Genomic DNA, 72,089 nt, shown 5'->3' with positions numbered 1-72,089 from the left:
ATTAATTAAGCCATCATAAAAAAATAAACAATCAATTAAGTCTTTCACGTTAGTTGTCACATCACCTCCCATGTCACCCGCCACGTTAGCACTTAACAATCTGTCAAGAGTCTTAATGGAAATGACAGTTTAGATGGTACAATTGATTGTTATTTTTGGATTAAAAGTCTAATTAATTGCGCTTTTCATCCAATGGTCCAAATAATTTTCGAATTATTTTTGAAGGGTTTTTTTAGTACTTCAGTCTAGATTTTAGATAAGCTAAAACAAAAGTGATAGTTTAAATTTAGATAATGGTTTTTTGGTGAAAAACCTTTAAATACTAATATGAAAATCGAAGTAAAATTTAAAAACAAATTTGTTAATAAAGTGAATGGTGTTGATTGTGAACATGGCTCAAAAATAGGAATCCAAGAAACAATCACACATGTATAATAACTTGGTTGGGTTAGAGTTTTTAAATTTTGTAAGTAAGATCAGAAAGTTGATAAGTGTTTCATAAAAATATAAATATATATGATAATTTTTTTAAAATTATTTATAAAATAATATATCAAATATTAACCATTTTATTAAATGGGACAGGGTAAAATTATACCGCCTTTATTACCCTGAATATTGAGAATTAAGATTTTCTTTTCTTGTTTTCGAATTGGTGGGAGGAAATTTCCTTGAAATTTGTACAAACATTGTAACTTCTACGTTGAAAAATTGTACAACAAATTATCATTTTCATTCATTTCCAATATTTTTTAAGTAAGGTTTAGGCTTAATTGCAAATTTAACATTTGACTCTCTTTTTTTCAATTGCGTCCCTAATCTTTTAATTTTTATTGAATAGATTAGATTTGGATGGAAATCCTGATGCGGTCATTGGTTGACCAATGCCATTACTAGATTTGACGCGCAAGGTTGACATGGCACTATTTTATCTTATATGTAATGTTAGCAAATCATTTAAAATTTTAAAAAATAAAAATATTATATTTTATAAAATTAAAAAAAAATCAATATTTCTTCATAGAAATAATAGGAATATATGTGTGTGTGCCAAGCAGGATAAAATCTATAGACAAATAACTGGTTCATAAACAAAGAATATGAAGCAAACTCCCAGAATAGCTAGAAAGCAATTATCTTTGAACTACAACATAATTTTCAACAGAAAATACAAAAGCTTCACAAACCCAAGATGCAACTATTGAAGCAAAACCATCCAAAGATGGAAGTATTTCGATCATGCATTTCCTATGATAATTTCTTAATAATTTTTCAAAAAAATTATAATTTTTTTTAATATCCAAAAGGCTAAATCAATAGGCACTTGAAAACATCAGAGGTTAAAGTGGACAAAATAATTTTAAGAACCAAGATGAGAAAAAGAGCATACTTTTTTATACCTACTACTCATAATCTCTCCTTATTCCAACGTCGTCCTCATTAATGCAATAGAAATAATGCCAACTAAGCATACTTGTAAATGTTGAAATTTGAACATTAATTTTTTAGAATATTTGCAAAAGTACAATCGGATTGATAATCAAAATATATCTAAAGCTAGACCAAAACAAATCTAGATCGAATCCGCACATAATAAAACTTAAATCCGAATAAACTTAAACTAAAAACCCATTCATGATTTATATATGATGAGATTGAAACCTCAAATATCAAAATTCTCGTAATCTCAACCTTACTATTAAACTAACTTCTCGTTAGCCAAAACCAAAAGTTAAAAGCATAAAATTAAATTGGTTAAGAATATAATGAAAATAATTGTTTTATTCAATACAATGTGGTTATCCAATCTAATAAAACACAGTAGAAGCCGAAAGGCAGCTTGTAAGATAATATGGACATTTTCTTTTTCAGATTGGTGTCATGTGTTTATGTATTTCTTGCTGTTAATTAGACGACTTTAAGTTTAAGTTATTAGATACATAAGTATCTCTAAACCAAATTATACTTGAGCTTCATATTGTTGACTTCATTCAAGATTGTTCTTATGCAATTTCTCACCATCCGAATTTGAGGTTAGATGCTATGAATCATTTCTTTTCTATCATACCTAAAAAAATCCAACCGCTATTTGTTTCAAATGGTTCTAATTACTTCATCTTAATGTTTGATTAATCATGGGCAAAAATATCATGAGTCTCTTGTATTAAATGTCAGATTGTATTTTGTCTCGTTTACTTAAAAAAATAGGTAAATTAACCCCCATACATTAGATCAAAGAGCAAACCAATCATTTTTCTTAAAAAATTCATTTATTTCTATTGTTAAAAATTGGTGTGACTGATAGAATAACCAAACGGTGACAAATTCCGTGCCACATGTACTTAATGCTGATGTATAGAGACCAAATTTTATTGATGAAATTTTTAACAAAAGGACCAATTTACTCTTTAATCTAACTTATAGATATTAGTTTCCTCATTTTTTGAGTAGAGGGGCAAAATGCAATTTAACTCCCAGTATAAGGACCTCTTTAATACTTTTGATATTTTTATTCTCCATAGGTGGGTTTTTAGATTTAGAAATACAATTAATAACATCTAGATATATCTTAATCATCAATTTGATCCTATTCATCATGTTGACTCTGATTGAAATTATTCAAATGTAGTGATTATAATTCTAACCTATTTGACAATAAAAAAATGTCACGTAATAATCTATGATTTTGAAAATCTTGGAAATATCAAAATCAGTCCCTACTTGATAATGGAAAACAAATTGTTGTTCCCATTTATTTATTTCCCTAATAAAGAATGAAAATAATAATTTAGCTTATTCTTGTAATAAACATCTTTTAAAATTATTACATAATAATATTATTATTATGTAATATAATGAAAATAATGAATAAAATGGTCAATTATTAAGTTTAATATAATACTACTATTGTAATGACTCAGTTTCTAGTGTGTCAAAAAATATGGTTTTGGGACCCCGTTTCCGTAAATATTAAATAGGAATAATTACGGAGTTAGTGTATAAACGAATTGAAATTTGGATTAATAATTTAGCTGAAATTGTAATTAATTAAGGTCCAGAGACTAAATTGTAAAAGTTTAATCGCTATAGATTTTTAATTAGGAAATGACTTGGGGACTTAAATAGCAATTATAGGACTAAAATGACTAATATGCCATTTTTAATTGGTGGATGGTGGATATTGTAACACCCCTAATCCGTATCCTTCTCCAAAATAGGGTTATAGAGCATTACCGGAGTTTACAAATTAATTTTCAGACATTTCATTTCATCAAGCATTCATATTTATGACCAATTAAAATCAAAACATTTATGAGCTAACATTAACCAATTTAACTTATACAAGTCATTATAACCAGAATCAAATCATCCAAAATTACCAATAGAACCAATGGATAATGTGATATATCTCCAACAAGCTTCCAACTCAATCGAGCTTCCGATAATCATTTAAATGCATCAAATAATTATACATATTACCAATAATAATTCGATTCCAATAATAAAACACACACACATATATATAATATTCATTACCAAATAGCATTCACTTCAATTAAAATTATATAGAATATAGCTCATACGAGCTCACCAGACTAAATTGCAGAAATACCAAAATTCAGGGACATTTTGAAAATTTTCTATTTTTCTCATATTTCCACCCAATATTGTTCTAAATTTCATTCAATTTTGTAATTTAGATAAATAACCAATTCATTTCATGCAATTTGGTCACTTTTTGACATTTTTACAAATTTACCCTTAAAGTTTCACATTTGTTCAATTTAGTCCCTGGACCTAAAACATGTAAATTGGTCATTTTTAATGAAAACTCATGCTAGTTAAATAATCATATATTTTCCTCCTCCTCTTCTCCATTCCACATCCTTAATGTATATAACATGCTTATAGGTAACATTATCTATAATTTCACCATTTACTTATATAAATTCATTCAAAGCTGTCCACTTGAGTTGTAGTCACTAAATTATTTATATCTTGAGATACAGAACTCCAAATTAAGATCCATAAATTTTATCTGAAACTAGACTCACATATTTTATTACCATAAAATTTTCAGAATTTTTGGATTATCCAATAAGTACAGTTTATTCTTTAAAGTCATTCCTATTCTGCTGTCTAACAGTTCCGACCCTTCTTCACTAAAAATTAATTATCTCCTCTTACAGAATTCTAATGATGTTTCCGTTTGTTTCTATTGAAAATAGACTCATTAAGGATTTAAAAATATAAATTTAAGCCTCTAATTATTTTTCTCCAATTTTTTATGATTTTCCAAAATCAGTACAGGGGAACCCGAAATCATTCTGACCTTGTCTCACAAAATTTATTATATCTCATGATTTACAATTCTATTTCTTACACCGTTTCTTCTATAAGAAACTAAACTCAATAAGCTTTAATTTAATATTTTATTCATCCTCTAATTAGATTTCTAAAATTTATGGTGATTTTTCAAAGTTAACCTACTGCTACTGTCCAAAACTGTTTTAGTGCAAAATATTGATTACTAAGTTTATAACACTCTTATTTTCCTTCTCTACACTATTTCTCATCACTTTCTCTTATTTTCTCTTCACTAACATATCAAGGACATAAAACATTATATAATAAAACCCTACATTAACATCAATTTCATACTTTTTCAATAATATCAAACTCAAAAATATATTGAAATCTTAATGCTCTTACCTTGCTCAATTGATTTCAATCTTTAACTTGATTTTCTCTCTCCTCCAATCTCTATTTTTTGAATCTAACTTGATATTCTAGCTCCCCATAGTCTCCTTGTTATCTTTCTCTCTTGATGGACATGGAAATTCTTTTGATTTTTAGGTGAAAATGTTAAATTTTTTTGAAGGAGGGACCAAATTGTAAAAAAAGCAAAACTTTCTTTCTTTCTCTCTTCTCCTCACGTTAGATGCATGGAAGATGATGGGTTGGTTGTTTTTTTTTCATCTTTCTTTCCACATATATATACTAAACAATAAAATAATAAAATATTATTTAAAAATCAAATTAAAATATTAATAAACTAATATTTATTTATTTAGTCTAAAATATCTCCAACATCATCATTATCTACTAGATTTCTCTCTCTTCTAAATGACCATTTTTCCCTTTATGATCTTTTAAAATTCCATCCTTGAGTCATCACTTAATTTGGTAAAATTACAATTTAGTCCCTCAAACTTTTTCACCTTTTTCAATTTAGTCCTAATCCATCCATTTTTCTTAGTTTCTAGATCATTCCACCCTTAAAATATTTGTACTTTTGGTCCTTCAACTTTTTTGTATTTACACTTTAACCCCTCAAATTTTGAATATTTACTCTTGACCCACAAAACTTTTCTCACTTTTGCGATTTAATATTTTCTTGAATTAATATGTCATAATATACTTCCCAATGTTGACATAACTCAATATTACCCTTTTTATCACTTTATTTCCTTATTTTACTATACCAAGGATAATATCTTACTGTAGAAATTTTCAAAATATTACATTTGTGGTCCCAAAACCACTGTTCTGACTGGGCCCAATTTCAGGCTATTATAGATATTATTAATCTTAATTAAAATGTGATTACAACAAATTAAACGTGATTTTGTTAATTAATTAAGTTTAATTAAACATTAATTAAAGTATATAAAGCATGTGTTAGTGTAAAAAGATGATAAAATCAATCAGCTTCTTCCTTTCTTAACCGTCCACCATAGGAGAAAAAAAAAGCTTGGTTTATGCATTTAGCCATCAATTTGGTAAGAATTTTAAGTCTTTTTCTTGTAATTTTTTTAGATTTGTAATCATGGGAGCTTGATTTAACTAACTCATGTACCAATTTGTATCTGTTAAAGTTTTTAAAGTTTCCATTATTGAGAATTGAATGATTTAGGTGTTAAATTGATAGAAAATTAGCTTAGTTTAAGAAAATGACTAAATTGTAAAGCTTAATAGTGAGTTTTGTACATTAAGGACCAAATTGAAAAAATAATTTTTTTATGAAATTTTGGTAAAAATAAAAAGTAGAGGGTCCTAATGAATATAGGTGAAATCAAATTTTAATTCGAAACTCTGGATTCAAAGTTATACTTGTTTCAGTTTTAGGGACTAAATTGAATAATTTATAAAATATGTTTAGATTGATAATTGATTGTGAAATTGTTGGATAATGATAGCGTGATATATTTTATGATTATTCGTAGCTAACATCGACGTGGGTCCATCGAGAAAGAGAGGAAAAGCAAAAGTAGTCGACAAGTAGCCGAAAGTTCTAGTTTGTGCATTTATAATTTAAGTCCCGTAAATTGATTGCATTTTCATGTTACTTGCATATGAAAGTACAAAGGTAAATATATAGTGATGATATAAGTTATTGAATCGAGCTTGAATGTGAATTTTTGGAATATAGGACTAAACTAAATAAAATGTAAAATAGCGTGAATTGCGCTAAATATGATATGTGCTATGGAAATTGTGTAGGAAAGTATGGAATAATATGGAATTGATGTATGATATGTTATTGAATTGGATTGTGATAGTGATAGTGAAAATGATTGAGATATGATATGTGTACCAAATTGTAAAAAGGAATTGAATATTGATGCCCTATTAACAAGTCAGGTTGAGTCGGATATAGTTGGCATGTCATGGGATTGATTTGTATACCAGTTATGCTCTTATGCGCCAAGATGCACCTCATGTGGCAGGATGCACCTTGTGTGTCAAGATGCACTTTGTGTCCGAGTAATGCACTTCATATGCCAGTATGCACTTTACGTGCCAATTTCCCTCACTTTGGTTATCCAATGATGCACTTCAGTGCCAATTTGTTGTGTTGGTTGGACAATCTGAATATTTTTTCGAGTCTGAGTCAGGTTAATAGGGGTTACAAAATGCAAGCTTGAAAATTTAAATGAATATGTTATAAATTTGAATGTTTAGAATGATTTATGATTAAATTCAAATGAAATGTTATAATCATACAGTTGAGTATGTAAATCTGATGAAATCGAGCCCTGGGGGCCAAAATGAGTACAAATGAGTCAGTAAACTCTAAGATCGAATAAAATGTGTGATATTATAAGTGGCATATCGGGAAAAAACTTGAAATTGATGGTTTTGACATTGGTATGTTTGAAATGTTGTATTGGATTGGAAGGACTTGGTGTTTGTATTATACACATAATGTGCTTAGATTTTTAATGAAAAGCTTGGTAACTCCAAAGTGTAAGTAGGTGTTGATATGTACATATAGATATACATGTTTATTTTGGAATTGATTGGTTTACGCTTATGTTATATACTTGGATTATAAATGTGACATTAAGCCCTATTACTTAGTGTGCGGTTTGTTTTCTCCGTGCACAGGTTCAGGTATTTCTTAAAGCCCCGTGATTTGAAGTCAACATCCAGACTATTGTTTCTAACTCAACAAAGTTTGTATACTGTGTTTCATTTTGGTTGTATGGCATGTACCTAGGGTCTATTGGCTAAATGTTTCAAATGGTTAAATTGTACATGATATGGCTCTTTGTTAATACTTGAATGGGTTCATATGGTTGGTTTCGAGTCTTAAGGTTAGTGGTTATGCAATAAAAAGAATTTTGATTGGTTTTGGAGCATGATTGGTGAAGTTATGAAAATGGTTTTGATCTTGTATGAACTAGGTATGAATGATTCAAACTAGCATAATAATCATGTCTATATGTGTTAGAAGGATGAATGAGGAATTACGGCCAAATCTTATTGATTTATGCTAAATTGACAACTTTGAAAAAAAACAGAGGATTTGTATTTTGCCACGGATGTCGTGACTCCACACCCTGAATGTTGCAACATTGGCCTTTTTTATTTTAAAAATTTTACAAACTGGTCCTTAGGTTGGGAAGTTTGGCTACTATTTTTAATGTCACGACACCCAACTATCATACTTTGAAAACTTTTCAGGTTAGTCCCTAATAGACCACAGGTTAGTTTTAAAGCTTTGGTAAGCTCGTATAATACCCGAAAATGAATGTATATCATATTGTATGCATATCTTGCTTGAAATTATTCGTTTAATCAAACATATCAGATATATTTTGATCGCAATTACTTTGGCAATAAATGTAGCACAATGTAGCTCGGACCCAACCATCGGTCAGGTATCGTGGTGTTACAAGTGTTATTAAATAACATATTAAGCACTCAAAATTTTATGGATAAATTATAAAAAATGGTCACTCAACCATGCCTTATGTTCTATTTTGGTCACCTAATTATTAATTTTTTTGATTTAGTCACTATACTTTTCGAAATTAAATATTTTTGTCACTCTGAGCTGATGTGAGCTTTTTTTATTGGTCTAGTAACAAAATTATCCCTTTAATGTTTACACAATTTATTATTTTGATTCTAAATATAAAAAATTCAACAAAATTATCCCTCAATGTTTACAAAATTTGTCATTTTAGTTCTAATTTTAAAAATTCAATAAATTTGGCCCTAAATATTTATAAAATCTATCAATTTAGTCCCAACTCTAAAAATTAAAAAAAAAACATTTTTAGCCGTGTGAGATATTAAAATAAGAAAAAAAATACCCTCTTTCAAGTCACTTGCAACAATTTCTTTTACTATAATTTAGGCTTTACACTAGACAAAACTAATTGATTTGGAACCTATTTGGAATACTTGGTTGCATTACTACTTTAACACCCCTTACCCGTATCCGACGCCGGAATAGGGTACGAGGCATTACCAAAACACATACACTTGTAAACATATTAAACAGAGTCATAAAAATTTCATCCAACATTAAAACTGTCAAATTATTATCTTTGAGTCTTTAAATAGGGCTTACGAGGTCCAATACATAATTATGCAATTCACAAGTCTTAGCGATTCAATGCCTCATTTCAATTTTATTCAATTCACAATTTTTCGTGTTCACAATTCAAATCAATTTCTCAATCTAATATGCACGTCCATACCACAATGTTCCTTTTAATTTAAATCATATCACTAGTAATTTCCTTTCAATTCACATACAATTCAATATCATTAAATTCAATATCGATATTCACTTTATTTTTATTTACTAAACATATTATTCAAAATTCAACAATTGCTATTAATTAATTCAATACCAATACGTATTTACCATTCAATTCAACGTTTATCGATTATATTTGGGCATATGTCCAATTTATACACAAGTCATTCATATATTTCCCTCCTCCTCCTCCTCTCTATTCCACATCCTTAATGTATATAACACGCTTAAATAACATTATCCATATTTTCACTATTTACTTATATGTAAATTCAAAGCTGTCCGTCAGAGTCAGAGTCACTAAATTACTTATATCCAGAGCTACGAAAATCCAAATTTCGATCCGTCAGAGCTACGAAATTCCAAATTTCAATCCGCTAATTTTTCCTGACACTAGACTCACATATCTTCTTACCATAAAATTTTCAGAATTTTTGGTTTAGCCAATAAGTACATTTTATTTTTTAAAGTTTTCCCTATTCTATTGTCTGACAGTTTAGAACTTTCTGCACTAAAAATTAATTATCTTCTCGTACATAATTTGGATGATGTTCCCATTTGTTTATCTTGAAAATAGACTCATTCATAATTCAAAACATATAAAGTTTCACCCATAATTATTTTTGTACAATTTTTAATGATTTTCCAAAGCCGGAACAGGGGATTTCGAAATCATTCAGACCCTGTCTTACTAAAATTAAAATATCTCATAATATATAATTCTTTTGCTTACTCTGTTTCTTTTATATGAAAATAGACTCAATAAGTTTTAATTTCATATCTTATTCAACCTCTAATTCAATTTCTACCATTTTTGGTGATATTTCCAATTCACACGACTACTGCTGTCCAAAACTGTTTTGTTGTAAATTTTACTCTTTCATAATTTCACTTACTACATTTCATCTTATCGAAGGTTCGATTAAATATCGAGCACATTGTTCATAAATTTTCACACTTATATTTGCACTTATTTTTCATATAGTCATATTCAATTACACTTAGTCAATTTCTCGTTGAACTCATCGGAATAATAACAAATACATGGTGGATCAACACATATCACCACCCTTATAGTCAATGTCATCTGGTACACATAGTAGCCTTCACTTAGTACTACACATGTGACCATAACTATCTTATTCGTATCCTTTCTATTCTGAAGGTTCAACTGGGAATTCTCACGTTTCAACATTTTACCGATCAATATCAATTTCTTGTCTTTCTTGATTTATAATTACACATTAACTTATTTAATACTCACATTATTCAATCTAGTCCAAAAATCACATTATGGCAAAATTACATTTTCGCCCCTAAAGTTTCACAAAATTATGATTTTTCCCCTAGGCTCGTAAAATAATTTTTATTCAATTTCCTTGCATTTTAGGTCTAGCCGAACCATTTTCATAACTATAGCAGTCCAAAATTTTCACTTATTCACACACTTACACACATTTTACAACTTTTTACAAATTAGTCTTTTTATGCAATTTCATCAAAAATCACTTAGTAAAAATTGTTTATCACACTCCAAACATTCATATTCTTCCATAAAATATCAAAATACATGCATGTCATCTATAGGTAAATTTTTAAACACAAACCCTAGTTCAAAATAACGGTATAAATAGATAAACCCAGCTACGAGGATATAAAAAATGTAAAGTACGTTAAAAACGGGGCAAAGATGGACTTACTATGAAGCTTTGAAGCTTGAACAAAACCCTGGCCATGGCTTCCATGACATATTCAGCCATATGGAGAAGATGGACAAGAAATTTGGCTTTTATTTTGTCTTTTAGTCCATTTAATTACCAATTTACCAAAATGCCCCTAACTTAAAAATATCCTATTTCACTTTTCTCATGTCCATTTTTGTCTACAATTCATGGTATAATTACCATTTAAGGACCTCCAATTTAAAACTTCATAACAATTGGACACCTCTAGCTTCTATAACTCAAGTTTTGCACTTTTTACAATTTAGTCCTTTTGACTAAATTGAGTGCCCAAACGTCGAAATTTTTGAACTAAATTTTCACGTAATCATTTTGTGAAATTGTAGACCATAAAAAATATAATAAAAATAATTTTTTTCTCGTCAGATTTGTGGTCCTGAAACTAATGTTCCGACTAGTCCCAAAATTGGGCTGTTACAACTACCTGAACAAATAACGTTTTTAGTGCCTTTATTTTCTTTTGGATCTTAATTTTTTTTTAGTTTAATCCTAACTTTTTAGCATTCTTTTGCAAGTGGCTTGATAGAGGGTATTCTTTTTCTTATTTTAATATCTCACATGAGTTAGTCGATGGGTTATAAAGGGCTAAAAATGATTTTTTTTTAAATATTTTTTTAGTTTTAAGAGTTAAGACTAAATTGAAAGATTTTGTAAATATTGAGGGCTAAGTTTATTGAATCTTTTAGAATTAGAACTAAAATGATAAATTTTATAAACATTGAAGGCTAAATTTGTTTAATTTTTTATATTTACTATCAAATAAATAGAACGTGTAAATATTAGAGGGATAATTTTCTTACTAGAACAATAAAAAAAAACCCACATCAGCTCAGAATGACTAAAATATTTAATTTTGAAAAGTCTAATGACTAAATAAAAAAATTATAGTTGGATGACCAAAATAGAATGAAAAGCATAATTAGATGACCATTTTTATAATTTATCCAATTTTTATTTCAAAATTTTTTTTAAACAAAACCCTAACTTAATGCGGCACGAACTTGAAATTCATAAAGAATCGAATTTTTTTTAAATAATCTCATTGTAGGTATTGATCATATCTACTTTTTTTGATACAATGACTAGAACTACCCATATCCCCTCTCCAACCCATAAATAGGAGGATAATATGCTTCAGCGCACTCGAACCCACGTCCTCTTGTATTGATAACAATGCATATACCAATCGAGTTAAAGGCTCAATCCATCCAGGGAATTGACTTTTTTTTTCCTAGGTAAGAATAAAAATTAATAATGATTATGATAGTTATATTATTTTATTTTGCCGAGAAAACTTGAAGTACGAGGCTATGGATGGCATGAGACCATAATGGGTTGATATCACGCATTAATGAAAATTTTTGTAGCTTTTAAAATTTTTAAATGGGTTGATTTCACGCATTAATGAAAGATGATGAAAAAATATATATTTTATAAAATAGATTATATTATTATGAAAATATTTCTTTCTTTTCATAATTTTATATAAAATAAATAATTTTAAACACTTCAACAAAACCTAATTCATTTTTTATAAAAAAATTAATAGATATATAATTTTAAATATTCAAAAGTTAAATTCTATTTTTAAATTTATAATATATAAAAAAATATTTATTTATAAAATAGAAAAAAACTAAAACTAATTTTAAAATAGGTAAATTACACTTGTAGATACCTAACTATGAAAAGTTAAAAATGGTGACCCAACTATTCAAATTTTTTTATCACTAGTCATTAAATGACTAATGAAAAATCATGTGATAGCTTTTACATTTGAAATAATAGCAACTTTAACTCTCAACATTTATATATTGTGTCAAATTTAGTCTTGATTCTAAAAAAATTAACCCTTAATGTTTATACATTTGTAATCTGATCTCTCTTTTTTAAAAAAAAATTGTTTTTCTTTGTTACTCTTTTACCTAAAAAACTAAAAAAAAAATCTATAGACTAAATTTGATTGGAAAAATACCAAAACTGAAAGCACCCAAAAATCCAAGATAATAATTTTCATATTTTCTCATTTTTTTTAAAAATTAACCCTCAGTATCACAAATAAAAGTAAAATTGCAAAAAGGACCAAATTACACAATGTGTAAATGTTTAGGGTTGAATTTTTTTCTAAAATCAAGACTAAATTGACACAATGTTTAAATGTTGACGGTTAAAGTTATTATTATGCCAACTATTAAGTCTTTCCGTCAGTAATTTAAAACTAGTGACCAAAAAAGAAAATTATAAACAGTTGGATGACCCAAAAAGAAAAAAAATCGAATAGTTGAGTGGCCAAAATTTTTTGAATAATTGAGTGACTATTTTGTAACTTTTCATAATTAATGATAATAAAAAAATACTAATAATTAAGTGATTACAAATATAATTTACGCATTGCAAATTGAAAAAATTAACAGAATATGCTAATTTTATTTTTTAATTAGGCCTTTGGGCCGTTTTTTTTATTTAGAGAAATAGGCTGATTTTAGAAGAGAAACGAAAAGCGCGTCCAACTAGGCGAGCTTTCTGGGACGTGCTTTCCATTTCTCTCTCCTAAAAACCCTAACTGTTTTTAATTTTTTTAGGGTTAGGGTTTTTTTTAATTCTAAGATCTAAGGTTTTTGATTGAAACCGCGAAAGTTCATAAGTAGATTTGAGGGGTCGGGGATGTGATAGCATTTTAAAATACATACGTTTCATATGTCATGGTAGGATAGGACCATCACCTCAGAAACCTATCATGGGGAAATTTAGTTTTGGCATAATAATGCTTGATACGATCAGGGGTCAAAATCTAGGTGAAGGTCCTAGACGACAGTCGTGATGCAGTTACGGGTTGAGTATAACCAGGGGGTCAGGTGACAGTCGTTACGCAGTCAGGAGTTCAAGCTTTTTGGATACTCATAAATGATGCCTTATGTATATCATACATAAGATTGAGGTCATAATCATACAGAAAAACTTTGGGGACTTCCGGTATAATCAATGTAATTTTTTTCTCTATTTCCAAGCAGTCGGTATCTTTGACCTTTCATTCTTATCTGAAGGCTGACACCGAGGTGGACACAAGAGGGCTCTCAAGTGGAGAGCGGATGTTCCAGCACAATAGATGTTAAACTCGGGTCGGCACAGTAGCAGTTATAGTTATTAATGGTTTTTTTTAATAAAGACAACCATCGTCACCCCGAAAGGAGCAACACCTTTACTACACCACAATAACCACTCCTCGTCTGAGAGTCCTCTTGCCTCCACGACGGTGCCTGCATTAGGATAAGAAGGAAGGTTAAAGGTACCGGTTGCTTGGAAATGAAGAAAAAATTTACATCGATTATAGCGGGAAGCCTTAGAGCTTTTCGTACAAATATACCCTCAAACTTCTGTATGTATTTATAGGGCATCATTTTTGGGTATCCGAAAAGATTAAGCTTGCGGTTGCGTAACGATCGTCAACTGGCTCTCTTGTTATACCTTGATCCATTACCGCATAATGGTCATCGATTGAGACCTCCACGTAGACTTCCATCATTGACCGTAGAAAGAAAAACCACTCCAAACTTGACTTTCCCATGATAGGCTTCGGAGGTAATGGTCCCCAATCGACATGATATATGAAATGTGTACAGCTTGTAGAGATATCGTATCACCGACGACTAAAACATACCTCGAACATTAAGGAAATATTTTTAGTAATCGAAATTGTTAGCAGCCAAAAATGATTTATGGAGTAGAGGAGGAAAGTGTGTTGTAGAATATGTTTAAGGGGCAATTGAAGCTTGGTGTGTGTGACCCTTTTTATAAGCACATGAAAGGTTCTATGTGCAAAAAAAAATTCCTTTCGTTGAAGACGCATTGCAGAAGTGAAGAACATATTCGAAATGTGATTAAAGCAGATGAAAAAATACGAATTGTCAGACTTTTAATTCTGCCAGAAGAAATTTTGTTAGAAAAAGCACGTTTAGCTGGGCAAGCCTTTCTGCTAACATGGCAGGAAATCACTTCTTCTACCGGAGCCGATGACGATCCAATCGTGCGATCGTATCCCCTATTATGCTGCTGCTGTGGTGATTATCGTTACCTCTTGCACCGGATTTGGCTTCTCCTCTTCTCCAGCGATAGTAGATAGGGCTTATCGGTGAGTTTGAACCACGACATGTACTCAACATCTGTCTCCGTGTCTATTGAGAACAATAGTTCGTGGATAGGTAAAGATTGTATCCTACACTCCTAAGCCTCAATATGCTCCCCGTGTGGCTTCACCCAATCGTCGTCGTTCTTCCCCCACATGTCCACCTTGTGCAACTCCTTCAGGTCTCGCGGTGGCGGCGAAATTCGTTGCCTCCACCCACACTGTCGCAACACCTGGTCTGATTCGTGTATTTTAATCATCACGTATACTACCAATGACACCTTGGCGTCCCACATCTCCCGATTTTCCAACACCTCTGGTGGGATGCAAGAAATGATATCAGTTTCAGTATACGACATCCATTTAAACTGAAAAGTAAAATTGTAAATATCGTTATGTACGTTTTTTTATGAATCATTACGTAATTAATATAGGTTCGAAAGAATAAGTAACTAACCTCGGGTTCCGAGCGTTGGTTTAACAGCAGCCTAAAATCTTTCAGATCCTCGGGCAGTCCCACGTAACTCAACCCACGATTCCACCTGTACAAGTGATATGTTAGTCGAAACATATAATAAATAAAAAAAATTAATGTAGAAACTACATATTTATTATTAAATGATGTTTTCCTCATCGCCAATGGGAACATGTATGAGTCGGTCACCTTGGGACGTAGAAACTATAGTCACCACCAGACCCACGACTACTGTAGGAGTAGGCAACCACCGATCGACATCTTATTCGGTACCGTGGCCCGAAAAATCTCCTGATATAACGTGGACAAAACGACCAAGCCCTCCAGAACACGATCATTCACCTACTTACACAATAAAATTATTTAAATTAAAAAAATTATTTAAATTTAACATAATTGAAAATAACGAAATTTAAAATTTTATCTTACCACTATTGCTTGGGTGACAGAAATATGTTTGTCGTCAAAGCAGATTAGAGAAGCGACCATTCATGAGAAGTCGATTTGAAATGAGATAATTAAAAAACTAAATTTTTAAATGAAAATATCAAAAATTTAAAACGAGAGAGTTTGAGAGAGTTGAGAGAAGGATGTGAATGAAAAAAATTGAGTGGTATTTATAGGGTAAAAAAATTACCGTTAAAGGTATTGATTTTTTACCATTGGCATGACAATGTTCAAAAAATCATTGCTTTTTACTGTTGGGAGAAAGCGCATCCAGCTAGACAAACTTTCCTGGCACCCCACCAAAAAGCTCGCCTAGCTGGACGCACTTTCTGTTTTTCTCTTCTAAAATCGGTTTATTTCCCTATATAAATAAATAAAAATGGCCCAAATGCCTAATTAAAAAAATAAAATTAGCATATTTTGCTAATTTTGCCTTGAAAATTGATGACACCATTTTCAACCTATGACGCCTAAAGATATTAGGTATAAAATGTAAGTGTAGTCCAAACCTTTTTTTCTCCATTGCGGCAAACTTAGACCTGGCCAACTAAACATTCTTAATGAAGCTGAAAGTTAAGCTCGCATAAATTTTTAGAATTTATATTAATAAATATCATCAGTTAAAGATGATTTTGTAAATTAGATCTGCTAGTTTGGGGAAAAACTTGTGCCCATATCACAAATCATAATTTATATATGTTATTGTGTTTACTTAATGCAACACGTTTAAAAATTTTTAAGGTAGAAGAGTTTTATTTCAAATATAACTTTTGAAGAGTTTTTTTTATCTCTACCTCAACATAAAGCTTCGAAAGAATATGAGACTTGAAATTGAAGATAGACGTTGGAGATAATATTAGAGTTAATAAACTTATTATCTCACTTTACATGGAAGATATTTTGAGCTTGATGCAAGGAGATTTTGTAGCCTGTATATAGAGGACTTAATTAATTGTAAATTGTGTTTTGTTTAGAAGTGCATTTTATTATTTACTTTCTTAAGTAATTATCTAACGGTTAGAATAAATTAGGCTTAAATCATTGCTTGTATCGTGAGTTTTAGTAATGAATTTCTTCTTTTGGTAAGTCCTTGTAGAAGTAAGTGGTGCACTGAATTGCATTACCAATTTACTTGTTTTATTTCCATTGTTTATTGTTTTGTTTTGTATTGCTGTGTCAAACTTGTTTCAAAGCTTGTAGCCAAATCACATACCACAAGTTGCCACAACATGATTGTTGACACCATTTTTTGGATGAAAAACGGTGTCGACTTGGATTTTGAAAACGAAAACGGGAATGGGAGTCGCCACCGATCCTTTTTGATGAGGTGTGATCGGATCACCTCGAAAAATGGTTGTTTTTAATAAACGATTTGATTTTATTAAAACAACAAGTTTGGTCCACGAAATTCAGAAAAACGGGTTCGGGAGTCGATTACGCACGAGGAAGGATTAGCACCCTCGATACGCCCAAAATTGGTACCTAGTTGATTAGTTAATGTCTTAAAGTCGAATATTGAAAACTTTAGAGAAATTTGAAATACGATCCCTTAAAAAAAACTCAGATGACATAGATTGAAATTCAAAAGGATATTTGACTATTTGGTTAAACGAGAAATCGAAACCCAACACATTAGGGCACGTTCCTCGAATTTCCAAACGTAAAACATTGCCTTATTTGAAATTTTTGGAAGGATATTCGACTATTTGGTTGAACGTGAAAAATCGAAACCCAGCACATTAGGGCACGTTTTCTCGAATTTCCAAACGCAAAATATTACCTTTATTATTTTTTAGAAAAATTCTCATATCGAGAAAACAATGTGTCATACCCAATGCGTTAGGACACAACGTATTGAATTCTCGATAATGAGCTTTTTTATACATTTTTTAAAAGAGTAATCTCGATTGTTTAGATTCAAAGAAGAAAGTTGGAACCCAATACGTTAGGGCTCAATTCTCTCGAAGATCCAAAATACCGAATATTACTTATTTTTAAAATTTTTGTTTTTTGATAAATCCGAGTAAAAATGGAAGCAAAATAATGTTAATGATGACAATGTAAATGAGATAATTCAAACACAACTAAAATGAGCAACAAATAAAATACATAATAAACAAATCAAAGATACATGAAATAATAAATGAATAAAAAATCTAAAACATTTCATAAAACTAATGAACACTTCAATACATGAATAAAAAAATATCAAATAAAACAACGATAACAATACGAATTATAAAAATAAAATATTTATGTATGTACATCTATATATTTAAATTATAAATTATAAATTATATGAATGTATATACATATATAAAAAACAAATACGCATATCTATGTATATATAAATAAATTATAAAGCATAAAAAACATAAGTACGTATATACATAGATATAAATTGAAAAATATGTGCATATGCGTACATATATATGAAGTGTAAAGTATATATAACATATAAATATTTATATCTATATAAATTAAAAAAAGGGTTATGTACGGATATATATTATAAATATGTATGTATGCGCATATATATATAAAATAAAATTTGAAATTAACAAGATATAGATAATAATAATAATAATAATAATAACTTATTAGTTTTAATAATAAAATAACCAAGATATAAACAGAGGGCTAAATTGAATAAAAAAATAAAATTTGGGGACAAATCGCAAATAAATTAAAGGAGAAGGACCCCATTGAATGCGTGAATAACAAGGAGGGACCAAATTAGCAATAATCCCGTTCCTCCAAAACGCGCAGCTTCAAGTGGATCAGATTGAAATATGAAAGAAATTTCAGGGTCAGATTAAAAAATAAAAGAAACTTAATTTCAAAATAATTAAAAAGCAGAAGGGCTGAAACCGCAAATAAACCCTTCTGCAAAAACACGCGGATCCTTGGCGGAGCGGGTCGGGTCGAGTCGGGTCAAGCCAAAACGACGTCGTTTTGGTGCCTGAGAGGTCTATCCAAAACGGCGTCGTTTTGGGGGCCTATTTAAGCCCAACATTTTTTTAAAAAAATTCATTCCTGCCACTTTTCTAAAAAAAACTCAAAACTCTTCCCCTTTTTCTCTCAAACCTCCTTTCCCCTCTCCAGAAATTCGGCCGAGAGCCACCGCACCGGCCTCCGGTCGCCGGCGCCAGCGCCACCGTGCACGGCGGCGGGGAGACCAAAAGTCTCCCTCTTTCTCTCCGATGACTCTCCTCGGCCCCCTGAACGCTCCGGCGGCTACCAAAAGGTAAAAAAAAAACTTATTCCTTTTTGTATTTTGTATGATATTTCGAAATAGACAAAACAATAAAAAGGGTATAAAACAAAATGATAAAACAAAATAAAATGAAAATCACCTTTAGAAAATTTGTTGTTTTTATTTCTTGAATGTTTGCAAAAGAGAGCTTTTACAGATGCAAATATCGTTTTTTTTTAAAATCGATTTTCCCCCCATCTTTACAATGGTTTCAGTCGGTTTTTATACCGAAAATAAAAAAACAAAGAGCCCCTCCTTTTTTGGTTAGAATGGCTTTTTTATATCAAGCCATTTTACAATTTTTTCTCCTTTTTCTTTGCTTGTTGTTGCTGCTTTCTTTATTTGTTTGCAGGTGAGTAGTTCGGCGGTGGCAGAGAGTAGGTGGCCAGTTGCACTGATGAAGTGACGGCGGCGGCGCTAGCGTAGGCTAGGGATGGCGGCAGTACTAGGGTTTCAGAAAAGCTGAAACCCTAGTTTGACAAATTGGTTTTGGGCCTGTTGGGTATTTGGGCTTGGTTTAATTTGTTAGGTATTGGGTTTGGGTTGTAATTGGGTTTTATGTTTGGGTAGTGGGCAAAATTGGGCGTACAGCTGCCTCTCTTTGCTCGTTGTCGTGTAACGAGAATAGAGCAAAGACTAAGAAAGGCCAATTTTGCCTGGTCTCGCCAAATCTTCACTCATTTGATGCTTCTCTTTTCAAGTAGCTTCATTTTAGACCACCGCGTATTGTTGTTTTGATCCACTTCACTGCAACTTCAAAGAGATACGACTTGTAGCTTCAATCCACTCTGTTGTAACTTCAGAGGGTGAGGTTGGTGGTTTAAATTTACTTCCCTACTATCTTGGGAAGATAAGATTCACCGTCTTTGATCTGCTCCACTATTGCTTAGGGATACAGAATCTACAATCTTTGACCTATTCCACTACTTCTTAGGGTGATAGGACTAATGGTTCAAATCTGCTTCTCAACTATCTTAGGAAGATAAGATTTACCATCTTTGATCTGCTCCACTACTGCTTAGGGTGACAGAATCTGCAATCTTCGACCTACTCCACTACTGCTTAGGGAGATAGGACTAATGGCTTAAATCTGCTTCTCCAATGTCTTGGGAAGATAAAATTTACCATCTTCGATCTACTCCACTACTGCTTAGGGTGACAAAATCTGCAATCTTCGACCTATTCCACTACTGCTTAGGGTGATAAGACTAACGGCTTAAATATGCTTCTCCACTGTATTGGGAAGATAAGATTCACCATCTTCGATCTGCTCCACTACTGCTTAGGGTGACAGAATCTGCAATCTTCGACCTACTCCACTACTGCTTAGGGTGATAAGACTAATGGCTTAAATCTACTTCTCCACTGTATTGGGAAGATAAGATTCACCATCTTCGATCTGCTCCACTACTGCTTAGGGTGACAGAATCTGCAATCTTCAACCTACTCCACTACTGCTTAGGGTGATAGGACAAATGGCTTAAATCTGCTTCTCCACTATATTGGGAAGATAACATTCACCATCTTCGATCTGCTCCACTACTGCTTAGGGTGACAGAATCTGATTCGTAGCTTCAGTCTTCTTCGCAGCAACTTCAGGGGGACGAAATTCATAGTTTCAGTCTGTTCCACTACAACATTAGGGAGATAAGACTTGTAGCTTCAACTACAACTTTAAGGGGAATAAGGTTCGACACGATCTGCTCTACTGCAACTTCAGAGAGATATGATCTATCATTTTAATTCGCTCCACTATAACGTCAGGGAGATAGGATTGATTTCTTCTGTCTGCTCCACTACTTTTTAAGGAGATAAGACTTGATGCGATCTGCTCTACTGTAACTTCAGAGAGATAATATATGTGGCTCTTCGAGGAAACATTTGCTATCTTCAGTCTGCTACACTGCAACCTCAGTGAGATAAGACCTGTAGCTTCAACTTGGTTTACTACATCTTTAAGAAAATAAAGTCTGATGTGATCTGCTCTACTGCAACTTCAAAGAGATAAGATCCATCATTTTAATCCGCTTCACTACAACTTCAGGAAGATAGGATTGGCTTCTTCAATATGTTTAATTGCAATGTCGAGGAAGTAAGATTCGCTATCGTAGCTTCAATCTATTCCACTACACCGCCAGGGAAAGTAAGATTCGTCGTTGCGGCCTCAATCTATTTACCATAATGTCGGGGAAACAAGATTCACCATTGTAGCTTCAATCTGTTCCGTTGCACCGCCTGGAAAGTAAGATTCGCCATTGCAGCTTCAATCTTTTAAATTGCAATGTTGGGGAAACGAGATTCACCATCGTAGCTTCAATCTATTCCGTCGCATCGCCTAGGAGTAAGATTCGCCGTTGTAGCCTCAATCTTTTAAATTGCAATGTCAGGGAAGCAGGATTCGCCGTTGTAGCTTCAATCTATTCCGCTGCACCGCCTGAAAGGTAAGATTCGCCGTTGTAGCTTCAATCTTTGAAACTGCAATGTCAAGGAAGCAAGATTCACCGTCGTAGCTTTAATCTGTTCCGCTGCATCGCCTGAAAGTAAGATTCGCCGTTGTGGCTTCAATCTTTTAATTGCAATGTCGGGGAAGTGAGATTCGCTGTCGTAGCTTTAATCTGTTCCGCTGCATCGCCTGGGAAGTAAGATTCGCCGTTGTGGCTTTGATATTTTAAATTGCAATGTCGAGGAAGGGAGATTCGTCGTCGTAGCTTCAATCTGTTCCACTACATCGCCTGGGAAGTAAGATTCACCGTTGTGGCTTCGATCTTTTGAATTGCAATGTCGGGGAAGCAGGATTCGCCGTTATAGCTTCAATATGTTCCGTTGCACCGCCTGAAAGGTAAAATTCACCATTGTAGCTTCAATCTTTGAAACTGCAATGTCGAGGAAGCAAGATTCACCGTCGTAGCTTTAATTTGTTCCGCTGCATCACCTAGAAGTAAGATTCGCCGTTGTGGCTTCAATTTTTTAATTACAATGTCGGGAAAGTGAGATTCACCGTCGTAGCTTCAATCTGTTCCGCTGCATCACCCGGGAAGTAAGATTCACCGTTGTGGCTTCGATCTTTTGAATTGCAATGTCAAGGAAGTGAGATTCGCCGTCGTAGCTTCAATCTGTTCCGCTGCATCGCCTGGGAAGTAAGATTCGCCGTTGTGGCTTCGATCTTTTGAATTGCCAAGGAAGCAAGATCCGCTGCTGTAGCTTCAATCCGTTTCACTGTAACACTAGGAAAATAAGATCCGCTGTTGTAGCTTCAACCTTTTTAACTGTCGGGGAAGCAAGATCCGCTGTTGTAGCTTCAATCTGTTCCACTGCAACACTAGGAAAGTAAGATCCGCTGTTGTAGCTTCACTCTTTTTAACTGCCGAGGAAGCAAGATCCACTGCTGTAGCTTCAATCTGTTCCACTACAATGCTAGGAAAGTAAGATCCGCTATTGTAGCTTCAATCTTTTTAATTGCCAGGGAAGTAAGATCCGCTGCTGTAGCTTCAATCTGTTCCATTGCAACGATAGGAAAGTAAGATCCGCTGTTGTAGCTTCAATCTTTTTAATTGTCATCTATGGTTTCTTCGATCTGCTTTACTGTCAACTCAGAAAAGCAAGACCTGCCATCTTCATTGATCTGTTCTTTGGGGAACATGACCTATAGAAACATATTTTATGAACCTAATTGTGCCTAGTGATTAGGATGGCATGATCAAAATGAATCAAACGCTCCTAACTAGACATGTGTGAATGGTGTTTGCATCAATGCAAAATTTTATCTTTCCGAGAACGATCCCGCTTAGGTTGTCATTACTCGAAGTGTATTAAGGCTTTGTGACTGACGTGCTACGACGCCTTCTTGCTCGACTGGCTTTTCTGAAGAAATATTTAGCCAGATTACCCCCACTGTAAACCTTAAAATTTAATCTATTGGGGCGCAAAATTTGTACCATCATTCTCCCACTGTAATCCAAGGGTAGAAATATGTGGCATTTTCTTAATCCTTTCCTACCACAATTCAAGGATACAGGACCTGAATCATTCTAGTTCCTCACACCATTCTCAAGGTGTCGTTCTAAAAACTTATACGCAGATGAGGGCTCTCTTCTCCGAGGTAACCTCTTTCTCTTGCCTGGTGATCATCACTTGCTTGCTTATGTAAGCTTTGTCGCCAACATGGCGTCTTGTCAATCAACGCATTTGACAACAAAAATCCAAATAGAATGTCTAAATTTAGACTATTCCTTCTCAAATTTCCAACCTTTAAATTTGGTGTGCTCTAAACAATAGTCCTGTTTCAGGCTCCTATATTATTTAGAAACTTTTTAGAGTAATATGCAAAACTTCCTTTGTGAAAGTTTTATTAGTCTATTAATCATTATTCCAATGCAACATGTTTGCAAAAAGGGTCATAACAATGGATAAGAATAAAGCTGGTTCTAAGCATAGCTCAAAATGAATAAATTATCCAGAATAGTAAAGAAGGATAATAAAGAAATTGATTGGGAATGTATATCTCGAAAAAGAATAAAGTATTCCAAGAACAACAAATTTAATAATATGAGAATTGGGTGCCCCAGATATCGCAGCTTGAACTACTCTGTACAAACTTTCTAAAGACCATTCCGAGTTTGACATGTGTTTAGGAGTTCTACATTGCTTTGTCGATGCCCCAAGATGTCGCCTACCCTTTCTTGTTGATTTAGGTATAACAAGATCACCACATGCCCCAATTTGATCAAAATTTGAATTGCTCTGATCACCTCATGCCCCATTCTGATCAATATTTGAGCCGCCCTTTTCGGGTTTTCAACTCAAATCCCCTTTGGCCTAAGATGCCCTTTGCGGGTTTTCCCCTTAGCCTCTCCATTTTTCATTTTTCATTTTCATTTTTTTGACTCAAAGTGCCCTTTACGGGTTTTCACCTTGGTCATTTATTCTTCTTTAAACGACTTGTTTCTTGATTGGATCCGAGTTTATAGGATTAGCAATCTCACTCAGGATCAGTACTCATCTAAAAATGGTCATCTTTACATCATAGGGACATTCCCGGTTTGGCATTCATTTCCCTCCAGAATCTTTTCGTTGAGGCAGGATCTTTACAACATCCAGCCCTTTCGTGGAATTCTCTGAGACTACCCTGTTTGTCACGGGCTCGTATCATTTGCCTTTGGCACATCTGACTCTGCTAAATAGCTTTCAGTCTTTTTTCTTCTGATCAAATTGGATTCATTTTGCTCAATTGAAACCAGAGAACAAGGATTTCTACTTCAATAGGTAGAACTACTTCCGTCTTGTAAACTAGAGAAAACAGTGTTGCCCCAGTCAAAGTCCCGATAACCGTTCGAAAAATGAGGAAAGCAGATGGTAACCTCACATGCCAACCTTCGTAAGTCTCAGTCATTGTTTGCAGTTCATTACAGTGATGAACTGTGATGTCTGATTTTGAATTGATCACAGACCTCAGCTATCGTGCTATCATTCATGATTTTATACCGGCATATGATGACATTGACGCATGAAGCAGCCTCTACCCGTTTGACGAAGTAACTAATGATCTCAAAAATGAAGTAATGCCCATTAGAAGTCTTCAATAATGGTGATGTCCCAGCCCCATTTCGCTCAAAATTTGAGTTGCCCTTTTTGAGTTTTCAACTCAAATCCACCTTTGGTCAAAGCGCCCTTTGCGGGTTTTCGTCTTGACCTCTCCTTTTTCTTTTCTTTTTCTCTTATTTTTGACTTTGATTGATTTTTCTTTTTTTCTTTTGACTTTGATTTTTTTTCCCTCTTTTTTATGGAATCTGAACTCATAGGGTTAGGCAAGTCCTTGTTATCCCTTCCGAAGGATCTTCTTTGATCGAATTTCCTTCATAGAGCTTTCTGGGGCGAAACTACAACAGAAAACTTTTAATCTTCCTCTTTAATCAGGATAAAATCCCACAAAACTTGAAGAGATGGAAGCTCGACTTCAAATGGGCAAAGTTATGCTGAGTCAACGAGAGAGGCATTTGCCCTGACGAAGAATTACATCGTTCACTGTAAATTTTTGAAAACGTGCTGCTGTGCAGATTTCATTATCAGCGATTAATTTGGGCATATCTTGGTATGATCATATAAAGACATCTTTGAACTCTAGAGGTAACTCAACAAGGTCTTGCTTCGTCTTTGCGGTCAAGTCAATTCTAATATTCACCAAGCTCACAATTTCTAATGATTCCTTGAGAGGTAGGATCTGTTTATCCTCTTGCTCTACCATCTTCAACAAGTCCGGAAATAGGCTACAATCCATGTCATTTTCAAAGCCATGAGATCCCTCTAAAAATATATCTCGCTCAAAAGGAGATTCAAAGTCTGCAGCAGTGTCACTCATGTCATTGATATCTGGGGACTCATAATAAGTACCAAAAAAAATGTATAAATTTATGAATGAATGAATGATATGGAAGAAAATCCAAAAGAATAATTAGAAATAGTTATTCAAAAAGAATGAAAGAATATTGGCTCAAAAGTGATCGCAAAGATGCATTTCATTAGAACAATAATGTTCAGACATGAGCCTATTTCACAAAGGAATTTCTATCATTTTTAGGCTAAAAACAACAAAAATGTTTTGAACATTACTCTAAATAAGCTCTAAAAACTAAAGGTCTCTTCCACAAGCTAATTGCTTAAAACACTCCAAATTTATAAGGGCAGGTATCTAACAATGTCCCTTTTTCCTTTGTGTCTTCATGTATGGCATGGATGTGAACGCTTCCCAACACTTCTTCATACATTGCATTCATCCCGTTGTCAATATGATTGGGTAGATGCATTTTTGCACTAGATGAGTCACCCAACTTGACAATACCCATGTTGATGAATTTTTCGACTAGCTTCTTGAAGGTAATGCAATTCTCTATTGAATGCCCCGTAATTCCCGCATGGTAGTCGCATTGCGCGTTCATATCGTACCATTTGGGATAAGGAGGTTGTAAAGGGGTCAAGTAACGAGGAGCAACAACATGCGCATCGAACAAGCTTTGATACAGCTCCTTATATGACATCAGAATGGTTGTGAACTAGAGCTTCTCAGTACCTGGTTTCACTCCAGATTCTTGCTTTAAAGGGCTCTGATGGCTGGTGGTCACCGTCTTTGGCCTACCCACAGTGATTGGTTTTGAGTGGCCCTTGTTATATCCGCCTACATTATCCCTTTTATTCCCCTTCTTCCTTGGGGCCTTTATAGTATCTGGGTACTCTACCCTCATCTGCTTTATTTTGGCTAGATTAGCAACAGGATTAGCTAAATCGTTCCTCAAATTAGATCCTAAGCCTGTTAGGCAATTCACTGGTGTCGATGTACCAGTCTGATAATATTGGGATCCGATAGTAAAAAGTGCTCATTGTGGATGTTCATCTGGCTGAACCTGAACACTTGTCGGAGTACAATCTAGGGAATAGGCAAGGTCCTTATTATCAACCCCAAAGTAAACCACCGGATCTCTCCTCTTTTCTAACTCTCTAGCTAGCAGTCGGTCGAACTGGCTCATCATAGTTCTTTGTAATTCTAGCATCTGATCTTTCATTTCCTGTTGAAGTTCGGCCAACTGCTCCTGCATCTGTATCTGCATTCGCTCTAATCTTTCCAACCTTTGTTTCATTTCTCTAGTGTTTGCTTGGATATCGTAAGGGTGTTTGGTTGGTTGGTTTTCCAGGTTAGCTGAAATAAATTTACTCGTTTAGACTCTTTCAATGGATTTTAATGCATGTAATGCAATGTAATGCAAATGCATGAAATGAATGCCTAAAGAGATGTTGATTCTGATTCAATTACATTTAGGAAACTTTTCTAGAAAGCAAATTCCCTTACATAAAATGGATACATGTACGGCCTCACCCTCATATTGACACTTCATAAATATTTATAAAAATATTTTTGACTCGATTTTATGAGATCGAGGTCTCGATACCTTATTTTTACCCAATTTCTTCAATACTTTCTTTTTCTAACTAACCACTAAATCGGTAAAATTTTTCTATCAATATTTTTATACGATTTTCCTATCATACCAATATTCATGCAAAAATATTAAAATAAATTTATCTTTAAATCAGATTTGTGGTTACGAAACCACTATTCCGATAGCCTTGAATTTGGGCCATTACACACGTTCTAACTCGATGGATTATTTGAAAAGATGAAAATTATAAAGGGGTAAGCTATGAAGTTCGGTGTAGGTTCCCTCACAAGAAAATCAGTGCAACTGTTTAGCTTACAAAACCATATCACATAAAATAATTCACAGTAGTAGTGCCGGAATATCAGTACATCAGATCAACTCGACAATGTATAGATATATATACCCATATCATGTCAACAATCTTAGAATCGTATGTACATGCTTTATGAATGCAATACAGTTTCGGTTAAACAAAAAATATCCTACTCTACTGCTACACACCATAGTAAGAGTTCCTCAGAACTCGTTCGTCCCTAAACATCAGGTTCTGGATAAACCACAAAAGTTGCAAGTTAATACACTGCCAGATGGTTGTGAAAGCACAACATATTTGCAAATGAGAGCTGCTTAAATGTCGGTGGATGGACCACCAGTGTTGCAAGTTAATACGTTGTCAGATGGTTGTGAATACACAACATATTTGCAGATAAGAGCTGCCAGAAAATGGGTGGATGAACCACTAGTATTGTAGGTTAATACGCTACCAAATGGTTGTGAATGCACAACATTTTTTGTAGATAAAAGCTACCAAATAATTTGTGGATGAACCATTAGAGTTGCAGATTATTAATCTATCAGAACTTCCTCCTTTCAAAGTGTCTCGTCCCATGCAATGCAATATAGCATGCTTAAAATAGATCAAAATGATAGCAAATAATATGCTTATAACAAATCGATACGACAACAGTAGATATGCTTTTAACTAATCCGTACAGTAGCAAAACATAGCAAAACATATGTGAGAGACTATGTGGCTTTATTCCTAGACATGGTTTGCCTCAATTCACTTGTAAAAGAATACACACCTTACACCGGGAGCCCGAACGACATTTATACATAAGTTAACAATTGATTTCAAGATCTATCAAGATTATTGAAAGATTTGGCAAGAACCAAAAAAGATTGATTAATCGAACGTAAGATTAACGTTGGATAGAAATATTATGAAAATTTGGGATCTAAACATTGAAACGAAATGTACTTACCGATTCTTGGTAAAGGTAGGGATGTTATTGACGGCAATTACAAAATCGATAGAAAAAATGACTGTGTGGAAGATTATTTGAGTCGGGAAAGCAAAATAATTATCAACAATTAGGATGAAAATATGGTGTAAAGAAAAGAGAAAGAAAATAAAAAGAGAATAAATAGAAGGATGGGAGGCAAATTCTATTAGAATTTTGAGGAAGGGCAATATATAAATTCTAGTTAGAAAATAATTGGGTTAATTCCTTGGGCTTGTGAACCCTAGGGGCTGCACTTGCAATTTTCTCAATATTTTGCCAAAACTTGAAGTTAGGAAGAGGCTCGTTAGTCACTTAAGGGGGTCATTTCTTGTTTATTTTTTAGGCTTAATTATATTATATTGATATGTTTTTGGGGCTGCTGATCATTTTTGGGGATTGAACTTAAATAAGGAAATAAGAGAATAACGTGTTAACCATTAAGCTGCTGATCATTCTTGTTAAGTTTCTACTCTAAATAATATTTATTTTAGTGTGATTTTTATCTTAGGTTGTTGAAAATTAATAGGAGAAGATTTAGGAGAAGGGTGACTTGAACCTTAACTTCTAAGGAAGAGACACCAACACCTAACCACTCAATCTATGTCTTATTTCTTTTAGTCACTCAATTATATATATTTATTTCAAGCTTGACTTACATATTCTTTATTAGCTTACACATTTACTCAATTTTTTCTTATTAACTTATTTAACTTTATAGTTTTTAACACATTCTTATTTTAGTTTATATACAATAATTAATACTCATAGTCAAGTCTCATTATTAATATTTTAATTCATTTTACCCCTTTTCCAGTTAGGTCCTAATTCAAGTAAAACACACTATTTTCAAATTAAACCTCGTAATCAACTTTCTTTTTAGATTAATTAATACAATAATACCTGATTATATTATTTTAATACTTTAATTAATTATTTAAAGTAAAGTTTAAGGATTAAATCATAATTTTAGTAAAATATTTTAGTAAAACATTTTTGGTAAAATCGAGAGTAAAATTATGGAATTATCCATATAAGACTTAATCATGCAAATTTTCAAGTCATTTCATAGCATTTAGGGACTCCAATTGCATAGCATAAAAATTCAGGGCTCAATTGCAAAGATAACAAAACATGCCCAACCTACCTGGACACCTATGCATACTATTTTGTGTTTTCATGTCAAATTTCATATTCTAACATGTTGTGTATCATACATAGATCATACAAATCATGCTTAGTTACACTAAAACATACATTAACACACTTTAATAATCATGTGTATTCTGGCTTAAATCCAATTAATCAATCAATCACAAACTCAATTTTTCTAACCCCATTTTTGGGATGTGACATGTCAATTAGTTATATATTATATTAGTGCATGAAATTTGTTACCGATTTATATATAACTAGTTTTTAATGTTACAAGTAGTGTATGTAATTTTACGTGTTTACTTTTTAAATTAATTTTGAATAATTTATTTTAAACTATTGTAATTATTTTTTAATTCATTATTCAAACGGTTAAATATAATTAAAATGTATTGATTTATTTAACAATTCAAGTATAAGAAAAAAATTTAAATAAAATATTAAACTATTGATATTTAAAAATTTAAATAAAATATTAAACTATTGATATTTTGTAGATCAATAATTTTTTTAATAATATTAAAAAATATAAATCATAATTAAAACATTTATAAGATGTTCAACGTACAGTATAATTTTACTTCATGTAATCATTAATTAAAATAATAACTAATAAACATTATTAAAATATATTAATTATTTTGATAATTCAAATATAGTACTAATAAAAATGTTCTATTATTAAACCATTTCTACAAACAATAAAAAAATTAATACATTATAAAATAAACTTTTCACTATTCAAATTTATTTTTATTTTATATTTTTAGTAATCAATAAATTGACTATAATAATTTATAAATAATCTATAATTAATATGTAAAAAATTAAAAAATATATTAAAAACTGTTTTTAAATGATTATAATCGTAAAAAAACCCTTTTACGTCAACTTCTACTTATATTATAATTATTTAAACTAAACTTTTTTTAATTAATAAATGTAAATTAAATTGTAATTATTTTTAAATATGTAATTATCACAACTTCTATTAAATTATAATTATTTTTAAGTATATGTCAACTTTTTTAATTAATAAATTTATATTAAATATTATAATTATTTTTAAATATCAATTTAGTAATATGATGAAAAATAAAAGGTATTCTAGTCAGTCCAAACTCGTAGTTTTATATATATTATTATAGATATATTAACATACATTTACATTGTATTCCAATATTTTAATACAAAACTCTTCTTAAAAATATGATTTTAAAATATATGTAATTGAACGTAATTATTAAATAAATTTTATATTTTAGAGATTAAATAATATGTGAAATAATTTTTAGTGTAATTAAAATAAATATAGGTTATTAAATTTTACAGAATAAAATTTATATAATTATACAAATTATTTTAAACAACGGTTGACAATATAAAATCTATCATATTTATAGTCAAAATTATTAGGGTGTTCCATACCAATAATATAATTACAAAAATTAATTAAAAAAATGAGATTATAGTAAAAACATCATAATAATGTGCTACAAATTAAAGCCTTCATACAAGAAAATACCATATTTATATAAAGAAGTCGAAAGAAATTACTTGGATCCACAAAAAATAAAGCATGGTGGAGATTTATGATCAGCGCCCACAATGGATTGTATGAATGAGGGAAAAATGAAGATCAAATTTGCTTTTCTTTTTATCTTAACAAAATCAAAGATTGTAATCATGGACAAAAACATCACCATTGCTTACTTTAATTTATTTTTGGAAACATGCCCTACCATTATCATTTTCTAATTTTTTTGTTTCCAACTTTCATATAAATAATATTATTTTTAAAAAAATATTTCTACTTACATACATGCGTTTAAATTCACGCCTTTCTGATTGTTAAGCTTAGTTTAGAAATGCTTTTCAAAAGCGATTTTGAGAATAAAAAAAAAAACTTTTAAGGAGAAGTTAAAAATTTTCAGGTTATGAAAAAAGTACTTTTGGGTCAATTTTTAGTTTGAGAGAAACATGTTTTCTCTAAAAAAAATTAGCTTATTTTGAAATATTTTTATCTCTAAAGTGCTTTTTATTCCAAAAATACTTTTTAGAAGCAATACTAAACTGACCCTTAAATCAATAAAAGAAACAATTGAATTAAACTTATTTATTAAAATACAAAGCGCTAATAAACTTATAAGAAAACATTTAAACCCTACACCCATATAAGTTGATGAGGTTGGAGTCATGAAAGTGCTCCTTAAGGCTTAAATTAAACCGCCAAAACGCAGGGGAATGAATCTCCATCACATAAACTTGGTTTTCTCATATATATGGCTCTTTCCAAGATGGTCCAATGTTGTTCAACCAATAGAAGAAAGATTTCATGAATCTCACCCTCTCTGGTGCTTGTCAAACACCTTTCTTGATACGTACTTGCAAATGCACTGCAACGGTTGAGGCTTTCTTTCTTAATTTGTCTATTCTTTGGGACTCATTCTTCCATTTTTTGGACTCTATTTACAGGGTTTTTGTTTACTATTATATTTGAGTTTATTCTGTTTTCAGTCAGTATCATGGTGTAATATCATGTAGATGCCTTTCCTTTTTCAGTTAAAATGCTGGCTTACGTTGTTCTTTTTATATAGTTGCTCATAAAACAGTGAACTAGAGGTGCTCATGGGCCGGGCGGCCCGGCCCGCCCAAAATATAAGAGGGTTTGGGTAAAAATATAGGCCCGAAATATGGGTTTGAGTAAAAAAACGAGGCCCGTTTAGAAAACAGGCCGGGCCTCGGGCAGCACTTTTTTGCCCCAGCCCGGCCCGAATATAATAAATATATTTATTTTTTTTATTTTTAAAATACTTTTTATTATTATTTTATTTTTAAAATACTTTTTTTTAATTAAAAAAAATTGGTGTTTATTTAAAAAAACGGGTCGGGTCGGGCCGGGCTCATGATTTTTTTCTCAGACCGGGCCTGGACAAAATTCCAGATCCATATTTCGGGCCGGGCCAGGCACAGGCCGGAATTTTTTTCTGGGCCCAGCCCATGAGCACCTCTACAGTGAACCCATTCTCCTGTTTTATTAAATAAATTATAAATTTTTTAAAAAGTAATTAAAATAAAGAAAATCAATTCAATCAATTTTTTAACTTGTGTTTAACTCCTCTAATTGAATTGATACTCCAATTGATTCTAAACACTATTGATCTAACCGGCAATCCCGATCCAGGTCAAATAAATTGCATAAAAATAAAAATGCAAAAAGACTAATTTGGCTCTCTAACTTTACAAAAAAACTTATTTAACTATTCATTTAATTTTTATCTCTTTTAGCCCTTGAGTTTATATATTTTTTTATTAAATCACCCCAAAATAGATAAAAATATTAATGTTTGTTGATTTTGTTGACATGACATTTATGTAGATTATAATATAGATGACATGTCAGCATTTAATTGGTTTTAAATTTTAAAAAATTAATTAAATACTGGAATGTTATCTTCATACATACAACGTCAACAAAGCTTAAAAAATTAAAAGAGACAGAAAAATTAAAACAAATCTGTAAGGGATAAATAAAAAAAATTATAAAAATCCAGCTTACAAGTCTACACTCCAAAGATAAAAACAAAAATCCTTGACTTACGGAACACCCAATTGAAAAAAAGTAAGAAATTAAAAAAATGGTAAGAATGAAAGGATGAAATTAGCCTTAGAATGGCAAGTTGCAAAGGGTAAATAGAAACTGAAATTTCAAATTTGGGAAAATTCAGGAAAAGGAGAAGTTTAGTTCGTCCACTTGACACTGAATAGTCAGTCAGCCCACCCCAAAGCCGTAATTCTCTTGAACTTGATGGCTTCCAAAACTCTCCACCGTTGAGACCAAATCCCCAGGGCTCCGCCACATCTTAAAAAATCATTTGCTTCCATTTGCGCACCTAGGTCAAGACCAGCCACTCATGCTAATTCCGCTACAAAACTCAACTCCTTTTTCTCCTCGCCGTTGCCAAAACTATCTTCCCCTTTCCATTTCCGCTTGTTTTTTGTTTGTCACGTGAAGATATTATATCACAACCGTTCAAATTCTGATGGGAGGCCCAATTTCACGTGATATCTTTTACTGTGGGGGTCTACGGTTTCTGAAACCAAACGTCAACCCTCTACTCAGTGTCGAGCCAAGGGCAGGGCGGACCCTCTAAAAAGAAATTTTTTTATTTAAATTCTTTATAATTTATAAAATTTTAAATTAATAATGATAAAATTACATTTTAATTCTCTGATTATTACTTAACAATTTGATTATTGAATTTAATAATATAATTTTAATGATCATATCTGTAAAATATTAAATTAAGCATACTATCTTTTTAACATAAATTCAACAATTGAGAGAATTGTATATCGAACAAATAGTTTAAACATTTTTAATTTACTAAAAAAAATCTTAACATGAAATATGATAATCAATTTATAGATATATAGATCATATAAAAAGTTATACTGATGTGTAAATCTAATTTAGTTTTACATTAATGTAAATGAACCCCAATTAAAATTTTCTTATTGATTTAAGAATATTGACTTTATCATATATATTTAATGGTTTAATTTCTTTTTTACATCAAGCAAATATTGATTTACTTAAAATCCGATATGTTTAATCTATATGAATAGAGTATTAAAGATGACAATTAAATTGTCAAAACATTAGTCATTATTTTATTTTATGGATAAATCGACTTTGAATTTTCCTAAAATTAAAAACTTAGGTATAAGTTAGAACTTTCCTAACATTAAAACTTTGCCTCCGCCGCCACCTTTCAACACATGCTATTTTTTATGAGATTTTTAAAGTAATCTCTTTTTTTATCTTAAAATTTTTTTTCGACATAATAATTAAAATTGTCTAAAATTTTTATAACTCATAAATAAACGGATAATACGTTTCAACACGCTCGAATTTACATTATTCTATACTAATAATAATATCCATACTAATCAAAATCGACTTCTCTTTTTTTTAATTAAATAAGAATTAATTTAACTTTCTTCATAAGTAACACAAAAAAAAAGAAAGAAAGAATAATCTTATATTAAAAATCATAATACTAAGTCAAATAAATTAAATTAATGAATGAAAACGACTCTAGCCATAATTCTCATTGATCCTGGTCGACAAGCAGATCTTTAAAAAACCCAGCTCAGCAAAAACCCACGTGCAAATCAGGTGTTATTAGATTCATCTTTTGGATCAACGGTCCAGATCTTCTCTGTTCATTTCCTTAGTCTCCCTATAAAACCCTTTCACCGCCTCTTCTCCTTTTCCAAACTTCTCTCGTGAACGCTGCAACAGCAGCAAACAGGCGAAGCTCAGGTATTTGATCCCTCATCTTTGGCTTATTTCCGAGGATCGCCCCTTTCATTTTAGTCCGAAATGATTTTGAGGAGTGCATCAACGCCGTTATTCAATTCATTGGTTCCACACTCTAAGGAGCCATCGCCGGACCTCGAGTTTCCGTACCAGATTTCTCGAACCCGAACCGTTTCGTTCACGGTTTCGTGTTCGAGCTCGATTTCGGTTGGATCGAGCGACGATTCGACTCGGAGGATGACGAGGGCGGTGTCGGAGACGGATCTCAGGGACCTAGTGGTTCCGAAAATTAAAACCGTTCAGAAAAATGGCGGCATCTTGAATGGGGTCTGTGTTGAGGAAGAAGAGGTGGAAAAGGAAGAAGCTGGGTTTGAATGGTGGAGAGCCTCGTCTCTTGGAGTCGAGGAAGAGTGTGGGATAGGCGGTGGTGGAGGAAACATATGCGGCGGCGGTGGTAGAGGAGGTGCTGATGGATCCGACGGCAGTGATAACGAATGGGGTTATTGGGATTCGAATAACGGGAAAGACAGCTCCGATACTTATTATCAGAAAATGATCCAAGCTAATCCTGGAAATTCGCTTCTCCTCAGCAATTACGCTAGATTCTTAAAAGAGGTAACTTTATTTATTTGTTTCACTAAAAGAAAGATTAAAACGAACTTTTCTGAGTTTTGAGCTCGATCTAATATCCGAAAACCTAAACAGGTTCGTGGGGATTTAGTGAGAGCAGAAGAATATTGTGGGAGAGCAATCTTGGCAAATCCAAATGATGGGAATCTTCTCTCCATGTACGCTGATTTAATCTGGCAAACTCATAAAGATGGTCCTAGAGCTGAAACTTACTTTGATCAAGCCGTTAAATCTGCCCCTGACGACTGGTAAATACCCTTGAAACCAATTTCTAAACTTTGAGTTTTAATCGTTTTTTTTTTCATTACACAATGATTAACATAAATCTGCTTATATATATTTTTTATGAAATATGCAGTTTTGTACTAGCATCATATGCACGATTTCTTTGGGATGCTGAGGAGGAAGACGATGAAGAGGAAAAGGCTGGCGAAAAATTTAGTAATGGATCAGATCAAAGTTTTTTCCATGGAGCTCCTCCTTTGGCTGCTGCTTCTTAAGCCTCGTGGTGTGAAATAACTTGTATTTAAGCTTTTTTGGACTTTTGGTAATTCCCCCCCTTTTCTTTAGTTATATTTTGATTCGTCTTTTGAGCTTTTATTTAATTAGATTCTTTGCAATTGTAGTAAAAAGAGTGAGATATTGTAGTAAAAAGAGTGAAATTTGTAGTTATTTGAGAGCTCCGTTTTGCTCTTCTCATTCTTGAATCCATGTTATGTAAAAGTGAAATAATCAGATATGGAAATGTATTGTTCATTGGAATCTTCCTCTTTTGTTTCCTTTTCTTTTTAACCTTAACCCCTGTTATGTTTTGTTGCTCTTTTGTTGAAAAATTTCAGGGAAGCGATGATATTTTTTAAGCTATAAGCTCTTTTTTGCTGTCCATAACAATAAGCACGAAGGCGTATAAAGGTCTTTGATCTTATGAAAGATCAAATGATCCAATACCAACCAAGTACTGAACCACTAACCAAACCAATTCCCAGGAACACGACCAATGCAATCGCAGATAACTCTGCTTCCGAAACCGGCAAGGACTTGGGGCCTAGGATCATGGGCACGCTTGTTAGGTATCCATTTGTGAGACCAAGCATAAACCTAACAACCACTACCAGCACTTCATCCTTGAGCCACTCCGGTCCGTGGAGGCAAGCGGTGAAAACTGGATAGAACAAAAGCCTAGATATGCAACTCTGTGAAGCTTTCTTTATGCTCTGCATTACATATATTGCAGTAAGAGACTTCCCCGTGAAATCTGCGACATCATACACTGAGCAAAACAGGATACGAAATCCCGAATAAGCTTGGATTCCATATTCTCGGCTAGGAATCCTGGGAAAATAGGTAGTGTGACGATGTATATCATGAGAATACCAAAAGCTTGTCAGCAAACCTTTCTTGTTAACTGTCCAAAATTGTGGCCTGGAGCAAAATGGGTCATTTTGGAGAAGCCTGTAATGGTGTTGGATAATTGCTTATTTTGTTGAGCAAACTGCAGGAAAGCAGGAGAGCGGTGGTGACTATAAAATAGAAGTGAGCACTGGCTTGGAGATCCTGCGGGGTTTGAGGAAGTGAAATCTTGGTTATTATTCTCAGGATGCAAACCAGCACACCTGCTAATCAGATAACGAATACCAACAAATTTTTTTTTATACAATTTTAGACTTATCCATAATTCATCTCAACCTTTAAGAAGAGGATAAATGCATTTCAACACACTTGAAGACTCGTGTTTTTTTTGCATTGACAATGATTTCTTATTCCAATCAATTTAAGAATTAGTCGAGAATACTAATTAACTTGAAAAGAACTATATCCATAAAAAAATTGAAAAATATTAATAAACCTGAAAAAGTATATCAAAATATATTGATAAATGATACATAATACATAACAATATCATAACAAAAATAATATGTTCATACATTGTTAGTTACTATGTATATTACCCGAGCTTAGCATATACTTTTGAGCTTCTTCGGAGGAGGGAAAAGGGAGAAACAAAGGGTAAATTATATTGTTGATAATTCAATTTTTATAAATTTTCATTTTAGGCATTGAAAATAGAAAATTTGTAAATTGGGTATTACCTTTAACAAACTATTTTCATTCTAGCCACTCAATTTTAATAAATTTACATTTTGGGTCACATTTTGTTAATTGTACATTCATTCTAGCTACTCAACTTTAATAAATTATCTTTTTACAATAACATTGAATTAATAACGAGCAAAAATTTATAAAAATTGAGTCATCAACAATGTAGCTTACCAATAAGGAGAAAAAAGAGAAGGTACTTTTATTTGATTAAGTTGTGTTATCAATTTTTTTTAAAGAATTTTGGCATCTTTGATTTTTTTTTTTTGAACTTTGTCATAAAAAAGTATTTTATATTATTTGAAGACAAAATTCACAAAAGGATATACTTTAAACATTTCATTTTTATAATTAAAAACAAGAAACATAAATTTAATTTATATGAAAAAACTTGAAAAAAAAAGAAAGATTAAAAATTTAGTTTTTTTTCTTTAATAAAATAAAGATGCTTAATTTATTATAAATTAATTCATTGTCTGTGTTATTAAATTTGTTCAAACCAGTACTTTTCTAACTTTTTAAAGTGGTTTTAATATTATTTGTGTTGAAAAAGTATGGTAGGAAATAGAGATCTTTCCAAACCAGTTCTTTTCTAAGCAGTTTTTTTTAGTCTTCGAATTGCTTATTTGGTTTTGTTCGTATTTTGAGGCACGGGTTTTTATCAAACTTCACTATTAGGTGTTAAGTATGACTCCTATTTTCAGTCAAATTTAAAAAATGATCTTTTAGTTAAACTCTGTTTATTTATTTCAGTCAAACATTGATTAGTTTAGATTATTTTATTATTATTTGACATATGAATTTAGCCTATAAATAGACTCTTTTACAACCTTAGAAAAACACACCCATTAGATATTAGAACTCATAACACATTTAGAGAATTTTGTGTTTACGTTTTGAGGGTTTTTTGTTTTGGGTTTAGTTTTATCTCCATCTTTTGTACTCTTCGTTCTTTTGCCATTATAGTAAAATTATCTTTGCTCGTGGTTTTTTATCTTCTTTGGAGAGGTTTTTCCACGTTAAATTTGTGTGTTCAATTTCTTAATTTATTCTGCTATTTTTTATTACTTGTTGCTTAATCGGGACGATTCTAACATTAGGTGTTCCCAAAAACTTGTGGCCATACACAAGGCAGGAAGGTGGTGTCCAGAGAGGAAGCTGTTAAGAGAATTAAAGCAGCAGTTGACGCTTACTCAACACTGCGATTGAGAGAGCAAAGTTACTTCTTCAGCACTACAGTGAACCCAGCAAACTCTATCTGGTGCGTGTATTTTTGGTAGTTAACCATATATTTTTGTGATTGTTGCAATGATTGTGTGTTTATGACCTTACTATTTAAAAGGCCAACTTTAAGAACAATCTGATGATATTTTATGTAGTCTACCAAAGAGCTCGAGTTCTCATTATTGTCCTCTTTCAAAGAGACAAATCCCTCAAAATTTGTTTACTCGTGCCTATGAGCTTAAATACACTTTTTCCCTTTAATTTATGTTGTCTCACTAATGTCATGGTTTCAAGATTTCAAAAAATGAAGAATTTGTTTGGAACAAGGTTTATGCCAAATTCAGAGTATGGTTCCACTTATACTGGTTGATGAGGTTTGTCAAATCCCATGTGCACTAAACCATTGTATTTGATTATTTATTAAGTTCTTATGTGTGGTATTGTGTTCGAAGTAGGGCAACTAAGTGTTGTTTGATGTACACATCTATTAGATGGGGACGGAGTACGGAGAATGGAGATGCCATCAAGTTTAGTAGGCTTGGATTTGTGGTTTGTCTTTTTGTATTTATGCCGACTTTGTAAAATTTGTTATGCTTGAACCTTTTATGATGCATACCATATTTGATGTTCAGATACTCCAAATGATGCACAATTTTCTTAATTATTAGATGATTTTTTTTCTTTATCAATATGATTGGTTTCAATTATATTTCTCATTTAGTAATTTTTAAATAATTACTATTATAATAAATTAATTTTAATTATGAAAATGCTTCAAAATTAAATTAATATTACTACCGTAATTTTTTTTATTGATATAAAATCATAAATTCTTTTTACCGATCGAAACTATTAGCAAATACCAATAAAATGGGTAAAAGTTACAAACTTGAACTTTGCCGACAAAATTTGTTCTTCAATTTGTCATTATAGCATTTAGTAGTGTATCGACAGACAAAGTGAATTGTCAGTAAATGTATGGTAAAATAGTTTCCCTTTAAAGAAACTTTTGACGGACAAATTGTCACGATAGGATAAAATGTATATATCAACGGCTTTTACCGCTGCTATAGGGTTATAACGACAACCCCTTATAGCAACAACCAATACTTTATCAGGGTATCCTTGCTGACCATTGGTATAAGTCCCCTTATTTTGCCGTTGTATTTATTTCTTCAGCAAGTGACGAGATTCGGGTCACACAATCTCTAACAATACACTATACTCTTCCACACCTAAAAGTCTCTGACTTTTGCCTCTGCTTCCAAATATTTCTTCTCTCAACAATATTTCCTTGTGATAGGTTGGTTCAACAACTAGCTCTCCTACCTTAAGATTTGCCAAGCTTGCTTTGCTAAAAGGGTTTTGTTAAGCAATCACATTTTACGAAAGCCAATCCTACCACTTTCCTTTGGTAGGCATAAGTGGTCCCAACCTCGAAAATGAACCTTTCTCACTTCACTCGGATAACCCTACCAAAGGTCTCATATTTTTTTATCAAGTTCATCGCATAAGTGGTTCGCGACAGAATGTGCAAATGTACACAGTCGTTATCAAGTAATAAGTAAGTAAAATAATTATCGTCTCCACAGGGACTGTATCTGTTAATCAAACAATTGCAAAATTATGAATTTACAAGTTGGTGAAGAAAACACAATATTTTTGAGTGATAGATGTTAAATTAAATTAATTAATAAATTAAATTAATTAACTAAGTGCAAATTAATCCTAAATGAAAATAATGTGAAGTAGAATGCAAGGTGATTTAGCAGCAATTTCACAAGTTTAACAACAATAACATGAATAAGCTAGAATAATTACAACACTTGACTCAATTCATTCTGTAACAGCCCGATTTTCAGTGGTGTCGAAAAACAGTGGTTTGAGACCACCAAATCCGACGAGTAAGCTCGTAAGTTCTAATATTTAGTATTTACGAGTCAAATGTGATTTTAGAAAGATTTTTTACATTAGTAATTTGTGTTATATAAGGATTTATTAGGTCAAGTGGTTTAGAAAATGAGGTATTGAGACCTCGTTTCTATAAACCGAGCCATAAATATTTTTATAAATATTTACAGAGTGTCATTAAGGTAGTATTAAAGTTTCGTTAGAAAATTTTAACGTTTTGACAGTTAATTAATTAAAAAGAACTAAATTAAAAAAGGTGCAAAACTTGCTAATTAAAGAAATACCGATTAAATGACTTAAATGGTAAATAAGGAGGACTTAAAGAGTAAATTTGCCTAAAGAAGATGGCCGAGGCGGCATAAGCACAAAAAAATAATAAAATCATGTGATTTAAGGGCAAAATTAGAAATAATATAAAATTAAATAGCCAAAATGAGATTTTAAGAGTTTCTAGACATTTTATTCATCAATTTTTTATCCAGAAACACCATTGAAGAGCTCTCAAAGCTGGTTTTCATATTTTAGCTTCATGTGAGTTTAATTCTTGCATTTTTCTTGTAATTTTTGCGTTTTTAAGACTTTTACAATTAGGTCCAACAAGCTATTTCATTAGTTTTTGATTTTATTGGAAATTTTGAAAGTTACCATTGATGAATACTGGATATTTTTGATGAAATGACACGGATTTAGAGTTTTAATTTTGTTTTATGATGATTTTATGTAGTAATTTTGTTAGATATTGATTTTAGGACCAAATTGTGAAAAGGTCAAATATTAGGGTTTCGTATTAAATTCTATTTAGTAAGGGCTTTATGATGGCCTAGAATATTTAGATAAATTATCAATTGAGAAAGATTAGTTCATTTAGTGGACTAACTAGTTAAGGGATTAAATTATAAAAGTTGTAAAAGTGGGGGTAATTGTGTAATTTCAAAAAATAGGGGTATTAATTATGAAGTGAATTAGAACTGAAATATATGCTAATGAATGAGTAATTTTATATTTTAGACCAAGAGCCCGTAGATACTCGTGAAAAGGAAAATTAGCAAAATAGTCCCTGAACTTCTACAAACATTACAATTCAACTCAGGTAAGTTCGTACGGTTAAACTTTAATGTATATATATATTGAATTAATGAATGGTATTATGTATTTATTCATATCTATTGTTGAAAATGAAATATGGTTAAAGTTATGAAATTAAATTGAATGTTCGAAACGAGTGGAACGTGGGATATGAGTACATTCAGCAATCGATTAATTGATGGCATTGGAACAAAGTGACAGCAAATTACCCAAGTAAACCGAGGTTTAGCATTTGTTGCAAACTTTCGTGTTTACTTTCTGTTTATCTCTCACGAGCTTCTGTTTAACTCATATGAGTTTCTGTTCAGCTCTATTAAGCTTTTGTTTGACCTTATGGATTTTCGTTCAAATTTATTAAGCTTTTGTTTAACCCTTATGGGTTTTAGTCCAGCTCTTATGAGCTTCCGTTCAACCCTTATGGGTTTCTATTTAGCTCTCATGAGCTTCTGTTAAGCTTTTGGGCTTTTGAAAATGATATACTCTTATCCGTAAGCGGTTCTCCGATTTAGTATGACTTGGTAAGTGACTTATATAATTGAAATTGGAAGATTTGTTATTTAATGTTGGAATTGATCTGAAATAAGTGTATTCATCAATTGGGGTTGCGAATTGGCAGGAAGTGTATATTGAATGTTTACTTAATTGATTTGTTATAGTAGGTTTGGTAAGATTTATGTTTAACCTATCGAACTTACAAAGCTTCATTAAGCTTGCTTGTGTTGTTTAATGTCTTTGTAGATTATCGTGCGATCAAGAGATCGGATCAGCACAACAAGTCACACTATCCAACTCATTCCGGTAGTCTTTGAAATGTACACTATGATTTATATGGCATGTATAGGGTTGGTGTGTATTTGATCAAAGTTAGCTTGTATAGATGTTATGAATGATGTTTTGTACACATAAACAACTTAAATATGTAAGTGTAGTCTTATCATGCTTGATATATGTTTGGGTGTGGTTAATTGATGGATAAACTATAGGCATGTTGGTGAATGAGTTGGTAAAATATGGTTGATATAAGTAATCAAATGTGTGAATTGATTAATATGGTAGTTAGAATGTTAGGATATATGTGATAATATGACATTTTTAAAGTTAAGAATTTGTTGTATTGAAGGTCTTGTTATTGCCTATGAGTATGAAATTTGAGGTGTTTAGGTTGAAATCAAGAATGAGAGAGAAATGTGGCCTTAAAATGACCTATTTTCATCCACGCGGGCAGAGACACAGGCGTGTGGCTTGGTCGTGTGACCCCTGCACCTTAATTTCATAAATTAGTATGCTCACATGGCCTAGCACAGGGGCTTGTGGCTTGGCCGTGTGACCCAAGTCAAAGAGTTACACGGGCATGGACACGGGTTGGGACACGGCCCTGTGCCCCACTTTGAATGCTCACACTGCCTAAGACACGGACGTGTGTCCCCTGCACCTAGGAAGAGTTTTGAAATTTTGCAAAAAAATTTCTGAGTTTCCGATTTAGTCTCGATTCATTTCTAACGTAAATTTTGTGCGTCGAGGGCTCATATAAGGGACAATATGAGTGATTATGATTAGTTTCTAATATGTATGTTAAAATATATGAAATATTTGTATTTGATTTAAAAAGTTCGATAATACTCTGTAACCCTGTTCCGGTGACAAATTAGGGTTAGGGGTGTTACACATTCTCATCATGTTTAACAATGTTTCGAAAAAACTCCAGGGCAACTCGATCATTCATTAACTTGGAATCTAATGTAAGTTCTTTCGAAGTCTTATACTTAGGAAAACATGTATATTTCTATGTCCACATTTTATTAAGGATTCCTTAGAATTTATGTGAGCTAACAGAGACGAATCATGTTTGAAACAATTTAATCACACAAACCTAAAGTTATGCAAGGTAATACAGCTCTCCTGAGTTATTACGAACCTTTAATTTAATCGAATCAAGATCTAATTTAAGCAAACACCTTCCAATTATTGTGTCCATTAATTGTCATTTGGTCAGGATTGATCAACTAATTCTAATGCACCCAAACATGTTTTAGTGCATGAAATACATAAATGATTTTAATTGGAAGCATGAACAACTGAGGCACAAAACATCATAAACATGAATAAAATGGATTTTATCAAATTAATGCAATCATTCCAACTAAAATAAAATGAAGTCATCATCGTTAATGAAAAAAATTAAAAAATTGCAAACATATTTGAATAACTAAGAACAAAAAAAAAAAGAATAAGGAAGAAGGAACTCTTTATGGTTTCAGCAATTCTCCGAAGACCGATTGTGGTGGCTTCCTCTAATTCTCGTGATTGCTCCTTCACAAATTGCTTCTCAAATAGGCCGACCAAGAGAGTTTTTCTCAAGGGAAATGCTAGCTAAAGGGAAGTGAGAAAATGGATGGCTTATGCATGGAAGAGAGGAAAAAAATATAAGAGGAAATGATAGAAATGATAGGAAATGGATGGCTTATACGTGGAATCCTGTATCCATCGAATTTCATTTATTCAAACGGGACTTTATACTTTTCAGATATGTGATCAGTACATTATACATAGCAATTATACATTTCACATACATATCAATACTCAATTCAAAGCATATAAATATTCAATTTAATTACACAAACTTACATTGACAAATGTTCGTGTATTTGTAACCTACTAATCCGGTACCCTCTCTTTTCCTCGTTCTAACTCCATATTTGGTCTATCCGGATCCATATGAATGAATTTAAAATCAATTCATATTAAATTCAATTCAATTAACATCTTTGGCAAATCACCATTTTCCCTTTATACTTTTATTTAATTATGATTTCATCCCTAGGCTCGAAAAATGAAATTCATGCAATTTCATTCTTATTCCAAGCCTAGCCGATTTTTACATATAACAATAGCATCCCATATATTTCACAAAATTAAAAATTTCCCTGAATTTTATATAATTTCAATTTAGTCCCTAAATCATAATTTCATCAAAATTTCCTTTACAAAAGTTATTTATCTATCAACAACCTTTCATTTTCTACCATAAAACTTCATAATTCATGCATACTCATACATGGCAAAACCCTAGTACTTTGATAACTTTGCAAATTAATCCCCGAGATAGCTAGATTAAGCTATTACGATCTCGGAAACATAAAATTCATTAAAAACAGGACAAGAATGCTTACCCAATCAAGCCAAATAAGTTTGCTACTTTCGAGCTCTTCTAAACTAGGGTTTCCATGTTTTTATTTAGGAAAGTTGATATAAAATGATGATATTTCTTATTTAATTAAAATATCATCTTTTGTTATTTCATCTTTCCAATTTAGTCCTTTTTTTTATTTAATTTTCCATGGATGAATCATCATACTTGTCTACTAACTCCTCTTAATGGTCTATTTTCCATATAAGAACCTTAAATTTTGAATTCCATAGCTATTTGATCCTTTTAGCTACTAGAATTCAACTTTTGTATGTTATGCAATTTGGTTCTTTTATCAATCAAAAATGTAACCGGTAAAATTTTCTTAACGAATTTTTTATACGATATTCCTATCATACGGTAGACCATAAAATAATATTAAAATAAATTTTCTTCTGGGCTCAAGTTTGTGGTCCCGAAACCACTGTTCCGATTTCACTGAAAACGGGCTATTACAACTCTCCCCTTTAAAGAATTTTCATCCTCGAAAATTTTACTAGTAAAGAGGTTCGGATATTACTTTCTCATTGTTTCCTCAGGTTCCCAGGTAGCTTCTTCTATGCCGTGTCGTTGCCAAAGGGCTTTTACTAGAGCTACCTTTTTATTTCTCAGTTCTTTCATCTCTCGAGCCAGAATTTTGATCGGTTCCTCATTGTAAGTCATGTTAGGCTGAATTTCAACATCCGTCGAAGAAATAACGTGTGAAGGATCCGATCGATGCCGTCATAACATAGACATATAGAAAACATTACGAATCTTTTCTAATTTTGACGGTAAAGCCAATCGGTACACAACAGGTTTGATTCTTTTAGTAATTTCATATGGCCCGATAAATCGCGGACTCAATTTTCCTTTACGACCAGACCGAAGATACAAATTCAGAAATATCTAGATATGAATTCAGAAATATTACGCTTCATTCCCGGCCACCAATACATCTTTTTTCAAATCATTGTACATTTTATTACTTCCCAGATGAACATGCATAGTATCATTATGGGCTTCGTGTAAAATCTTTTGTACAAGCTCTGAATTCCTCAGTACACATACTCTGCCTCGGAATAACAGATAATCATTAGGTCTAATCTGAAATTCTAAATCAGAAGTTGACTCACATTGTACTCGTTTAGCTTGTAACTCATCATCATTTTTTTAGGGTTTACAAATCTGTACCAGAAATGTCGGTTTAGCTGTTAGTTCAGCTAAGATTGAACCATCATCAGACAATGATAATTGAGTATTCATTGCTCGTAAAGCAAACAAAGACTTTCTACTCAGAGTATCCGCCACTACATTTGCCTTTCCAGGATGATAATCGATAATCAAATCATAATCTTTCAACAATTCAAACCACCTAAGCTGTCTCAGATTCAAATCTTTTTGCAACATCAGGTACTTTAAAATTTTATGATTGGTGAATATGTGACATTTTTCACCAAAAAAGTAGTGTCGCTAAATTTTCAGTGCAAAAATAATAGTTGCCAACTCTAAGTCATGTATCGGGTAATTCTTTTCATGTGGTTTAAGCTGTCTAGAAGTATAGGCTATTACATTACCTTCATGCATCAAAACACAACTTAAACAATTCAATGGCGCATCACTATAAATCACAAATTTCTTACCTGATTCAGGCTGAACCAGAACTGGTGCTTTAGTCAACAGGGCTTTCAACTGGTCAAAACTTTACTGACATTTATCAGACATTCAAATTTCGCATCTTTCTATAATAACCGTGTCATCAGAGAAGTTATCATCGAAAATATTTTTACAAATCTCCGATAGTAACTGGCTAATCCCAGAAAACTTTTAACCTCAGACACATTTTTTGGTGTTTCCAATTAACAATAGCTGAAATTTTATTCAAGTCAACTCTAATACCTTCAACCAATACTATATGTTCTAGAAAACCAACTTCTCGAACCCAAAATTTATATTTGCTAAATTTAGCATATAGTTGTTTCTCACGCAGAGTTTGCAGAACAATTCTCAAATGATCAGCATGTTTATTTTCATCTCGGAAATTTACCAAAATATCATAAATGAATACAACAACAAATCTATCCAGATACGGTTTGAAAATTCTATTCATTAAATCCATAAACACTGCAGGTGCATTTGTCAAGCCAAACAACATCACACGAAATTCATAATGGCCATACCTGGTTCTGAATGTTATTTTTGGCACATCCGAGTCTTTCACTCGTAACTAATAATAACCAGAACGAAGATCAATCTTTGAAAACATGGTGGCACATTTCAACTAATCAAACAGGTCGTCAATACGAGGCAATGGATACTTATTCTTGATGGTAACTTTATTAAGCTTCCGGTAATCAATACACAATTTCAATGATCTGTCTTTTTTCTTAACAAATAAAACCGGTGCACCCCATGGTGAAAAATTAGGTCGAGCAAAACCCCTATCAATCAGTTCTTGCAACTGTGTTTTTAACTCTTTTAACTCTATGGAGGCTATTCTGTATGGTGCTATAGATATTGGTACTGTTCCTGGTACAAGATCTATAGAAAATTCCACTTCTCTGACCGGCAGTAATTTGGATAACTCCTTCGGTAACACATCAGGATATTCACAAACCACTGGCACTGATTTAATCTTTGATTTAGACACTTTAGTATCCAACACATAAGTAAGGTAAGTATCATACCATTTTTTGACATATTTCTGTGCTGACATAACTGATAATCTCATTAGACAACCCATTCATTTTATTTGATTCAATACAGAGTAGTTCACTATTCTAACATTTCAACACAATATGCTTTTGTTTACAATTCACCACGGCATCATGTTGAGTTAACCAATCCATACTCAGAATCACATCAAATTCATCAAATAATAACATCAAATTAGCCGAGAAATAATAATCCCATATCATTAACAGATAATTCTTACAAATTTTATCCACTATCACATTTTAGCTCAAGGGGTTCAATACTTTAACCATAAATTCAGTGGACTCAACAGGAAAATTTTTATTAAACATTAAATTTGTGCAAATATATGAATGTGTTGAACCAGGATCAATTAAAGTAGTTATATCAGTATCAAGAAGAGAAAATGTACCAGAAATAACACTAGGTGTAGAAGCATCCTCACGTGTACGAATAATATATGTTATGGCTGGCGCTCGTGCTTCAGATTTGACAGTTGAATCTTTTGTTGTACCCTGACTACCACTCACGTTGCCGAGATTACGAGGTGGTCTACCTCTCATGGCAGGATTACTCGGCCTTGAAGTTTGAACAATATCTTTTTTAGGATTTTTTGGGTAGTCTCTTAAATAGTGGTCAAAGGAACCACATCTAAAACAGGTTTCGCTTTTCATGCGACACTCTCTAAAATGTAATTTATTACATTTTTGCATCTGGGTTTAGGGTTTCCAACACTACCCGCACTTGCTATAGATGTAGCTTGAGATCTTGGATTAGAACGTTAAATACCTCTGTCCTTACCTAAATATCCCGTAGAGGTAGTGGAACGATCATGATATTTCTTCGATTTCTTTGAGGCCGACTGATATGACTTTCTCGTCATTTTTTACTTGTGTTTCTGGCTTCCATCTCAGCTTGTCTTTTCTCTTTACTAAGCTCTTCAATTTTGTATGATCAGTCAACAAGTACAACAAATTATTTTATTTCAAGAATCCCAACTAGCAATTTTATATCTTCATTCAAGCTATCTTCAAACCGTTTACACATTGCGATTTCAGTCGGGATACATTCTCTAGCATACTTACTTAGTCGAGTAAATTCCTATTCATACTCAAATACAGTTATACAGTCCTGTTTAAGATCCAGAAATTATTTTTGTTTTTGATCAAGAAATCTCTGACTGATATATTTCTTTCGGGATTTGGTTTGGAAAAATTCCATGTAACCCTTTCTTTTGGTACAACAGAAATCAGTATATTCTACCATTGGTAAGCCGAATCTTTTAACAGAGATACAACACATTTTAGACATTCAACCGGTGTACAAGATAATTCATCAATAACCCTGATAGTATTTTCTAACCAAAACTCAGCTCTTTTAGGATCATCTTTAGTTTTAGCTCTAAATTCTTCTGCCCTATACTTATGAATTTTATCAACAGGAGGCTTACCAGTTCTAATAAGTTCTGTACCTTGAGGCATATCGGGAACTAGTTGAGAAATAGGAGGGGGTGGAGGTTGTTGTACAGTCGGATTTGTTCTTACAAATTATGTAAAACATTCATTCATCATTTGGAAGAAGGCTTCTTTAACCTCTCCTCTTTGGCCCTCAGATAGGGGCGTTTTACTACTTGAGGCTGCTCTTTGCATAAAAGCTTGAGCATTGCTTTCAGCTTATTTTGACAAAACATGTTTGAAATGGTCAGAAGATATCACACTATCACAGGTTATATAATGGCATGTATAGCTAGACTCGTACATGCTATGTTAGTCAGAGAATTGGTTAAATCATAGCTCTGATACCAATAAATGTAATATCCCTAACCCATATCTGTCACCGAACAGGGTTACAGAGTATTACCAGAATATACAGCTCAAATACAAATATTTCATATTATTTAACATTCATGTCAGAAATTATTCATAAAGTCCTTATATGAATCCTCGAGGCCCAAAACATACATTAGAAATAAGTCGGGACTAAACTGGGTATTCAGATAATTTTTTACAAAATTCTAAAATTATTCCAAGGTGCAGGGACACACGTCCGTGTGGTCAGGCCGTGTGGCTCACATAACCAAAAGACATGCCCGTGTCTTAGGCCGTGTGACATTTAAAATAGGGCACACGGTCGTGTCCTAGCCAGTGTCTAAATTTAGGAGCATTTTGACTTGGGTCACACGGCCAAGCCACACGTTTGTGTGCTAGGCCGTGTTAAGCATACTGACTTGCAATAATTAGGTCCAGGGTTTACACGGCCAAGCCACACGCCTGTGTGTCAGGCTGTGTGATCAATTTTGAGCATTCTATTTTGAAATTTTAAAGATGCAGGGGACACACAGCCAAGTCACACACCCATGTGCTAGGCCGTGTATCACACACGGCTGAGACATACGTCCGTGTCTCTGCCCGTGTGGATAAAATAAGGTCATTTTCAAGCCTTATTTCTCACACAATTTGTATTCCACCTACATCAACACTTTCACAAGCCAATATAAAACATTTAAATCAAGCCAAAACTAAGTCTTATACATGTCATATCAACTCATATGTTCAATTATCCAAACTTACCAAAACAACCATACATACATATAGGCATATTTTACCAAATTTATACCATCACAAACCAATCATCAGCATGTCTATATGATTTCTATCATTTATCCATTTCAAGCACACATTAATATATTAATGCCACTTTTTACATATTAAAAAAATACCAAATACAAGCCATACCAATGGCTAATTTCAACCAAACACATACATGCCATCCTTGACCACTTTTAGCCTATACATGTCATTATAACCTAAAATTTAATTTACTATTTATACCGAAACGAGATGATGGATAGTGTGAGTGATCTCTGCCAAGTTTCCAACCTTTACGAGCTTCAGAGTACTATAAAATAGAGAAAATAAAACAGAGTAAGCATTTTATGCTTAGTAAGTTTGTATAACGGGTAATTAACTTACCATTCATTTTCATTTAAGGTGAGCATATAAATCATACTCAAGCAATTTGGCCAAAGCCCTAACACATATCCTCATCAACATGTTAGTTATGTATTTCATGCGAATATCAAGAAATAGGGATGAACTCATCAAATGTCAAGTTTCCATGTGTTTTCAGGTGTCTACAGGTAGTAATTCATTCAGAATTCATCTTAACATATATCAGAACTTTGCCCGTTGAACGATTTGAAATATAGATGGATACACGGGTAGTACATACGAAGTGCACACAATTGTAATCTGTCAATTCATATTCGGGAATGCTCATGTGAGCATAGCCATATAACGAGAAGCTCATGTGAGTCATGTAACGGAAAGCTCTGGAGAGCCATTAACGAGAAGGCTCAAGCGAGCCAATATCGGGAAGCTCTGGAGAGCCATCAATCGGGAAGCTCATGAAAGATCCTTTAATCGGGAAACTCTGAAGAGTCGTATATCAAGTCACTCATAAGAGCTGTGGTGTGTCTGCAACATATGCAGGATCACAACCAATCGGGATGCTCCGAAGAGCTATTAACAGGAAGCTCGCAAGAATCATATAACAGAAAGTTAATGAGAGCCAAATATTGGGATACTCATTAGAGCTAATAACGGGACGCTCTTTTGAGCTATGGTGTGTCTGCAACATATGCAAAACCATAACCAATTCGAGAACTCTGTATCCATCGAATTTCATTTATTCGAATGGGATTTAATACTTGTCGGATATATGATCAGTGCATTATACATAGCAATTATACATAGCAATTATATCAAAGCATATAAATATTCAATTAACTACACAAACTTACATTGACAAAAGTTCGTGTATTTGTAATCTACTAATCTGATACCTTCTCTTTTCCTCGTTTTAACTTCGTATTTGGTCTATCCGGATCTATATGAATGAATTTAACATCAATTCATATTCAATTCACATCTTTGGCAAATTACCATTTTGCCTCTATACTTTTATTTAATTACAATTTCTTCTCTAGGCTCGGAAAATGAAATTCATGCAATTTAATCATTATTCCAAGCCTAGTAGGTTTTTACATATAACAATAGCAGCCCATATATTTCACAAAATTTAGAATTTTTCCATAAAGTTTACATCTTTTCAATTTAGTTCCTAAATCATAATTTCATCAAAAATTCTTTTACAAAAGTTGTTTATCTATCAACAACCTTTCATTTTCTACCATAGAACTTCATAATTCATGCATACTCATACATGGAAAGACCCTAGTTTAATTATACCTTAATTATACTATATAAGAAAAAATAGAGAAAAAGATGGCCTATTTTCTTCATCTTCTTCATTTGTGCCCAAATTTGAAGGAAAGAAAAACCTAAGAAGTTTTCACCATTCGGTCCCTATTAGGTAAGAAATTTCAAGACAATTTCTTGCAATTTTTATGTTTTCGAGGTCATGAAAGCTAGATTTAGTTAGCCCATATACCAATTTGTAAAACTGTTAAAGTTTTTGAAAGTTGTCATTGTTGATTTTTTGAAGATTTTGGTGTTAAATTGATAGATTTTAAGCTTAGATTATGAAAAAGGATTAGATTGTAAATTTTAATTATTAAGTTTATACTTAGGGACCAAAATTAATAATTTGTAGAACTATCATAAAATTTTGATAGAAATAGATGGTAGAGGGTTTGTAATAAATGTAATTGAAGTCGGTTTCAAACTGAATTTCAAAATTTAAGGTTATGGTTATTTCAATTTTAGGGACTAAATTGAATAAAATGTAAAACTTTAGGGGTATAAAAAATGAAGTTTCATAAGTTCAGTCATATCATTATATAATGTATAAATGTTTGGTATTAATTAATTGAATGAAATAATTGTATAGATCGAGAATTGGATCAAATTGGAGATAATCAATGAAAAATAAAAATTGTAGATTAGTCCTTGATGTTTCAGCTTGTTTGGTGTTTTGGCCATGTAAGTTCATGTAACACCCTAAACTCGGCCTAGACGTCATGGTCGAATCTGGAGATGTTACGAAGAAAAGTTAGAAACCATCGAATGTATCTTCTTTCAAATAAGAACATAATTTGCAGCAGAAGTTTAAAAGTCATTATGTTTTGAAAACTGAGTTGTGTTCTAAAAAATGTTTGTTTGCATAAAACAATTTCTTCTTATAAATTGATTTGTTGAGCGTTGCCAGAAAACGTAAATAAAATCCAAAATCATAAAACAAAAACCAAAATTTCCAGAGAGTCCCAAAATTACAAAACTCTCAAAAGGAAACCAGAAAATTAAGTAAACTTTTAAGTAAATACGATTTACGGACATGTGGTCACAATTGAGCCTCCGTCACACCGACCCGCCTAAGCCTGAGGATTACCTGAACAGAGCAGACAAATAGAAAGTGAGTTTTACAGACTCCGTGTGTAACTCAACCGAAACATAAATTCAGAATTTATCGTACAACAGAACGGAACAGATACAGACATATATCCTTTACAAAATCAAATTGTCAACAGGATCATACATAAATAGACAAGCATAGTCCTACACCCATCCTCTACACACCAACTCTGACCATCCTAACACACCACGTGGGGTTTAAAATAGCTACCCAGCCTTACACACCATGTAGTGTCAGTACGACACTTGTCAGAATAATCGCAGTCGTGTTGCCCGTATATTGGTGAGATATCGCCTTACAGAATACTTCTTCCAAAAATCATATATCCCACCCTACAGTTAGATACAACAAAATACCAGATTAAATAGAATTACCAGATACCAAAATTATTATATCAAACATGCTCGTATAACAGATAACAGACATGCATATACATAGCATATCACATAAACAGTTTATCAAACCTCATGCTTTAAGGCTTATCTAAGTCCATACCGACTCCACGGAAGGCCTACAGTCGATCAGAACGACATGTGTGACCCTAAGGAAAAATTCTAAAATTTAGGCTCACATGTCCGCATGGCCCACATGGCCTGGCCCACGATCTACACGTCCGTATACCCATATGACCTAGCCCATGGTCCATACGTCAGTGTGGCCCTTATGCCCAAATTGGCCTAGGATGTGTGACTTATACGTCCATACACCCCCGTCACATGGTCATGTGTCGTACATAACCTACCACATGATGGGGCACATGCTCGTGTGGCATCGACAGGCCAAATTTTTAGTTTTCATCGATCATCATTTTCTCGTGTTATCGTTGCACACCTGGTTTGATTCTGATACAAACGCAATCCCGAGCCCTTTGAAACCTAGAAATAGTATCCCAACAACTATTTAGCAAATGATTTATGAATTCGACAATAATAACCCAAACAACGCACACAAACTTACTGACGACGAAAATAACCACTATCACGGATTAGGCCGTTGGAGCGAAATTCACTGCTTCACAGTCTTCTCCTACGCAACGCACATTCACAGAAAATTAAATCCCCTAACTACACACCCCTACGCCATTTCTAAAGAGAAAATTCCAAACAGCCTTACAGAAATTAAAAGCTACAGATAAACAAAACCCCACTTACCAAACCAAACGAAAAAAAACCAAAAATCCAAAACGCAATGATAAGAACAAATGATTGTGAACAAGATAGAAGGAGAAAACAAAAAGAAAATTACAGAGAGAGGAAAGGGAAGAACGTCAAAAAAGAAAAAAGGATTTTTGAGAAGAAAAAATAAAATAAAATTACAAAAAATTAATTCAGAATAAAATCCCAACTCCCCCACTATCTACTAACCAACCAACTCCCCTAAAACCGACCTACTAACTTATCCAACTACTACAGAGTACCAGTTCTATCCAACTTCTACTGCACAATTGTCACACACTCACAAAAGTAAAAATTAACATCCTTCGCTCACACGAGGGTTCGAACACAAGACTCTAAGGTAAGCTAACACCTTACCACTTAAACTAGCAAGCTCATTCTGATATGAGTTGACCGAAAGTGATATGAAAGCCAAACCACTAAAGATAATGCTAGGATAAAAACTAACATAAATTTCCAAAAGTGGGACTCTAACCCAAGACCTCAAACACACAATCAGAACACTTAGCCACTGAAGCAGATACTCATTTATGATAGAATTCATAAAAACAAAGTTAAATAAATCAAGGCGTTACAGTTCATATGGTAATTTTTGATATAGGTTGTTGTGTATTTGATTTGTAATTCTATATGTGTTTGGTTGTGAATTGGTTCAAAAGGTGAGATTTTGACTAAACTAAAAAGTGGAGTTAATACATGTATTAAGGCTCGTGTGAACTTGGTAAATGTTAGGATATGAGTGGCATGCCAATAGGGTTTTGTGCGTGCTTGTGCAAAATTGGTTACAAATGTTACTAAGATCCAACATTTGCTGTGGACTCGAAGATACATGTGATACATGTTTAGCTTGGAGTGGTAACCTGATATCGTTTTAAAGGTTTAGCCCGGATAGGTAACCTGCCATGTCTGTTTTTAGCTTGGACAAGCAATCGAATGTGTCGTTATAAAGGTTTAGCTTGGATTGGTAACCTGACACGAGTATATTAAGCTCGGATGAACAATTGGTGTGACATAGATACCTGTGTATTTGAGTCTGTTTATTAGGGTTCATCAGGCAAAACTGAGTACATGAATTGAGAAATTGAAATGAGACATAATGATATTGATATTCATTTGTGAAATGTTAAATTTGAACTAGAACAAGGTATTGAAAAAATGACATTAGTATGTATGTAATTGTTTCATTCCATGATTGAATAAGTTTTGAACTGGTAAGTCAAAATGACATGAATTTGTATGATATGTGATTGTGGTATTATATGTTTATTTACAAGTTAAAACTCACCTTATTGATATGTGGTTTGTAATGTCTAGCCAAACTTTGCCAAGCTAAGTAGCTTATTTTATTTAATTGAAAGATGAGGTAAGTTTTTGTTTAATGTCTATGAACTTACTAAGCATTCTATATGCTTATCCTATAGCAACTTGATTTTTAGTGATACCAAAAAATAGATTTTGGAACCCTATTTCCGTAAATTGAGTCTGTAAATATTAATATTTAATATTTATGAGTTTTTTTATAGAAATATATTAAATTTTAGTCTAGTAATTTTGCTGAATTGATAGTTAATTATGGTACAAAGACTAAATTGTAAAATTCCAATCGCTATAAATTTTTAAATAGATAAAGGTCCCAAATGGAAATCAAACCAATTTATAATGTATGTTAGTGGGGAAGGATGTAAGAAACCATTGATCCATGATTAATAGTTGATTAAGTTAAAGGTATAATTAACTTAATTAAACTAAATTAATTAATTATTAAACAAGGTATAAAAGAAAAGTAAATGGAGTTGTCATCTTTATGCTTTCTTCTCTACCGAAACATTTAAGAGAAAAACTGAAAGAAGCTATTTTTGGAAGCTTTCAACTTTCAGTCCTCAATTCTAAAGTGATTTCATGTCATTTTCTTGTAATTTTTATGTTTTTGAGGTCATGGAAGTTTGACTTAGCTAGCCCATGTACCAATTTTCTAAACCGTTAAAATTTTTAAAAGTTGTTATTGTTGATTTCTTAAAAAAATTGATGTTAAATTGATAGATTTTAAGCTTATATATGAAAAAAGGACTAGATTGTAATGTTTAATTGATAGTTTTGTACACAAGGACTGAAGTGAATAATTTGTAAAATAGTTATGGAATTTTGGTATTAATAGAAAGTAGAGGGTCTCTAAGGGATGTAACTGGAATCAATTTTTAAATCGAATCTCAAAATTGAAAGATATTGCTATTTTGGTTTTAGGGATTAAATTGAATAAAATGTAAAACTTTAGAGGTATCAAAAAATAGAATTATATAGGTTCATATATATAATGGAATAATATGAAAATTTTTGGTATTGATGAATTTAATGGAATAATTATATAAATCAAGAATTGGATCAAATCAGAGATAATCTAGGAAAAGCCAAAATTGTCGATTAGTCCTTAGAGGTTCAACTTGCTTGCTATTTAGACCAAGTAAGTTCATATGGTAATTGTTTTATATAGGTTTTTGTGTATTTGATTTGTAATCCTATATGTGTTTGGTTGTGAATTGGTTCAAAAGATGAGATTTAGACTAAACTGAAAAGTGGAGTTAATATGTGTAATAAGGCTCGTGTGAACTTAGTAAAGGTTAGGATACGATTGACATGCCAATAGGGTTTTGTGCGTGCTTGTACAGAATTGGTTACAAATGTTACCGAGATCTAACATTTGTTGCGGACTTGAAGATACATGTGATATAGATTTAGCCCGGAGTGGTAACCTGATGTCATTTTAAAAGTTTAGCCTGGACGACTAACTTGACATGTATATTTTTAGCTTGGACAAGCAATCGAACGTGTCATTATAAAGGTTTAGGTTGGATTGATAACCTGATATGAGTATATTCAACTTGGACGAGCAATTGGTGTAACAGAGATACCTATGTATTTAAATACATTTACTAGGGTTAATTAGGCGAAACGATTAAAGTGAAATTAAATGATATGAACTTAATGTCCAAATGGACAATAGTTGAATTGAATATGAGTATGTTATTGAATTGTTGACATTGTCATGTATATATATACATGATTGTAACATTCCTTAGTTGAATAAGTTTTGAGTTTGGTTATGTGAATTATTTGAATAGGCATGTTACGTACTTGTGATATCATATGATTTGATTATAAGTAAATATTCAACTTTTTAATGTTTTGGTTTGTCGTGTTTGCCAAAATATACAACTTGTGGTAGTTTTTTGTATTTAATTAAAAGCTAAGGTAAGTTTTGTTTAATGCCTATGAACTTACTAAGCATTTAATATGCTTACCCCATTTGTTTTCCCATTTCCTAGTAGATCAACACTTGCAGAACGCATCAAGCCAGATTGTTCGAAGTTCACACTATCCTATCACTGAATTGGTAGATGTTTGATCATTTTGAACTTAGAGTTGTGGCATGTATATAGGTCTTGGTACATACCTTAAGGTATAAAAGTCTTGATGAATTTAACATGGAAATGAATTTAGCTCATGATGATTTCAAATGTTGTTCATGACAATTGGTTTGTTTAATGCATAAAGTGGTTATATTTGATGTTTTTAGGAAGTGATATATGTACCTATTTAAATTTGGCATAAGGAAGATTGTGGTATGAGGTAAAATGAATGGTTAAGTTGATATATGTATTGGCATAGTATGTTTTGATAGATTTAGCATAGGTAAAGTTTGGCATTTGAATGAATTTGGTTGGTATATTCAAATGGCATTGAAATAATTAAGTTTTATTGATATATAAGTAGTGAATGACTTGTTAAGAATTTGAATTGAATGTTTAAACTTGATTGGTATGGTTTTGGCATGTTTTGGACCAATTGAATTTGGCATTAGGTGCAAATGTTATAAGCTTTGTTTGAAGCAATTGAAATAGGTATCAAAATGACTCATTTTTACCAAATACAGGGTCATCGTCTCGACGAGCAACTTTCCTCATCGCAACGTTGACCGACAGTAACTCACGTTGCAATGTCGATGACCTAAGGTCATGACGTGACATATTTTTTTGGCGACGTCATGACGTGGAGGAAACGACGTCACGACATCAACCCTAAAATTTTACAACTTTGTAATTTGGTCATGTTTTGTGCTCGGATTAACAAAAGAGCTTTTGTAAGCTCGATTAAGACTTGAATTTATTGTTTATTAAGAATTGAGTGTATTTAACATTGGATTGCATGTGTAAAGGATTGTTTATGATATATTTGATAGTAGTTTCTCTGGCAACGATTGTGGCATCCTGTAGCTCGGACTCGACAATAGGGTCGAGCAAGGGGTGTTACATATCCCGTTTGTTTTCCCTTTTTCTTGTAGATCGTTACCTTGTGGAATGCACCAAGCTGAATCGACTCGAGGCTTACACTATCTTATCACCAATTTGGTATATGTTTGATAATTTTGAACTTAAGATTATGGCTTGTAAATAGGTGTCTTGATGCATACTTTAATTTTTAAAAGTCTTCATGAGTTGAACATGGAAATGAATTTGGCTTATGATTGTTTTGAATATGTTTCATGACAATGTTTGGTGTTTTGAGAAGGTGATATATGTACCTATTTGAATTTGGTATACGAAAGATTATGGTATGAGGTAAAATGAGTGGTTAAGTGGATATATGAATTGGTATGGTATGTGTAATGATTACTTAATGTATATGTTGATAAATAGTTATCTTTGTTTATAAATAATGTCAAAAAAGTGTAGACAAATGAATTATGTGTGTATTTAAAGTGAAATGGTATGTTTGATAGATTTGGCATAGGTAAGGTTAGACATTTGAATGAGTTTGCTTGGTATGCTCAAATGGTATTAAAATTCTTAAGTTTAATTGGTATATATATGTAGTGAATGTCTTGTTAAGAATATGAATTGAGTGTTTAAACTTGACTAGTATGGTTTTAGTTATGCTTTGGATCAATTGGATTTGGCATTAGGTGCATATGTTGCTAGTTTTATTTGGAAGCATTGAAATATGTACCAAATGACTTATTTTTACCAAAAAATAGGTTCCACTTCGCGACTACGGGATCTCAACGTTGTGACATTGTCATTTTAGTAAGTATTTTCGTAACTAACATAGCCTTTTCGTTGTGACGTGACATACTAAGATGACTATGTCGCAACAAGGAAATGTCGAGGTCACGATGTCAGCCCGAGATTTTCTAAACTTTGCTGTTTGGTTCTATTTCAAGCTCGAGTTGTCAAAAGAGCTTTTGTAAGCTCGATTAAGACTCGAAATTGATTATTTAACACGAATGGAATGTGAATGATACTTAATTGCATGTATGAATGAATAATTACAGTATATTTGACTGTATTTTCTTTGGCAACGATTGTAGCATCCTATAGCTCAGACCCGTCAATAGGGTTAAGCGAGGGGTGTTACATTGAACTTGTCCAACAATGGCTCAAAATTTTTTTTCCTGTGCTTTTAGATATTGTAGATCAAAGCCTAGAAACTTACCTAGCTTTGTAGTAACTAGCACTTATAGAATTTATGTAAATAGTTTTTGAAATTAGGGATGACAATTTTCACTCACCATTAACTCTAATTTCTCTAAATTTGTGTTTTGAGCTTCCTTAACCTCTTTATGTTCGTCGAAGTTTGCTTTAAAAAAGATATAGTTATCATATGCAAAAAATAAATGAGAGAGGAAAATAATTGTGTCCAATCCTAATACGATGAATTTTATTATTTTCTTTCAATTTAAGTAAAGCCATTGAAAGAACATTATGTCAGAGGATAAACAAATACAAAGATAGTGAGTCACCTTGTCTCAAGCCTCTATTTTGCATTATGTAAGCAAATTGATCCCCATTTACCAGTGCCTAATAGCTAATCGAAGAAACACATTGCATGATATTTTGAATTCAAAATTACTATAACTTTTTTTTTTGTTATCATGAGAAAGATTTCCACTCCTACCGTAACATTATTGCTAATTTTCCTGTTCCAAACAGTAAGTGCTCTAAAAAGGGGTAATTGGGTCACTGATTATAGGTTTCAATCTATTGGCCATGATTTATGCAATTAACTTATAGACTACATTACAACGACTTATTGGTTTATAGTCATCTACTCTTTGCAGTCATTGTTTCTTCGGTACAAGGGCAATGAAAGTCTTATTCATTTCTTTAAACATTTTATCAGTTCGAAGGAAGTTCAAGACTGCCTTAGTGAGTGACTCACCCACAATATACCAATTTTTCTAGAAAAGAATAAAGCAAGTTTACCATTTGGCCTAGGAGCTTTAGTTGGATTAAACATCAAGTACCAACTTCACCTCTTTTTTTATGAAAGGAGCGTCAATTTGCTACTTAATTTCCTCTCCCTTTTCCCCATCTTTGACTAAATAAATCCTTTTAAAATGCTCAACAAATGTTCCTTAATACTTCAAGCTCCTCAATCACTTGTTTTTTCTCTCTCAAAACAATCTTTTCTAGCTCTCCTTTTATTAACCAATACATGCAAATATTTGGTGTTTCTTCCCCTTGCACTACTAGCCAATTAATTTCATGATTTTGGAACAACAAAATATTAAGTATTTTTTCTAGTTCCCATCTTATAATTCTTTCCTTTTCTACCGTGTTAGGTTTCCTTATATTTTGTTGTAAAAAGAATTGTTCTTTTTCTAGTACACATTTCCTCTCTTCCAAGTTACCAAACATTTCTTTATTCCAAAATTTCAAGGCTTGATTTGAAAATTTTATTTTTAACTTGAGAACAAAGGTGAAACTAGGATCAAAATAACAAAAGTTATAAATGCTAAGGGCTAAACCTATTATTATGTTAATTTTACCAAAAATAGTAGTTTATCCAAAGAAAAATCATTAAATAAAAATATATGAAACTAGTTGGTTAATTTTTTTTACATATGGCATGTCCCCATTGGTTGTAGACAGTGAAAAAATAAAAACAAATGTACTGTAGCTAAAAACTAAAAACAAAAAAGGGACCAAAAGAAAATAAAAGTGCGCTTCGTAGTAAACACAGGCACAGTGACTCAGTGAGTTGGTGCGTGATTGCGCGTGGGAGAGACGAAGAGAGAGACAAACTGAGAAGACAACTCGAATGGAAGAAACCACCGAAACGACGCCGTCCTACTCATTGCAGGATCAGGCTACGACAGAGCGCGGCGCCGGCGGGAAACTAAGGAGGCAACCGCCGCGTCGACCACCTACCACACCCTACGCCCGTCCTCAGCAGAACCAATCCTTACGCGGTCGCTTACTCTCCAAACTCGTCGATCCGGCTTGCCGTCTCATAGCCAGCGGCGCCTCTAGAATCCTCCCCTCTCTCTTCTTGAAACCCCTCAACAACGATTCTCTCCCGCCGCCAGAACCTCAAGCTCATGGTCAGTTATATATATTTGAATAAAACATCTCTTTTAAAACTTATTCTCTTCTTGGGATTAATTTGGGTTCTTTAGGGTTTTAGAGCGACTCAACTTTTTAGGTAAAAGGAGATGGAGATTTTTAATGAATTCCTTTTTCACTTCTAGTTGTTAATTAAATCTTGAATTGCTGTTATTTGTTGTTGAAGTTTGTCAGTTTTGTTGGAAACAGGTGAGTTGGACGAAGATATAGAAGAACATACTAATGAAGAAGATCAAAGTTGTTATTCAACTGTAAGGGTTTCTATTTTCGCTATAAATTTTGTAAAATCACATTGCACTCTATTTAAGCGGAAATTTGTTAATTTTGAGCTTTTCCTGATGGCCTGGTTTGAATGAGTATATTTGCATTCCTTTCCTAGGTAGTAGTGTCCAAAACAGCTGGTACTACTCGGACAACTGATGGACCAAAGGCTGGTTCTGGCATTGCTGAACATAGAAAAGGCAACCAGGGTGACATTAGAGACGACGGGCTTTCAGAAATTGAGAAGCTAATGAAGGGGAAAACATTTTCGAGGTAACTAGTTTTTTGTTGTTTTAAATTTCACATTCTCTGTGTTGTTCTTAAATTTTAAACTTGATTGTTTCTGCCGAGAATTACTGGTTTTGTCAGAACATCATTTATAGCCATATCCCAATTCCCAGCCATTATGCATGGGCTTGGTTTTGATGAATTAATGATCTGTTCATGCTCTTCTATGCTCATAATTCATATATCCATGTTTGTATTTATCTTTCAGGGTGATCATTTAGTTAACTCAAAGAGTTAATTATCTAATATGTGTTTTAACATTCTATACCCAGGGATGAAATCAATCGTCTAATAGGGATTATAAATTCAAAGGCTGTTGATGTTCCTCAAGTTGATCAAGAAGATAGGAATTTAACCCTATCTACTGGAGGTGCCAAGGGGCCTATAGTTTCTCAAAACCTGAGATGGCCGACTGAAGAAAAACAGGATGATCTGAATATAGCTACAACTACAAGGGATTTGGCAACCCCACTTCCGAAGCCAACTGTGAGTGAAAATCACTTTAATGAACTCATATTTTGGATTAATGATATGCACATGGATACTGAGGTTGAATCTTGTGTCATATGTTACTTTCTAGATATGCTGTGATGTTTGTGCAAAAATGAGGAAAAAGTATTCCATTTGTATGTTAAACTTTAATAACACTTTGCTGTCTCGAATCCTTATATTCCTTGAAGCATTCATCTGTTACACACATCATATGGATATGGTATGGTGGTGCAACCCTCTAGATAAATGGAAAACCTTTTGGAAAGAATTAACATGTCCACACCACATTTTGATACGAGTAACATAGCTTGTAGAAACCCACAGATTTTATTTTTAAATTCAATTATTTGAACTTGTAACTATCATAACAAAGTAATTTAATCTTTAATGAAATTGATGTCGGACATGGAAGGGAATTGCTTCAAATTAAGGTAATCTTTTTATATGATGGTTGAGCACTTCTAACTTTAGGGTGGGCTGGATAGAGGGTATGGTTTAGAAAAGAAAGACTTAATTTAGGGATCAAAAGAAAGCAAAAAAGAAGAAAAAAAGGTATAGATATCTGTGCTGATTTCTGTGGTGAATAGTACCCTAAACAGTGGTTTGAGTTGAAGCTTGGGGTTGCTTTTGTGGAAGTTCAGTTAGAGTTTGATAGGTGGCCATTCTAGGGTTTCAATAAAACTATCTAGGGCTGGTGTTATTTTTAAACAATGCTGCAAAGCTGAAGAAGATAAACTATCTAGCCTTCTCACCAATGCTCAAATACTTCACACTTTGGCTAGGAATTCCTTCATACAAATTTAGAAGAGAGAATAACAGCTGTTAAATTCTCAAAATTTTGTTTATTAACTTTAAGAGGTTAGATACTTGGGTGCCTATTTGTGGACATCTAACAATCGTACTCACTCAAGGAGTAAAAAGATGCATTAGAATGTACCCTATAATTAGAAGTAGTTATAGATATACTTTTGAAGTTAATAATTCAATCAAAGATTTAAGTAACAAACTTTTGAATAGGCTTGTGACAGATAACTAAATGCTTTTGTGGAAGCTTTTGACTTACCAAAAGTGGATATAAATAACGGCTGGCCAGTGTTAGTGTGTTACCAAGCTGTTTGCCTTAGTACCAGACAACAAAAGCACTTCAGACCTTTTCTGACGAGGTGCATTTGGTTAGGTACTAAGTTGGTGCACCTAGGTGGGCTTTTTTAGAAGTTAGTAGGTGCAAAAAAGAAGAAGAAAAAAGCATGCCTAACTGAAGTTCTTTATAATTTCTATTTTTGCATGAATTGTACCTTCAATAAATAAGAAACAGGAAATATCAGACTGAACTTCTCAATTTTGTGTATTTAACAGCAAACGTGGACTTGAAAGAAATCTTTCATACTGCCCAACAAAAGAACAAAGACATCTAAGGAAATCATGCATATTGACCAATAAATGACTAGGAAAAAGTTGCCTGTTTTGTAGGATAAACCAGGCAAAGTTTAGAGTTTATTATCAGAAATGTAACACTAAGCTTATCTTTCTTGTATATACACATACAAAGCACACAAGCATATATATATATAATGTATTTTCACTCTAGCTTGTGTTACTTTTGCTTCTTGTACCTCAAGCACTGTAAGAGTTATAGTGCCTAGAGTGTGCCTTCTGCCCTTGACAATATTGGGTTAGGCTCTTGAAAGTAAATTAAATGAATTACTACAGCTGTTGGGTTGGTTGGGAAGAGGAAGGTTGGCTAGGATGAGCCTTATGGGAATTCCCATGGATAGAAGTTTACTAGTATGTCTAATCTCTGTGTATGTGTGTTTCATAACACGCGAATGCATGAACAAAGTTGCATCTTTTCTCATGTCCATCATATATCAATGTACCTGTACTCTTACGTACAATGGAATCCGATGTACTTGTCCTCATATCTTTTCTGTTCTGTGTTTATTTAAATTCTATGAAATATTGCAGCTCCTAAATGATACTGCACCTTCACCAATTGAAATTGCAAAAGCATACATGGCAAACCGGACATCAGAATCAAACCTAGGTTCTAAGAGTATTATATCAAAAGATGAAAGACCAACAATGCTTGCTAATGATTTTGCATCAGAACCATTTGTTCCATTTGCTTCACCGAAGGCATCCACATGTTGGCCAGGTTCCATGGTACATGATCAGCGTAGTTATCTAACTCCACAAAGTCAAAGAGGTAGATTTGGACTTCATAACATTCCAAGAACCCCTTACTCCAGAACCATCTATTCAAAATCTAAATCCAAGGTTTGGACTTTTAAAATTTTGTTTGTATTCTGTTGTGATTTACATCTGATGCTTGCTAGAGATTTATTTTTCTTGTTACTTGCATTTAATCAGATGGCTCATGTACGAGGCGAGGGTGATGCTTTCCTGAATGGTTCATTCTCTCCTTTACAGCAATCACAAACTCCTGCATATGGGCAGGTAATTTTTCATGATTAGCGGTTTTGTGGGTACTCACGATTATACTTCTAGTATATATGTACACATACAAAAATACATATTATTTTACCAGTATACCCTCTACACATATGCATGCATAATTTCTCTCATCTTAATTTAAAATTTTAAAATGATATGGATAATATTATAAACATGCATACTTATTTTTTATCTTTTTCATTTTCTCTCATCTTATTTTACCAATTTGTAATGATTTTGATGTTATGCATCAAGGTGGAAAATAGTCATATTTCTTATTTTCTTGCCTTTCAATTTTCTTTCCTATCAATCACACTCAAAATTTATTCTCTTTCCACTTTTCACCCAAATTGTTTCACTTTTCCACTCTACCATGTATACCCTTAAGCTTTGCGTGGTAGCAATGATAGAAACGAGTAAAGATGGAAAAGTGTTTAATCCAATGGTTAAGCAAGCTACATACTAGAAAGTGGTTATGAAATCTAATTATTAGATTTCGTAGTAAGCAAGGCCTTGGGGGGAAAATGTGCACCTGGGTTGGACATAGCCCGATTTGTGTGTTTATGTGTGTGCTATCCCAAAGCTGGATAGATATGAAAGCTGAATGAGGGAATATTTATCATGGTCTAGCAGCTCATGCCTATTTGCAACTCACGTTTTGATGAATTGAACTCTTATAATCATTACATCTATTTGACTTGAGTCATTTGTTTGTTGTTTGAACATAAAATTGAAGTTGAGGAGCAACATGGTGGATAAAGGCTATGGATCTGTGGGACCCATTCGCAGGATTTGTCATAAGGGCAGTGCAGAAATTCCATCCAGAGGATCTATTTATTCTCATTCATCATTAAATGATGCTTTTCCAGTGGGAAATTCCAATGTTTCCAAAGGTCAATTTTCTTCAATCAAGAAGAATTTGGAACAAGGAGGCGCCAGTAGCTCCTCAGATATTCAATCAGTAGATGGTAATAGGAGCTCTGAAATGGGTATCCCACCTGTTCATCCTCATTCCAGTCAGATGGCTAGGACAATATTGGAGCATCTTGAGCGAACTCTAGTGACTCCTAAGAAGAAGTCTGAGGAGTTAAAGATAGCCACTTCATGGAAAAAATCTCAGTCTTCGGATGTTAATGCTGCCGTTTCAGTGGACCACAACGGTTTGCAAAATTTAGGACTTGATTCTTCTAAAAGCAGGGATAAATTGAACAACAGAAGCTCTGCTCCATGGAATGATAACCCAATTTCTGTCGCTTCTCCAGAAAGTACCATTGAGGCTAAGAATGTGAAGAAAACTTCTGCTTCCAATTTAAAAGTTGATAGCACAGTTACAATGTTTGGCAATAATGCAGGGTCTTTACTAGATTGTGGAAAAACTCAGGATTCTCAAATGAAGACTGCACACAAGGTATTTCATTCATCCTTTTATTATTATTCTGTGACCATGCGTGATCTTATTAGGTCTTATACTTTACTAATGGCCCATTCTCATGCCATACTGCTAATCATTTTGCGAAGCACTTTCCTAGTAAGTATAAACTATAATTAGAAGCATCGAAGTTTACAGGCTCTCCGTATCTTTTAAGAGGAAATTTAACCTTTCTTCCCCTAATATATCTTGGAGATACCATATAGAAAATAATACATATCTTTTATCAGCAAATGCAATATGGTACATATACCAACTCCAATTTCTACGATTTTGTTGTCCCAACATGGAAAGTGAGAATATAACTTTTTCTGTCTATTTTTTCGTCTCTCATACTAAGTGCATTACTTGATAGTAATCTCTTTCAGCCTCTCATACGAAGTACATTAGGTGATAAGATATACTATCAGTTTATCTCCCTCAAATCAACTCTGAAATTTGGTTGGGGTCATGAATCTGGTAATCATAATATGATGCTGGGGCAATATTAATAACTTACTCTGCGTCTCACTTGCCAATTTGCTTGGTCTATTAATTACTTGGAACTTTTGGTTACATCAAAGAATGCCATACTAATCAATTTATTTGACAGGATCTCCCAAAGTTCACCGGTGCTGCAGTGTCTGAGGCACCATGTGAGGGTTTGCTAAAGCCTTCATCTAATTCCTCGGGAAATAAACCTGTTTTGGCTTCAATTTCTGTGACCAAGCCCGAGCAAAGGTGGATGTTTACTTCGGATAATAGCACGGGATTCACATTCCCTGTTTCTGCATCTTCCGGTGTGTCTTCTGAGCCTCCAACACCAACCATCATGCCATTTCTATCAGGTAGCAGTCAGCATCAACCCAAAGAGGAACCAACAGAACCTTCATATAGTTTTGGGTTGAACAGATCTTCTCCTGCCCTCGTTTTTTCATTCCCTTCAACAAGCGGTGCCACCAACCATGTTGATGCTTCGGATATTAGCTTCAACTTCGGATCCGATAGGTCATCAAGAATATGTTTCAGTCCAATTGGAAAAAATACCATATGCCACTGACACACAAATAGATATTTTTAATTTTCCTTTTTGGGTCCTGGGAGACTTTAGCAAGTTGGAGTTTGATGATGAGAATCTCAATTGGTTATATGCTTTTATTATAGGAGAAAGCAAAAGCTGAAACATGGATTCAGTTAATTTTAGAACTTAGTTATTATTATTATATTTTGGTTATTACTTAAAACTGTGTTTTCATTGGTTAAGGCTGTCATCTAAAAGTAAGAGTTAAATTACAGAACCATCCTCCATTTTCCCACGGCTTCTTTGTTCCCATTTTTTGAGTATCCTGTTTTAGGTCTCTGAAACAGTAAGATTTTATTTTTTTGAAAGTTGAGGGCGGGGTTGCCATTTCGGAGAATTTGTGTCCACCACAGGAATCACATGTTACGCGACCGACAACTTGTCTTTTCACTTATCACCTCGAATGAATGGCATTGATGTTATTCATAGGCTTGTTTGAAGGGCAAATCCCACAGACGGAAGAGAAAAACCAGTTTAGCAATAACCGTTGTTAGAGTTATATCATCAACCCTAACTATTTCATCAGCTGCACACGAATCTCACTCTATTAATATGATTTCATTCTCATACAAACCTTTTGCAAAGAGAAGAGCTAGCATCCGTCCAGCGCGCAGGAAAGAGAAGACTGGAAAGCTGGAGTCAGCCAACCGTGGTGAAAAGGCGGCAAGCACAGATGAGAGGGACATCACTGAAGAGCTTAACTGACGAGCTATTTTGTGATTAGCGCTTCTGCTCACTAGCTAGATCGGACTGTCTGTACCTTTGCTAACTCCGCTTGTAAGGAAGTTAGTCCATAGCGCTCACCGGTCCAAAGCATTTAGAAATCGTCCGTCGATTGAGAGATGGAATCAAACGCACAATGGGAAGTGGGAGATAGGCTTGGAGACAAATGGTACTTGGGAGCTGCGCCGCTTCAAGAGGAAACCCGGGAGTCGATCACACGAAAACTTTGCAGTAACCCTACTCAGCACCAATAAGCGACCATTCCTTAACGAGGGAGTACTCAGCGGGAAATCTCTTTAGACTTTAGAGAAGAAAAGTCCTAAGCAGCAAGGTCAGTCAATTCTTTCTTTTAGGAAGGCTCACACGTGCCATTGATTTAGCTGAATTAGCTTTTGCCGTTGGCGATCTTCTCTTTTCTGAAGCAACGGAGGAAGGAAGTTACTCAACTGTTAAGTGGAGGAAATGGAATTCATAAGTCACACAAGAATTGCTCAAGGTTGGAGGCAGGGCTACGGGCGGCTAGAAGGGATCATCCCACACAAGGAATAGAGAGGAATCCCCTAAAGAGAAATGGGAAAACCTATGCTATTTCAGCTGTTGGTGCCATTGATTAAGTTGAGTTTGGGAAGGCGGTCTCCTATATAGGAGAAAGACTGATTTTAGCGGACATTGCTTCTACGTAGTTTTGTACCCTTGCAGTGGAATAGGAAAAAAGTCTTTCATCAACTAGAACTCCGAGTGAAGGCAACTCAATAAGTAGAGTCTCTATCGCCCTTGGGCTAGGAAGCAGAGAAGGGAGAAGATCTAAAAGAATTAGCTCGGGTTCCAAAGAAAAAAGAAAAGAAGAAATTCCGGTGAGAAAAGCATTCCTTTGACCTTCACTCTTGATGGTTGAATGTTCACAAGACATGTGACCATGACTTATAGAAATGCGCAGATTTGGTAGGTCTCCCGTGAATGAAGTGAAAGAGAAGTCGCCTCTCCCGCAGCAGTTAGCTCTTTTCCTTGAGCTGAGGGTATGAAAGAACTTGGAGTTGCCGCTCTTGGTGCTTTGGCATTTGCAATAGGAAGTTGAGTAGGGGCATGCCTTAAGGAAAGGACTCAATCTCTCGGGTATCTATCAACATATAGAGATCTTGCCTCTGTCGCTGCATAGAGTTATCTTCCTATTCAATCTCCGAGTTCGATACAGGTTTGAGTCGACTGATAAGGAGAGGAGGACACTCAATGAGAAAAAGAAGGGTAAGAAGGTAAACAAACGGAACCGAACCTTCCTTTTATGAATCAAATGGCATAGGCATAAGCTTTTCTTTCAGAGCGCTGAGTGTGGTTAGTTGGCGAGCTAGCTGCCGTCTTTGTTATGTTTGGCTTGGAAGTCTATTATCAGAAGGACTCTTTGGGAAGTGAAAGACTACTACAACTTTTCTAGGAAGTATGAAGTGTACAGTGCACTAGCAGGAGGACTAGAATCATCATCTTCTTATTCAATTCCTTTCCCGGCTAGGAGACATAGTGCTTTCATTCGCAAAAGACGAAGACGAATCTCTTGTTCAAGAATCCCCCGCCCGATTGTTCTTAGGAGTTTGGTTCGCAGTAGAATCACATAGGTGCTGGCACATAGAAAAATCGCTTCGGTAGAAGCTACCTCGATGCAATGAGCTCTTCTGAGTCAGTCTACTTCTCATCTAAGAGGTCAGCAAGAACAGCACAAAGAGCAGCAGTTGATTTAGCCGTCACGACTTCAAATAAACTTCCGGGGAACTTTCGCTAGAATCAGGAAAATGCTTTTGCTTTATAGAGCCAAGAAAGGCCTTTGAAAGCAAGACATAAGGAATGGGAGTCAGAAGGAAGGGACCCCTATGAAGTAGAGCCTGTAGCGCTTTTACCCGCAAAACTCAAACCTATCCGAGGGTTAGGTGAAAGGGATCGGGAGAGCAGTTGAAGACCTCTCGCCTTCGTTGAGCGTATTTCAAAACCTCCCTAAAAGTGCACTTGAGGAGTTTAGCGGCCACGCCTGTACCTGTACGGCTATTTCTTTCACCTTGAAAACCGAGTTGGAATGCTTTTAGAATAGAATGCTTCGTAACCTCACCCTTTCCATCGTTAACACTCCTCCTTAAGCTTCGCTAAAGCGACTACGTACCTCGCTGCTGCTAAGTGTGAATATCCTGAGGCTATCGAGAGTAGGCAGAGGACTATAACATAGAAGAATGGCTACCCGGGCCAAGAAGGGCGATCCATTAGCACGCACCTAGCAAGTCAAGAGTCTGGTCTGATAAGTAATGCAAATGAAGCTATCTTTCCTACTAAATGTATGGTATGCTCTATATTTGGACCTATCATTCGATCCGTTGAACACAAAGCCTATGACAGCTATCAAGCTTGGAGTTGTCCCTAGATACTCTATATTGGTTTTGGGGGAAAGAGTATCAGAACTCTAAGCTGGAACGCTCTTATCTGGAAAAAGTGTTCTACCCTACCCCTAACTACTCTTCCCCGAGCTTCAGCAAGATTACCCATTTTGTTGTGCTAAGCATATGGAAATGGATAACTTCTTGATAGGTCAAGCTTCCTTACTCTTAGTAGAGTCGCAGAAGAAACTCCATTTCTCTAACCAAGACCGGTGGTCATCCCGCTTCATATTAAAGACTATAAAGACTATCTAATTTGTTTTGTCCCGCATCTTCAATCGCAGCCTTGAATTGGAATGGAAAAAAGGACAAACCCAACTAAAAAGAAAGAAAAGTGCCGCCCTTTCTTAGATAGAATCTTCCCCCCGTTCTAGTATAGAACTGAGTCAAGCCTTAAAAAGAAAAGCAAGCTAAGCTTCTTTTTCTTGCGGAAAAGGGCCAGGCAAGGCTCTGAAAGACTATCTGGGGTATCCTGTGGTACCAATGCAATGTGTCCAATCCAAGGGAATGAGGAGAAGGAAATTCGCTCTTGATAAGCCTCCCTTCGTGTCCAATCCGTAGTGACATGATAGCACTTTTAACAAGGTGGGAAGTCAGTTGCAGATTGATGCCGAGCTAAGCTTCGAACGCTCCTTTAACGCAATCCAGTAAGGGTAGCTCCTTTCGGGGAGTCAAGAAAGGTACAAGTTTTAGAAAAAGCCACACTCATGGAAGAGAAGGGAGAAGATCTAAAAGTATTAGCCTGCAAGAAGTGAAGACACAAATGCAGGCTTTGATGATTAGCAGCATCTTGTCTGAGCGAGTGAGCGTGAAGGCATCAAAAGAGGAGCGTAGCAGCTCCCCCGATAGGGAGAGGAGCAGGGGCCATCTCTTGCCTCTTGCGAACATCTGGGCAGTCAACTCAATTCCCACAATCTGAAGGCTATTTGTTCTCGAATATGCGAGATGGACAAAGTCGGCTTCATCTAATGCTTGCTCTCATCTTGCTAAGAAGTTAGCACTACCTTATTCGCTTACCAGAGAGCTTAACCAATAAGAAATCCTTCTTTATTAAAGAAAGCACGGCAATGCGTAATCGCTAAACAAGCCACTAAAGCTACCCACTAATGCAGTCTATTGCTCCTATAGGGAATAGAGACTAGGAAGAGTGATACGTGCTACTCCTACTGTTTCCCTTCCCCATGGTTTAAAGAGCTTGCCTTAGGCTTAGCCTTACTTAGTATTCATCGCATCTCTCAAGACTAATGCAAAAAAATAAGACTAAAGCACTAATGCTACAACTCGTACTATAAAGCAAGCCATAAAGCGAAGGAGAATGACACAGTCTTCTAAGAGTTCTGTGGCATGCAAGACTTCCTTACTTTTGACTTTACCGAGGAAGAGAAGAGAATGCCATTTGAAGGGAAGATGGAGAAGAAGTAT

The 72,089-nt window shown here is 33.5% G+C and overlaps 2 protein-coding genes and 1 pseudogene across 3 annotated transcripts; 2 read left to right on the top strand and 1 right to left on the bottom strand.

The window, feature by feature from the left end:
• The first annotated feature begins 34,638 nt into the window (after nt 1-34,638).
• LOC107901304 (uncharacterized) lies at nt 34,639-37,073 on the top strand. 2 transcript variants are annotated; one of them, XM_016827249.2, is made up of 4 exons: nt 34,743-35,408; nt 35,499-35,671; nt 35,782-35,970; nt 36,263-37,073. In XM_016827249.2, the coding sequence occupies exons 1-3, from the start codon at nt 34,857-34,859 to the stop codon at nt 35,921-35,923; spliced, it is 867 nt and encodes a 288-aa protein (XP_016682738.1). In that variant the 5' UTR covers nt 34,743-34,856; the 3' UTR covers nt 35,924-35,970; nt 36,263-37,073. The 2 variants fall into 2 exon arrangements, with proteins under 2 accessions (XP_016682737.1, XP_016682738.1); XM_016827248.2 differs by lacking the exon at nt 36,263-37,073 and having other exon boundaries at nt 34,639-35,408; nt 35,782-36,185.
• Nucleotides 36,356-48,164, bottom strand: LOC107899990 (equilibrative nucleotide transporter 8-like; annotated as a pseudogene).
• Nucleotides 48,165-61,119: 12,955 nt separating this feature from the next.
• On the top strand, nt 61,120-67,675 carry LOC107901305 (nuclear pore complex protein NUP1). The gene is made up of 8 exons (XM_016827250.2): nt 61,120-61,527; nt 61,739-61,800; nt 61,929-62,083; nt 62,371-62,584; nt 64,556-64,867; nt 64,961-65,047; nt 65,781-66,452; nt 67,066-67,675. The coding sequence occupies exons 1-8, from the start codon at nt 61,245-61,247 to the stop codon at nt 67,510-67,512; spliced, it is 2,232 nt and encodes a 743-aa protein (XP_016682739.1). The 5' UTR covers nt 61,120-61,244; the 3' UTR covers nt 67,513-67,675.
• The last annotated feature ends 4,414 nt before the right edge of the window (nt 67,676-72,089 follow it).

This window comes from Gossypium hirsutum, chromosome D06, assembly GCF_007990345.1.
Source record: "Gossypium hirsutum isolate 1008001.06 chromosome D06, Gossypium_hirsutum_v2.1, whole genome shotgun sequence".
Lineage (NCBI taxonomy): Eukaryota > Viridiplantae > Streptophyta > Magnoliopsida > Malvales > Malvaceae > Gossypium > Gossypium hirsutum.
This window is presented reverse-complemented; position numbering and strand designations above follow the sequence as displayed.

Bases quoted from the DNA above. Each gene is read 5' to 3' on its own strand.
- LOC107901304 (XM_016827249.2), top strand. From the start codon at position 34,857: ATGATTTTGAGGAGTGCATCAACGCCGTTATTCAATTCATTGGTTCCA. The intron at 35,409-35,498 runs GTAACTTTATTT...AAACCTAAACAG, and splicing joins ACGCTAGATTCTTAAAAGAG to GTTCGTGGGGATTTAGTGAG. The intron at 35,672-35,781 runs GTAAATACCCTT...TGAAATATGCAG, and splicing joins AAATCTGCCCCTGACGACTG to TTTTGTACTAGCATCATATG.
- LOC107901305 (XM_016827250.2), top strand. From the start codon at position 61,245: ATGGAAGAAACCACCGAAACGACGCCGTCCTACTCATTGCAGGATCAG. The intron at 61,801-61,928 runs GTAAGGGTTTCT...TTCCTTTCCTAG, and splicing joins ATCAAAGTTGTTATTCAACT to GTAGTAGTGTCCAAAACAGC. The intron at 66,453-67,065 runs GTATTTCATTCA...TTTATTTGACAG, and splicing joins AAATGAAGACTGCACACAAG to GATCTCCCAAAGTTCACCGG.